Source organism: Rutilus rutilus, assembly GCF_951802725.1.
Source record: "Rutilus rutilus genome assembly, chromosome: 1".
In the NCBI taxonomy this organism is placed as follows: domain Eukaryota; kingdom Metazoa; phylum Chordata; class Actinopteri; order Cypriniformes; family Leuciscidae; genus Rutilus; species Rutilus rutilus.
The window spans coordinates 26,119,646-26,188,082 of NC_140209.1; the positions used below are offsets into that span (position 1 = coordinate 26,119,646).

Consider the following 68,437-nt stretch of genomic DNA (forward strand, 5'->3'; position numbering starts at 1 on the left):
AACATCAGGTGTCTTCAATAATGATCAATCATCACTAAACCAATCACTTAATTAGCTCATTAACTTTAACACTCTTGAGTGTTAATTTAACACTCATATTTTAACACTTTACACTCTTGAGTGTGGACTCATATACACTCCCAGGAGTGTTAATTTAACACTGGAGTTTTTGCTGTGTAGTCTCTCTGGTTCTGATCAAAAGCCACTGCAGTTCTGACTCCTGAATGTTCTTCCAGAGTCCAGATCTCACAGCCGGATCCACAGATGGCTTCTGGAGCTTTGATTCATGTGCCAAGATACTTGGGCAATCTGCCTTTCGGAGTCTGGAAGAAGATGAAGGACATCGTCCAAAACAGTGAGTCTGAAGAAGATCTGTGCTCTAACACAGCGGTCCCCAACCTTTTTTGCGCCACGGACCGGTTTAATATCAGACAATATTTTCACGGACCGGCCTTTAAGGTGTGGCTACGGAAGAGGATTAGGGCCAAGCAATAATAAAAAAAAATAAAACCATCTCGAGATTAAAGTCATTATAATTCGAGATTAAACTCGTTAAATTTCGAGAAAAAAAGTCGAAATACAATCTTGAGAATAAAGTCATTAAATATCGAGATTAAAGTCATTATAATTCGAGATTAAACTCGTTAAATTTCGAGAAAAAAAGTCGAAATACAATCTTGAGAATAAACTCATTAAATATCGAGAATAAAGTCGTTGTATTTCGAGAAAAAAAATCGTTACATTTCGAGAAAAAAACTCGAAATATAATCTTGAGATTAAACTCATTAAATTTCGAGAATAAAGTCGTTGTGTTTCGAGAAAAAAAGTCTAAATTAAATGTAGAGAATAACGCATTCGATCAGTGTTCATTGCATAGCCTAGCCTCATCGAGGTTTCGTGGTTTCCCAGGATACCATAAGACGCATTATTATGTTGGTTGTGTACGCATCCATCCACAGAATGTAACGACTGTAACCATCTATCTATACAGCCATTAATGGCAATGCCGTACGGTTTTAATTTATCATAGCTGTCTATATGCCAGAGTGCATTTGGGCCAGCGCAAGTGTAGCCTACTCTCCTTCGTCGAAATTCCACACATTGAGGATCAACAAGTTTAATAATGCGTCTTATGGTATCCTGGGAAACCACGAAACCTCGTTGAATTTCATGTTGGACAAAAGCGAGTACATCGTGCAAATTGGACTGATTTTTTCTTCTAAAAAGACCTAGCCGACCTAAGAATGTTCTATTCTTTGTTACTGAAAGAAAGTCTAAAATATAGCTTGACTAAGTGATCCAACTCCGCCATGTCAGAGGCTATAATGAACACTGATCCAATGCGTTATTCTCTACATTTCATTTTGACTTTTTTTCTCGAAACACAACGACTTTATTCTCGAAATTTAATGAGTTTATTCTCAAGATTGTATTTCAAGTTTTTTCTCGAAATTTAACGAGTTTATTCTCAAGATTGTATTTCGAGTTTTTTCTCGAAATTTAACGAGTTTATTTTCTCGAAACACAACGACTTTATTCTCGAAATGTAATGAGTTTATTCTGAATATTGTATTTCGACTTTTTTCTCGAAATTTAACGAGTTTTTTCTCGAAACACAACGACTTTATTCTCAATATTTAATGAGTTTATTCTCAAGATTGTATTTCGACTTTTTTTTCTCGAAAGTTAACGAGTTTAATCTCGCATTATAATGACTTTAATCTCGAGATGGTTTTATTTTTATTTTATTATTGCCTGGCCCTAATCCTCTTCCGCATGCGGCGGATAAATACAACAAAATATAAAAAATAATAAAAAAATAATTAAATATAGGCTAATAATAAACGTGAATCCAATGTGTAGGCTTACTTGCAATTTTATTAGCAGGGTACTCGTAATATCGCGCCTAAAGACAACTGAGAAAGCCTGAACACAAACAAAAAGCCCCCCAAAAGAAAAAAATCTCCATGTTTATGGTGCTGATGCGATGTAAGGGTGGCGCTGCCAATAAAGCACCTAAAAGCTGTCACAAAGAACCGATTTTAAGAACCAAAATTAATGATTATGAATATGTAAAATATAGCAGGAGACATTTTAATTGTTTAATAATAAACAAGTGTTTTCTGTGCAAAGATGAAGTTGACAATGCTGACTCGATCTTCGCAGTATGCCTAGTGAACGCGCCAGAGAGAAATGCACATTTCATACGAATTACATAAGCAGAGAACAGTCAGTTTTCTTTTGTTTTGAATTGTTCTGTTTAAAATTAGACATTTCAAGCTTTCTATGTCTCAGGTCTGTGAGGCAAGTAGGCTACCTATACGCTGAATTTCGGTTAATTTATGAGATCAGCTCCAGTTCACGCGCCCGCGCCTCCATGTCCTGATTAAATATTTTCTATTATATTTACTTCTTATTAAATCCAGGCAATTGGGTGATGAAACATTGATTAAAATTAAGATACAATTAATACAAAACGAAATACAATTTAAAGACAGGCTTTTTGCTTTCTGTCTGAGGTCTCTGTGAAAGTTTTAAAGCAGTCTTTTTGTGCCGCTTTCAGAGCGCTCACGTCCATAAGGGTGAACTGTCCCATCCGAACAATTATTATTATTATTTTTATTTTATTTTTTTATTTTGTGAAATAGGCTACATTTCTACATTAATGCGACTTATAGTCCAGTGCGACTTAGGCTATATTATGTTTTTTCTTCTTCATGACGCATTTTTTTACTGATGCGACATATACTCCGGAGCGATTTATAGTCCGGAAAATACGTTAAGTTATATAGGCTATTCTTTCTGTGAGGCCCGGTACCAAATGTCCCACGGACCGGTACCGGTCCGCGGCCCGGGGGTTGGGGACCTCTGCTCTAACATATACAGTGGAAATGATGGATGGGGGAAAATATACATTTTTTCATTGAAATTGTGTGGAATAAGATACATTCAATATGGTCATTATAAAAAGTGTTCTTTATAAAGGAAAAAAATCTCTGGAATCAATGTTTAATTGTTTAGATACTCTATAATGAAGTACAAAAAGTTAAATTGTAAAGTCGTTGGTTTAATCAAAATGATCAACATTTCATAAAATCTAAATTGTGTAATTATTTTCTCAGGAACATACTGACATAAAAAATAGAAAAAATAGAAAAAAACTATTGGATACCATATAAAGACTTTAGATTACACAACAATTGCCTGTAATCAACACTCTTCATTCATTTTCACATTTCACTTCGGTTCAGTTCACTCGTAATCAATTTAGTTTAATTGTGCAGGTGCATTTTTTGCCTCGCTATTTAGGTTTACTGCAGGTTACTGTCTCTAATGCACTAGAGACAATGCAGTAGTTGCTTGAAATTAAAATATGTCCCAAGCATACCAACTAAATTCATTCACAGGTCAATGTCACACACAACTCTTTTGCCTTCTTAAATGTTTTGAGCTGATTCATTTTCTTAGTAGAATAGAGACATCAAGAATCAACATATGAATCTCAACAATGGTGACATCCAACAAAGCCTTTTTGTGACTTTATAGTACAGTTGATCAGAATTTTTTTTTTTTCATTGTCACCATTGTTGTGATTCATACACTGATTCTTGATGTCTGAGTGAGTCTTTGATCCTGTCAAAACTTTTTCTGTATAATAACTTCATAAAATCTGAATATAACAGCACTGCAGTATTTTCTATAGCAGTTTTGTCATGGAAAATTAGCATATCATATTTAAGGATTTCATCAGGTATTACATTTTAGATGGTATCAATGAAGCAGGACACTACATGATGACCAACATCATCTGATCTGAGTTTCTCATGGATTGCTACCATGACAAAAATGTAGCAGAGACACACAGTTAAAGCAGCCAGAGAAAAATCTCACGTAATTAGTTAAAAGGTCAAGAGTCCAACTAAAGCAAACACTGATCTCCATCATGGTGACATCAAACTTTATAATTTTCAATAAAACTTCAACTTCCAAACAACTGTTAATTCTCAATAAGAATGTTAGAATGAAAGAAATAAAGTCTGGACTGTAATAAGTGAAGATGCTGAGATCCTGAGTGATCTGGTAGTGTTTAATGTTCTGTTGGGGTTTAAAGTGTTTCTGTATGGTGTGTTTTGTGTGTCACCATTGTGTTGAAGAGTAGAGCCTGAGCTTCAGTCCAGGATGAGCAAAGAAACACTGATGTTGCTTTATTTAACTGACAGTAACTGTGTAGTTGCTGATGCAGTGATGTATAGTCACAGCAAATCATGCATGACATGTAGTTCACTGGATGTTTTTTAGTAAAAAACAAATCTGGAAATAACTGTGTTTCTGTTAAAAAGATTAATGAAGATTTCTGTAAAAGTCTTTCGCACTTAATTATATTAGGATATTTTACATAAATTTTATGGGTTTTGTATGGCAGCCATTGCTGACAGTCATTTGACTTTTTTTAATGGGATTTTTTTTTACAGTGAAGGTGTTTGATCATAATAATTCAGGAAATAGCTGTAAAATAAGTGTTTTCCTGTAAAACATTTAAGGAAAATTTCTGTAAAAGTTTTTTGCACTTCATTTAAATTAGGACATTTTACTTTATTTTTAATTTGACAGCCGTAGTTGACAGTCATTGACCGTTTTTATTTTTATTACAGATTTTATTTTTTACAGTGTAGGTTTTAAGGATTAAATGTTAACATGGCGTGCCATAACTCATACTCAGGAAAGGGAGGAAAATGAGAGCAGGGTATAATGATGTGTGTCCAGTAATTTTCATCACCCAAATTCTTAACCCCAAGAAAGCCGCCTTAACAGACAACCCGCTGTGCATGTAAACCTCACTCCCCTAATCTCAAGAGGCTCGCTAGCGATTGACGTTAGCGGCTGCGGCCTTGTTACTGCACCCACCTCCCATGCCGGAGACCCCAGCTTGAATCCTGCTCGAAACAGGTCGAGTAGGACCAGTTACACAAACACCGTGCAAGTGTCTCTACGAGAAGCAGAAAGTGTCCGACTTGACATCTCCATTTTCAGTCCTACCCGACTGCAAGCGGCAAATTTCGCCAATCGGATGTCGGTTACATCCAGCCAAACTCGAACACACCTATTGCCTCCATCACAATATGATTGGTCTATTATGCTGTTTATGTGATAAATCACACCTCTCATGCTCTTGCACATTCTGTATCCACAAATTGGTCTAATGAATCAAACTGGTGTAAATGGACAGACAAATTCAAAAGTGAGTAAACTCACCCTGTTATATATCACCACTTTCTGTCACATCTAGGGATGTTCTTAACTGTTTAACCGTTAACCAACTGTAAGAATTTTGATTGATTATAGCTTCTGCACGTTGTCATCAGATAATTAATTTTGATTAAAGATTACTGTTATAAAAACACACACAAAAAAAATACTAAACATGGTTGGATGTATTTTTTACATTAAATGGGGTCATATAATGCCATTTTTGTACAAGCTAATATGATTCGTTAGGGTCTAAATTAAAAGTTTGTAATATACTTTAATTAAAAATTCTCATTAGTATTGTAAGAAAACACTCATTTTACCTTGTCAAAAACAGCTCTGTTTTCAGCACGCCATTTAAGTGCATGTGTCTTTAAATGATAATGAGCTTTACTCACCCCGCCCCTCTGTTCTGTGCCCACACCGTTTGTAATAACCACAATAACCATAACGCGTTGTTCATTATAAACGTGGGATTATGAATTATATTGAGAACGTCGTACATAGAAAACATGCCGTAATGTACCCTGAGTGTAAATAGTCACATTCATCGTGAAGCGTGCTAGCGATTTGCAAAGATTAATATAAAGGTTAATAAAACATTACACTCACTTATTCTTCTGGAGGTTCAGCAGGAACATGAATAGTTTGTACCGATCCTTTTTTCAGGAGCATCTTCTAAGCAAAACCAGCTTTATACTGACCCTCGAGCATTCTGGTGTGTGAAATGATTTGCGCAAACATGAAAGCATTGACGTTGATCGTGGGGAATATTCCCTTCGAAAACAAACTCAGCCACTGCGTCTTCGGATTTAGGAACATCAAAATGACTGCTGTGTTCCTTATTACAACCAAGAACAGAACACCACAATCGCTTAGACGCCATTCTGCTCATAGACAGTGCTCCAGCGTATCAACAATACAGGCTATGATGACAGACAGCTCACCACGAGCGAGGGCGGGTCTGTGTTGAAACGCTGCTGTCAGTCAACAATCGTGGGAGGGGCGTCCGACCGTATGACGTCACTAGGTCGAACGGCTTGATTTGAGAGGGGGGGAAACATATAAGGAGATTTAAAAAAAACACTGGATGGATTTTTATCATTCTATGATGGTTGTGTACAGGCACTGCCAACACACATTTCAGTACAATCAACTTGTAAAAGTGCATGTACCATTATATGACCCCTTTAAGATCTGTAAAATGCATTAAAGGAGAACTCCGGTCAATTTTAACATTGAGCTCATTTTTTTGTACATTTGGAGTGCTGTCAATACAGCGAACAACGACAAAAATCGGTGTTGCCTACACCGTGTTATCCTCTTTTTAAAATTTGCACCCTGTTGACTTCAATGGGGCAATGTTTAAACCTGCTTTTAGCCTCTTAATATCCCTGTTGTGTCATTACAAGTGCACAGCCAATGTGAGTGATTCCTTCAGAGTGAACACGAGTGAATCTGACTGCAGTAGATGTGAAAGATAAGAATAAAAATGATGTTATTTAAGCCAGCGCAAATACCTGTATTTACATCCTGTTTTCGGTCGAAGTCCACAGTAGTCGATTGTCGAGTTCACGCCCATAGGTTTAATTACCTATGATCACGCGCGTGAACTCGACAATCGACTACTTTGGACTTCGACCGAAAACAGGATGTAAATACAGGTATTTGCGCTGGCTTAAATAACATCATTTTTATTCATATCTTTCACATCTACTGCAGTCAGATTCACTCGTGTTCACTCTGAAGGAATCACTCACATTGGCTGTGCACTTGTAATGACACATCAAGGATATTAAGAGGCTAAAAGCAGGTTTAAACATTGCCCCATTGAAGTCAACAGGGTGCAAATTTTAAAAAGAGGATAACACGGTGTAGGCAACACCGATTTTTGTCGTTGTTCTCTGTATTGACAGCACTCCAAATGTACAAAAAAAATGAGCTCAATGTTAAAATTGACCGGAGTTCTTCTTTAAGAAAGTTAATAGTCAGTTTTGATCACGTTGATCGGTGGCGTGTCGATTGGTACATCCATACTTACAATATTTGCTAAAAAATTTGCCATAAACAAGAGAAGAACAACTTGTTCACATGTACTATTACAGTTACAGTTATACAGTGATATCACATATTTTGTCAATATCAGTTGCTGTTGACAATGGAGGCAAACCTGAAATTTCTCAAGCACATTTACTACAACAACACTGACAGTGATCAGAGGAAAATGTCCGTTGTGTTTTATCAATAAGACAAGTTTTCATAATTAATAATAAAATTCATCACTCTTGATCATTATATGAACATCAGAATAAAAGCAGCTGTTGATTGTTTCTCATCAGCTCCTGTGATTCTGGATCCAAACACTGCAAATCCACATATCGTTCTGTCTGATGATCTGACCAGTATGAAATGGAGTGGAGAGAGACAACAACTTCCCGATAATCGAGAGAGATTTGATGAGTATTCGTGTGTTCTGGGTTCAGAGGGTTTTATCTCAGGAACACACTGCTGGGATGTGGAAGTTAAAGCGTGTCCATGGTGGAGCATTGGAGTAACTACAGCATCAAACCAAAAAAGGAAGAGACGTGCTTTCTTTAACACTGGTGTCTGGAGTGTGCAGTATGATCTGTTTGAAGGGGCTGGTTTTCCTGTTGAAACGAAGCTCGAGAGGGTAAGAGTTCAGCTGGATTATGACAGAGGAAGGGTGTCATTCTCTGATCCTGTAACTCACACACATCTACACACAATCACAACCACCTTCACTGACACAGTCTATCCGTTCTTTTATTGTTTACCCCCTCTGAGGATCTTACCATCAGATAGTAAGTAAATGTTACACCTGTAGTTCTGGATCGACTTGATTTTGTCTTTAATGCCGGGGACACACTTAACAACTATAGCTGAAACATTCTAGGATTCAACTGAACACATTTAAGGTGATGATACACAGAGCAACTTTTTGAGCAATGTTGCTGGGCAATCTTGCAGAGCAATTGTTGCTTGGGCTAGGGAGGGGGAAATGAAGCCTCATGAATCACTGAGGCTTTCCCCTGACTGTTCCGGGAAAAGATTCAAAGCTTCGACAGTGTCGAGAACAGCGCCATCTGGTGCTTATTTAAAATAAAGCAGCCAGAAGCCTGTGTTAGATGCTCTGGCAGATGAAGCAACCACAACACACTCCATAGTTTCAATGTTATGTGCACAAATAAAAGCCTTACATGTTTGTGTTTGATTTGTTCATTAAATAAATTCATTTTCCCATTAAAGTGTGACAATAAAATATAATAGCTTATAAGCTTATATGATTCAATAAAATTTAATGTAGGCCTTCTCTCTCTCTCTCTCTCTCTCTCTCTCTCTCTCTTTCTCTCTCTCTTTTTCCACACACACACACACACACACACAATGAATAAGGACATTGTCTGATAGGATCATCTGTTATTAAATGTCAATATCAATAATTGTAAATATCAACCAGACTGAGGCAACAATGACTCGTTAAATACGATCTGAAGTTCGAGCCTTCTGACACCCCAAGCAAAACACGCACGTGACTGGACAGAAAGTGAGGCTTCGTTTGTCATCGATCACGTGACTCTAGTAAACCAATACACGCCTCGATACGGGGCTTTACTAGAAATTGTGTCGCTTATGTGATACGCGCATCGAAGCTTCAGTGTCATTTGTAACATCACTAGCTTGGGCACTTTCCCATTGAAAATGGGCAATACATTTCTATTTGGATAATTGAGATCGGTCGTGGGCCCTGTGTCTCATCCGGTTGCCCGTTGACGGCAACATTGGCCAGCAACATTGCTCAAAAAGTTGCCCTGTGTATCATCACCTTTACAGACTGTTTCCAATGACTAAAGCAGATTTTAAACACCAACTCAACATAACGCATTTGGCACATTTGGGCATGATCAGCCGTAAGTATCAAATTACATTCATAATCGGCCTTACAGTTGTTAAGTGTGTCCCCAACTTTACAGTCATCCTTTTTCCAGTATTTAATCCATATTACATGAGTAAGAGTGCTGTTGATTTGAATATCAGTACGACTGTGATTGGGCCGCAGGGGATCACATGACTGATATCCGGCACTACAGCACCACTCACTCTCACATTGCTGTTATACAACAGTTCAATAAAAAATAAGTTAATATCAAGTAACTTAATGATTGCTTAATGAAATTTTATTTACATTCCTCCAACATAAAGAGTTCCAAAAGAAACCAAATCTATGAAGTGAACACACATACATGTGGAGTGAAACAAACGCTTTAAATGTTCCAATGCTGTTTAGAGGTGGGATGATATGGTTATCTCACGATTCAGTTCAATATTCAATATAAATTTTTTTTTTTTTTTTTTTTTTTTTGGTTCTCATAGACTGTGCCTTTCACTTTAAGAAAAGATGAAAAACAATTAAAGCTTCATTTACATTTAGGCTGATCAGGAACAACACTTGGGAGCCAAACAACTTATTTAGTTTATAAATGACAGAATCACTTGATAAAGATTGTTCAGATCCCCTTCAGTTCATTAAATGCATAAACTCAAGTTTATCACAGTTCCTGGTTCATTTCGAATCAGACACTACCAATAAATGACTCGCAGTTCAGTGAGGGAGTCGGTTGTAAATCCAGTAATGGCTCTGAACAATTCACTGACTGAGTGAGTCAAGTCGCCAACTCTGCTGTAATAAAGGCATGGATAACTTTCTCAAGGTCGTTGTGAGATAGGAGATCATTCTGAGCTGGTAAAAACTGTGTTTGACCACAGAGCTAATCTGTTTGTAAAGGCAGAGTTCGGAGTTGAGGATGACACCCAGGTTTCTGGCATAGGGTTTGACAGATGGGGTGAGGTCGGTGACCTAAATTTTGCACTACAGTGCATCTTGCCTTGGGAGAACCAAAAATGATGACTTCTGTCTTGTCACTGTTTAACTGGAGAAAGTTGTTAACCATCCAAATGTTGATGTCTTCGAGACAGACCAGGAGAGATTGAATGGAGTCCCTAGATTTTAGAGGTAAGTACAGCTGTGTGTCATCCGCATAGAAGTGAAAAGAGATGTTATGCTTTCTTATGATGTCACCAAGTGGAAGCATATACACAGCAAAAACTCCAGTGTTAAATTAACACTCCTGGGAGTGTATATGAGTCCACACTCAAAAGTGTAAAGTGTTAAAATATGAGTGTTAAATTAACACTCAAGAGTGTTAAAGTTAATGAGATAGGTAAGTGATTAATTTAGTGATGATTGAACATTATTGAAGACACCTGATGTTAACAAGCAGAATCACTAAAGGAGGAAATCACTAATTGTAAGTTACCATTAAGGTGATGGGTGTTTGCTTTAGTTGGGCTCTTGACCCTTATATGTTTACTTTAAGTTTTACTTGTCTGCTGTTATTGATTTATAACAGTCAGATGAACAAAGAAACAATGTGATCTGATGGTGTTGGTTATGTTTTGACATAATCATGTTGTGATCCGTAAAACAAAACTTATTGAGATGGCTTAACTTGTTAGTTACAGCAGCTCTGTGATTCTACAGCACATGATTTTCAGTATTTTTCATATAGTCCAAAAATATTTCATAATCATTGTTCTGATCAAAAGACTTTTAAATGAATTTATTTAGAAACACAGACATCAATAATCAGCCTGTGAATCTCAACAATGGTGACAATAATAAAGCATGTTGCAGTGTCTGCCACCAATCACAACTCATTAATGGCTCCCATCATGCATTGCGGTATGAATAAATTATGATCTGAATTGTCTATGTAATTTACTTTTCCTAATTGAATATTCTGCTCGTCACCATTGTTGAGATGCATAGACTGAATCTTGACATCTGTGTGTGCCTAAAAGAAAGGTTTTTTTTTTCAAAACAACTTTTAAGAAATCCTTTGTATTATATCTAAAATTCTGGATATTTATGCAGATTCACAGTTATGCTGTAATCAACAACATAAATCTAAGTCAGAAATAAGGATCTTAATGAGTTCAGTGATCATTTTCAAATGATGATTGTCATAATATAACCAACATCATCAGATCACTTTTTTTCTTTGTTCATCTGGCAGTTATAAGATACAACAGCCAAACAAAATTTAAAATAAATGTATAAGGGTCAAGAGCCCGACTAAAGCAAACACTGATCACCATAATGGTAACTTACAATTTGTGATTTTCTCCTTCAGTGATTCTGCTAGTTAACATCACGTGTCTTCAATAATGATCAATCATCACTAAACTAATCACTTAATTAGCTCATTAACTTTAACACTCTTGAGTGTTAATTTAACACTCATATTTTAACACTTTACACTCTTGAGTGTGGACTCATATACACTCCCAGGAGTGTTAATTTAACACTGGAGTTTTTGCTGTGTACAGGCTGAAGAGCATAGGACCCAAGATGATGAGAACTGGCCAATAAACACTGAGAAAGTCCTATGTTTGAGATAGGAGCGTAACCAAATTAGTTCAGTCTCCCTAATGCCCACCTGCTGATCACGGCAGGTGAGGAGGATGTTGTGATCAGCGGTGTTGAAGGCGGCACTAAGATCCAATAATATTAGGATGGCATTATCACCTGAATATAGTGTGAGAAGAAGATCATTGGTTACTTTGAGCAGGGCTGTTACAGTGGTTAGGATTGGGATTGGGATTAGGAGTAGGTCAGATTAGCGCAAAACAGTGCCCTAATAGGGTCACATAATTCCGCACAACACCTGAAATGTAAAACAGAGTCAGACGAGACTTTCATGTTCAGAATAGGTGATAAGGTGGATAGTTTTATATAACATACAGATCATTTCTGCATTTCGTACTTCACATGAAAAGTCCCTGGTGATTCCAGTGTAGATCCGGCCCTTTCAATCTCTATTTCTGCAGCAAATTTCAAATGATGAAAACAGGTTTGGTAAAGTAGGGCTACTGTTGCAGACAATGGAGCTTTTGATGAATAACAGTTTGTTTCATTTAGGATCACATGGACCGAAAACATGTTGCACACTTCGATATATTATATTTTGCAGCGATAGGTTCGTCTTATTTTGGTTCACAAAGTGAAATACCAACACACATGGAAAACTGCTTTACTAATCAAATCTGTGGCCCAACTGTTGTTTGAATTAGGAAGAATGAAGAACAGTTTACTCACTGCTATACATTTGGAATTGATTAATTTTTATTTATCCACAGTCATTCATCTTGTCTTTTCTATACTGCCCTGCAAAAAAAAGAAAAAAAAAAAAGAAAAAGAGCATTTGTCTTTTCACACATATTTTGTGTTGACCAATCACTATTTTTGATCAGCTTTTCACAAAACTGTAATGTTCTGATTGCTTTGTTCTCTTTCATTGTTTTCACATTGAACACATGGTAGATCTACTACTACCACTGTCTTGAGACTATAGCTTCACCAGCTGTTTATGAATGCACAAACGTGTCCTGGGAGACTGTAATAAGTAAACCTGATTCTGCTTATGGACTATTCATTTCTTCAGTGGTAAAACCGTTTAATGTGGTCTTTAAATCTTCTGTAAGGTGATAACAGGTAATGAGAACAGAGATATTTTATATGACATGAAAAGAAAAGAAACTCTCATGCACAGATTCACTATAACATCTGATGGTAATCAGATAAAAATGTTTTATAGTTTCATCTATAGGTGTTCATTCATAATAATGTGTATAATTCACTCTTGATAATTATATACACTTGTTTTCTCATCAGTTCATTTCTATTATATTTCTGATATGCTATAAATGTTTTATCATTGTATTCTTTATTGTATACTGCCTTTAATTTGTGCTGATATAAATAAAGTTTTTGCTTAATTCAGTTATTTGAGGGAATTTTCTTTTTTTTAGTGGACTCAAATGAAATAAGTTCACAGTTCTAAAATACTCACATTACCAGGAAAGTCCACTAGTTCACTTGCTTTGGTCCAGACCAAATACAATGTTTTTTTTGTTTGTTTGTTTTTTTGGTGTGGTTTGCTTTCACTCTGCCCTTTTTGCAAGTGAACCAAAATTTGTAAACTAAATCACACATGTGCTAAGGTCATCCATTCATTGGACAGAAATGAACAAGGTTCTCACCTTAAACAAACCGTGCTCCTTCAACTGTGCTCCTAAATTTTTGCTTTTTAAAAGAATATATAATGAATACAAAAAAAAAAAAAAAAAAAAAAAACTATCTTACCCTACCATATGTTTTGTAGCTAAATAGCCTTCTTTACTTTTTTTATTTTTGTTTGTGGTTTAATGATACAGGTAACATCAACTGCAGGACATTCCAGTTCAGTACAACATAAATTCTGTTTCGCCCTCTAGTGATGCAAATAACATAGAAATATGACTATATCATTTTTACCAAAATAAAAATAAAATACAAAATTGCTGACTCTGAGGAAGATCGGGAGGTGGGAAACCCTTACGAAAATTAACCATGGATTTATTATAGTATAAGTGTACCCATGGTTTTGGATGACCATTTGTATAGCTACAGTTTTACTACAAATACCGGTTAAAGTTTGTCAGTGTAGCAAAACCATGGTTAATTTGTATTTCCATGGTTTAACTACAATAACCATGTTTGTTTTGTTTTGTTTTTTATTTGTAGTAAAACTATGGTTAAAAGGGAAGGCCATACCAGAATACTTTAAAACTTTAATACTGTTCATCCTGTAAATCAAAAATGAAAAAGAAAAGTGTTAAAAAAAAGTGAAAGTAAAGAGTGAAAGGGAAGGGGGAAAAAAACAACCCCAAACAAATAACAACATAGGACGTAACACTCCTCCCCATAAGAATAAACATATCATGTTTATTTCAGTCAGATCTATAAAACTACACTTTAGAAAAAGCATCAGCCAACACATTCTCTGACCCTTTGCTTGATTTCAAGGTTGTATCCCTGAACCACCAACGGCCAACGCATAAGGCGTTGATTCTTGTTATACATTCTTGCAAGGAACACCAAAGGGTTATGGTCTGTATAAACGACTATAGGGACACTCGAAGAACCCAAGTACACTACAAAGAATTGTAGGGCCAGCAACAAAGCCAAAGTTTCTTTTTCAATGACGGAATAATTTCGTTGATGTTTGTTAAACATTTTGGAAAAATAACAAATGGGGTGATCTACTCCCACATCATCAAAAAGCAAAAGCACTGCTCCAGCTCCCACAACGCTTGCATCCACTTCCAGAACTTTCGAAATCTGGGGCAGCCAGAACAGGAGTGTTGTACAACAAAGCTTTCACCGCTTCAAATGCATTTTGACAATCGTCAGACCAGATGAAAGAATTAGCAGGGCTAAGAAAATTTGTTAACCCAGATAGCAACATTGTTTCGGCCCGGATCTGGCCCACATCTGGCACTTGTGGAATGCGGATCTGGCCCACATGCGGCGTGGAATGACGGCACTTGGGCGGACCGCTCCTGTTTGCCAGATCTGGGCCACAAGCAGGCCATAGCAATGCCACATATCAGCCAAGAGTAAAGAAATAAACCAGAACTGGACCTTATCTGAGCCACAAAATCTGTTTATATTAAATATGAAGTCATCTCAGCCTTAATAAGCCTGTTAACAAGCAGAATCACTGAAGGAAAGAAGAGAACAGAAAAAGAGATGAGCAGAAACACAAGAACTACAACTGACTTCAGCCACAGCCTTAGATGAAATCAACTGAAGAGAAAAGAAGACATTAAATCTGTGAAGATCTCAGCAGAGGAGGATTAAACAACTCCACAAACAGCATTACCAGCTTCACTTATTACTAACCAGACTGACTTTATTTCTGTTAGAACTCCTTATTGAGATGTGTTTAATTTGAAGTCACCATAACAGTGATTAGTGTTTCCATTATTAGGGCACTTAACTCTTATGATTTCTATTGTTTTTCTTTGGCAGCTTGTGACAGTGTGTTTGTTAAACACATTTGCAGCAACAAAGAAAGCTAAAGTGAAATGAGGTGATGATGGTTATCTGTTGATGATTGTATAATCATCATGAAATGACTTGTTTCACTGATGTCTTTGGAATCTAGCAATTGTGTTGTCACATTAATATTTTCACACCACAAACCCTGTGTTACTGCAGCATGAGATCCAGAAATATTATAACAATCAGTTAGAAAACTTTATCAAACATGAGCACAAAAAAGTCAGTTTAATATGACACATACAGATATCAACAATCAGCGTATGAATCTCACCAATGGTGACAATCAAAAGTACCTTGCTGCAATGCATGCTGGGTACCAGCATAGTACAAAACTCCCAGCATGCATTGCAACATGACTAAATTATGCAGCTGAATTGTCCTATTATTTTGTTTAATTCTAAATATTTGCTTTTATTTGTTGCTGTTGTTTTTGTTGTGAATTTGTGTTGTGATGTTCTGAATTGATCGGTTTATCTAAATTTTTGTGATTGTCACCATTGTTGAGATTCATATACGCTGATTGTTGATATATGTGTGTGTCAGCTTTAATTAATTTTTTGATCTCATGTTTGTTAAAAGCTTTAAACTGATTGTTATAATATTGCTAGATCTCATGCTGCAGTAACACATGGTTTGTGATGTGGAAATATTAATGGATCAACACAATTGTTAGATTCCAAAGACAGCAGTCAAACAGGTTACTTCATGAAGATTATAAAACCATCAACAAATAACCATCATCACCTGATCTCATTTCACTTTAGCTTTCTTTGCTACTGCAAATGTGTTTGACAAACACACTGTCACAGCAGCAGCCAAAAAAAGACAAAAGTTATAATAAGAGTTAAGAGCCCAACTAATGGAAACACAAATTATTTCTTTGCTCTTGGCTGACATGTGGCATTGCTATGGCCTGCTTGTGGCCCAGATCTGGCAAACAGGAGTGGGTCACCCAAGGGCCGTCATTCCACGCCACTTCTGGGGCCAGATCCGCATTCCACAAGTGTCAGATGTGGGCCGGATCCGGGCCGAAACAATGTTGCTATCTGGGACGTGGCTATTGACTAAACACGTAACACGTAACACGTGCATGACATCACCGCTTTCACAAATGTGCGTATTTGTAGTTTACATGAAATGGTATCGTTTTAAAAAACTTGCACTTTGAAACCCATTTTCAAAAGTTTGTGTGACCGAAAGATTGAATAAAAAGTTTTCCGTTTTGAGTCTGACCAGGGGTGTGAACCCACGACATCAGTCGCCAGTGTTTTAATGATTGAAAGAATGATTCAGGAACATCATACTAACTTTAAATAACATTCTATTAACATTCAGGAAACTGGACATTTTATGTTCCTAGAATGTTGAAATTGTTAAAAAAAAATTAAGTTGAAAGAACGTTTGAGGAATATCATACCTTTTAAAACACGTTCATCTAACATCAAGACAACGCCTCTTTGACAACGGCTTTGTGAAAGTCACATGACTTTAGGGAAACTGTAGAGTGATATAAGACAAAAACAGGGATGTGCAAAGAGCCACTGAGTCACAAATGTTGCCCTCTTTAGCTGAGGTGAAGAGAATGTAATCTTGTGGTTTATTATACACTTTAATCCACAGCTAGCAATTTTTATGTTCCCTGTTCTTGTCTTATATCACTTTACAGTTTTCCCAAAGTCATGTGACTTTCACAAAGCCACAGGAGCTCACAGCAAACTCACCAGTGTTAACGCTTTCCCAGCTAACAGATTTTTGTTATAAGAACGTTCTCCAAATATTCAGTGTTGGTTCTGGGAACGTAAAAAGTGTCCAGTTTTCTTGATGTTAGATGAACGTGTTTTAAAAGGTATGATATTCCTCAAATGTTCTTTCAACTTAATTTTGATTAACAATTCAACATTCTAGGAACATAAAAATGTCCAGTTTCCTGAATGTTAGAATGTTATTTAGGTTAGTATGATGTTCCTGAATCATTTTTTCAATCATGAAAACACCTGCTGTGAACAAGCACTGAAAGAAAGAGAAATATGAACACAAACTGCAACTTTCTTCAGACACATAAAAGAAGACATTAAATCTGTGAAGATCTCAGCAGAGGAGGATTAAACAACTCCACAAACAGCATTACCAGCTTCACTTATTACTGACATTATTTCTGTCAGACGTCTACAAAAGTTCTAAGGAATGATCTGTGTTTATAATATTGACTCGCTGTGCGTATGATCTGAAAGCATTGTTTGATTTTGAGCAGAGATCAAATGGTTTTGAGGCAATTGTTTGATTTTGCCAGAAGAGTCAGAGGTTATCTGAATGTTGTTTGACAATTTGGTTTTGTGTTTAAGGTTTTGAGGAAGTGAGTGATGGTTTCAAGAAATGGGTTTTAGCAATTTATAAAAACTGTAAAAGTAATAATAACAACAACAACATAAAAATTGCTTTGTAGCTGTGTATTAAAGTGTATGCATAATGAACCATGCAAATAAAATTACATTCTCTTCACCTCAGCTGAAGAGGGCAAAATGTGTGACTCAGTGGCTTAACCCCCTTTGCACATCCCTGTTCTTGTCTTATATCACTTTACAATTTCCCCAAAGTCATGTGACTTTCACAAAGCCACAGGAGTTCACAGCAAAGTCACCAGTGTTAACACTTGTTTATTTTTGTTATAAGAATATTCTCCAAATATTCAGTGTTGGTTCTGGGAATGTAAGAAATGTCCAGTTTTCTTGATGTTAGATGAATGTGTTTTAAAAGGTATGATATTCCTCAAATGTTCTTTCAACTTAATTTTGATTAACAATTCAACATTCTAGGAACATAAAAATGTCCAGTTTCCTGAATGTTAATAGAATGTTATTTAAAGGTTAGTATGATGTTCCTGAACCATTGTTTCAATCATGAAAACACCTGCTGTGAACAAGCACTGAAAGAAAGAGAAGAACACAAACTGAAACTTTCTTCAGCCACAGCCTTATATGAAATCTGACTTTATTTCTGTCAGTTATTGACAATTAATAGAGGTTTAGATGAATGATTGTTTCATTTGAAGTTACCATCATAGTTATCAGTGTTTACTTTAGTTGGGCACTTGACCCTTGATTTTTGTTTTATTACTTTTATTTCAGCCATTGCAGTTGTTTTCAGAAAACATTTCTGCATTAATAAAGCAGATCAATATGACTGCTTTAATTATTTGTTTTATGTGAATGAGTGGGCAGGGTGATTTTCACATTGTTTTGAAGAAAAAAAATCTAGGCTACAAGATTCAGTTCTCAAAAGTCTTGTGAACAAATGATTAATATGTGTTATATGGCCTTACTGCAGTGAATTAAAAATGTTGTTTTCTTAATAACCATGCATAAATGTAATTTTCTCAAAAATACAAACATGTACATACATGTTGCTCACATATTACTGTAACCCTGTTTGTGCGGAATACAGTGTAATCAGACTTTAGCCATTAATGTTTATAAGCACCTGAAAAAAAAAGCACAAATGTCAGGGCATCAACACTTGATTATGAAATATTGACTATTAGAACACAACAAACACATCAAAACATTTTTTATCTTTTTGTTCATCTAGCTGTTATAACTCAGTTAGAACAACCAAACTAGATCTAAAGTTACTAAAGTTAGTAATTTAAAGGTCATGAGCCCAGCTAAAGTAAACACTGATCACCACAATGGTGAGATACAATTTGTGATTTTCTCCTTTAGTGATTCTGCTTTTTAACATCAGGTGTCTTCAATAATGGTCAATCATCACTCAATTAATCGTTAATTATCTCATTAACTTTAACACAGCTTCAGTGTTACTTATAACACTCTGAGGCTACGTTTACACGTGGCCGTTTATTTTCATAAACGGACATTTCACCCTCTCCGTTTTCAGAAAAGTGTTCGTTTAAACCAGTGGTTCTCAACCTCTCCTGCAGGGACCCCCTGACAGGCCATGTTTCTGTTTTAACCCTGAAATGGCACACCTGATTCAAATAATTAAAGGCTTAATGAGTAGTTGACTAATTGATTAATTGACTAATTCCTACTCTTCCTATACTCATTAATTGAATCAGGTGTGCCATTTCAGGGTTAAAACAGAAACATGGCCTGTCAGGGGGTCCCTGCAGGAGAGGTTGAGAACCACTGGTTTAAACAAACCCGTGTATATTGTACATGCGTCAAGAGCATGCCAAACCTGTAGGTGGCAGTGTAACGAGAAGCTCAAGCCCATGTTAGCCAATCAGAATCCCGAAAATATAGGTTGCACCTTTGACGCAGTGCAAGTTCTGCCTAAAACTTTCTCAGTATTCTCAGTTTGTCTCAGTTAACCTGCAAACGTGCAAACAGAGTTTTACAAAATCTCCACTCTGGCCGGAGGTTTTAGAAAGAATCGTTTTCAGAGGCGAATTCTCGGTTTGCGTGTAGGGAAATGGGAAATGTCTCCGTTTTTCAAAATAACCATGTACGTGTAAACGGGGTACAACATATGCCCAGGAGATGTAGTGACAATCTGGTATATTCTCATTGTTAATGGGACTTGAGGTTGCTGTCTGGCCTGTCCTTCATTGCCCTGTCAATGGAACCTTCGTTTACGTAGAACAGAGTAAGAGTTGTGCCTGTGTGCACCAATGCCTCAAACAGATCCATTTCATTGTGGATATCGCGGCTATGGCACACCAACCAATTCGCACTCCTCTTCATATCACCTCCAACCCCATCTGGCGCCCCTTTACCGTGGCTGGCTTTGAACAAATTCCAGGTCCCAGCTTGGAATCCCTTTTTGTTGAGGAGGAAGGTGAAGACGTAGAAGTTCCCATTCTGGCGGTACTGCGTGCTAGGTCCATTGCTTAGGAAATGGACCACTGTGACAACAGGGAAGAAGTTCTTGACATAGGACAGAATGGGGCTTAGATGTTCCCATGGGGGCCCCTTCAGTCATGATGGTGAGATGGTGCTGAAGCAAACTGGTTCTGCGTCTGGTCCAACATATAAAACTCCAGTGTGCAGCGTTACTTGCTCATGGGATTCTCCAAAGTGCATAAACTGTTCTCTTCTTTCCTTCAGTTTCTTTGTAATTCTGCTTGTTAACAGGCTTATGATGACTCCATATTAAATATACACAGATTTTGTGGCTCAGATAAGGTCCAGTCCTGGTTTATTTATTTGCTCTTGGTTGACTTGGCATTGCTATGGCCTGCTTGTGGCCCAGATCTGGCAAACAGGAGTGAGCCACCCAAGGGCCATCATTCCAAGCCACATGTGGGCCAGATCATCTTTCCACATGTACCAGATATGAGCCGACACAATGTTGGCTATCTAGGAATGGAACCACCACGTGCTTACATAAATAATATTTTTTTTCTGAATTGCTAAAACATTAAACCCCATTCTCTAAACCAAATTGTCAAATAAATCACTCTTTCTGTGAAACATTAAACAAGTTCAGGTAGTTAAAACACTGTTTGCAAATCTCCTGGACTCTTTTTGCAAAACTTTAAACATATTCTAACTCACTAAAACACATTTCGCATTGTGATGCACTTATGTTTCAAAACGCTAAACACAGGCAGGCAAAAGTTAAACACAACTACAACACAGTTGTCATCGTTTACTCATGACTCAACATTTTTCACACTTATTTCTAATGATGTGACCAAACCAACTGTACAAAATACAAGTCAGTTCAGAGTGCCAAAATTGACTCGAAATATTGCGCTGAATGTTGATACCAACAATGGATGAAAAATATAAGAGGAATAGGAGGCTATGTAAGATGTGGTGAACAAGGAGAAAGAGGATGAGAACGAGAAAGAGCAAGGTGTGGAGAATGTTGTCAAGGCTGGATCTGGCTTTAGGATCTGGATCTGGCCTGCCGACAAAACATTGTCTATGATGTGATTGTGGACAAAGTCCTCCAAATTTCAACAAGATTAGCTTGTTGCTATTAGCTTAAACATTGTTTTTAAATATAGTGCATACAAGATTTTACAGTCTAGGGTGTCAAACAGACATCAAGAATCAGCACATGAATCTCAACAATGGTGACAAACGAAAAGCTTCATGCCGCAATGCATGCTGGGTGCCACCATAGTACAAAACTCATCCATGACTCCCAACATGCATTGCGACATTAAGCTTTTCGTTTGTCACCATTGTTGAGATTCATGTGCTGTTTCTTAAAGGGGACCTATTATGCCCCTTTTCACAAGATGTAAAATAAGTATCTGATGTCCCCAGAGTGTGTATGTGAAGTGTTAGCTTAAAATATCCAACAGATCATTTTTTACAGCGTGTTTAATTTATCACATTTTGGTGCTCAGAGAAACGCACCTTTTCAGTGTGTGCCCTTTTAATACAAATCAGATGCTGCTGCATGGCACTGGGGGCAGAGCCATAGATATCATATAATAAAGGCTAGATGTCTCGTGCGCGCTGCTGGCCAATGGAGGTCGACGTCCGCACGTGGCGGCCATCTTGCCACAGACAGCTCGCTCACTCGTTAAATGGTGCATGTACTTTTAAATAACCATAACTTGCTCAATTTTCTACCGATTTTCAAATGATTTGGTTTGTTATAAATGTTGTCCCTTAAAAATATACTATGGAAGTCAATGGGACCCAGAAACTGTCTGGTTACTGACATTATTCTAAATATCTTTATTTGTGTTCAGCAGAAGAAAGAAATTCATACAGGTTTGAAACAATATGAGGGTGAGTATATCATGACAGAATTTTCATTTTAAAGTGAACTATTCCTTTAACTCTTATTATATCTATTGTCTTTTTTGGCTGTTGTGACAGTGTGTTTGTCAAACACATTGGCAGCAGCAAAGAAAGCTAAAGTGAAACGAGATCAGGTGATGATGGTTTTCTGTTGATGGTTTTATAATCATCATGAAACAGCCTGATTCACTGAGGTTTTTTATAATCTAACAATTAAGTTGTTCCACTAATATATTCACATCACAAACCCTGTGTTACTGCAGCATGAGATCCAGCAATATAACATCAGTTTAAATCTTTAAACAAACATGAAAAAAAAATTAAAAAAAATAATTGGATATCACACACAGATATCAACAATCAGCATATCGCAACATGAAGTTTCTTTAATGTCATGTGATTTACTGGAAGGCAGTAGCCTACAGATCACCTCTGATTGGCTGACATGTATATTCGCATAAATTAATTACAAGCATTTAAGAGACAGACTTACACAGTTTACCATAGACTGTAGCAGAGTAACACATGCAGTTACAATGGCTTTCTGCAATTACTGTTGTATGATATGCTGCAGAAAACCTTCGTCTGCTGTTTTGAATCCAGATTCACTTCAGGTAAGTCAAATTTGACTTCATCTCAGTTAGAGTGTTAGCCAGTTACAAATGTGATAAAGGAGTGAAATCACAAACATGATCCCCACCCCAAGGTGACAATAGAGATCTCTTTGTAAAATCTGAAAGATTTAAGATTTAATAAAAAAAAAAAAAAAAATCACATCACAATTTTCACATTTAGTTGACAAATTGACTTTTGGCCATTTTAAGGATTTAACTGTAAATAGGTCACTTGAATGCTAGGGTTTCATTTTTAATGTAATATAACTATATGTGTATCAAGTAAGCATTTGTGAAAGTGACAAACACATCTTTTTTAAGTTCTGTTTTATATTGTATATGTTCAATATTTGTATTATTCAATATCAGTGTAATGGTAATGTGGGTTATTTAAATGATCAATAGGCTGTGGAACTGGTATATAAATGCTTCCAGTAATGTGTAATCTGATCATTACAGGCATCTGACAAGTATGAAGGATGAAACCTGCAAAATTACAAGTAAATGTGAATGATAAATAAACATGTAGACTCCCAGATTTCCAGTGACCCTGAGGATAAAAAAATAACATAAAAATCTTAATATTAAAATAAAAATTTGAATGTTTCTAATGTAGTGAACACATTAGTAAATTAATTTTATGACTGTATTTACCAAAGTGTTTAATACATTAGTAATAATTTATTACATTTATTTATTCTTACATTTTGTGTGTAAATAGTGTTCATGTTAATTTAGATTTTTCATTGTTAAGTTGATGCCATACACATTGTTCTCAGAAACTCTGAAAGTTTTGTGCAATAGGTCTTAACAAATGACACATGGCACAAGAAAGTTATTTTACAGATACATGTAGTACATCCATTTTCACTGTTTGGGCTCCAGAAATCTAAACTTTACTTTCACTTTCTGGGTGATTGTTTCAGAAATAAATAAACATGAAAATCAAGATTGTCTGTCTGTTCAGAATCTATGTATCATTCGTTCAGTCATTTTTTTTTGGATTTAATATTGAAAGTAGAAAAATGAGAAAACAGTTCCTTTTTACTGTTGAAATGAAAAACAAGAATTCAGCTTGACTTTTCGTTTTTCGTTCTGAGGTAGAAAAATGAATAAACTGATGAGAAAAAGATGAAATGTAGTTGCAATAAATGAGATAAGAATCTGCACATAAGCTGCAGCAGCGGGGGACTCTTATTCTGCTGTACGGAACTGAGGAAGAACTGATGACGGAACAGTTTGATCTTCGGCTGACAAATCAGAAGAAAGGGGCGTTTCATTCCCGCCCACATGTAGAAATCGAATATTCAAGCTGTTTATTCATTTTTCTACCTTCAGAACGAAAAATCAAGCTGAATTCTTGTCTTTTGTTTTTTTGGAACTGTTTTCAAATTTTTCTACTTTAAATATTAAAGGTGCTGTATGTAGCCTTTTTACCAAAATGAATCCTTTTTTTATTGCCTGTGTGTGAAGGGGTTGTAATCTCACATTAAAATTTTCCAGTTTTCGGGTTTTGCTATTACCTCTGAAAGCAAGTATTCTTATTTTTATGTGAAGGTCCCGGGTCGGATTTACCGCCAGTGACGTCACCTGCATGCGCGCTCCCGAGCCTCTCGACTCGTCTAGCCTACTGACTTTGCACTCAACAGCGACGACACTGCAACTTATGACATGGACTTATGACTTATGCAACTTATGACATGTCTGATAACACTAAGAAACGGCCTGCGCCCAGCAAAACACCGACTCCAACACAAACTCCACATATTGATAAAAAAAAGAGTTTTTTTCTGCTGAAGCTCGTAAGGCCAGACGTGAATCGGATGAACTTCGGGTAAAAAACACGGATCAACATCGGCAGGGCATTTGAATCATGGAGAAACCTTATCTACAAACCTAGAATGTACATTTCCTGAAGAAAATGTGAAGTATGTTAGTGCTTGCAGTGGCAAAATTCGGCACGGTTTATAGGGTTCCATACTTATCATGGTACGAGCATGGAGCATTAGTTCAACGTCAAGCTGATAAAAGTAGCCTATTATTGTAACGTTGCAGTGGGAGTTTACCATAGACTGTAAAAATAGGAGTTTACCTGAGTTTCCAGCATGTTGTGGGATGCTTTGTGTGTTGCGTCTCAGTCTGGCCACAGTGCTTGCTCATAAATTCGAGCACGCGTAAGAGCATGCGCTTGTAAACTTATTGGTTGCAATCTGAAACATCACCACTAGAGGCCGCTGAAAACTACATACAGCTCCTTTAAATAAAAAAAACGTCTGAACGAATGATACACGGATTGTTCAGAACCAAAATTCTCAAAAATCCAACTTGAAGTGTTTCTCGTTCTCCAATGATTGATGATTATTTTTTAGTTTTGTTAAGAGGAGAGTCTACGGAAGCCCTGAAACGCAAGGTGAGAAAAAAAAAAAGAAAACTTATGTAGTTATTTCGAGATATTAAGTCGTTATTTCAACATAATATCTCGTTATTTCGACATAATATCTTGTTCCCTTTCGAGAGGTCTCACTCTCTCCTATTGCATAAGTAGCTTATGCTATGGGAAAACTCCTTTTCTCGAGAATATTGAAGCCAAAATTTTAAAACGCAGTGCAGCTGCACAGCATACACAGATGAATGGTGAAAGCGGTCATTGCGGTCATGGAGGGGAGGTAGGCCTTTACAGTAAGAACCTAGTTGACATTTCAGGACTGCGCTGTCGTCGCGTCCAGGCACAGGTCATTCATCAAATCTGGATACAGCCTGGATCCGGCGGACTGCGGTAAACCTCGGGATAAACAGAGAGACTAATATTAGCGTAGACTAGGGTGACCACCCGTCCCGCGTAGCGCGTGCGCGCACAGCGTTTGAAGCCCAATTCATGCGTCCCGCAAATTGAGACCGTGTCACGCATAATCTATGCTGCTTGCTCAAAAAAAAGTTGGTCGCTCTATATCCTCGAGCCCCAAGCAGACAAACGAACATTACTTGACATTTCAGCACGCTATTGTTGCCACACAAACCCCTCAGTTGAACTGCTGACTAGGTTGTTGTCAACTTTTTCGTTGTTGTCATGACAGCGCACGCACGCACATACCAGACACACTGGGAGGGAACTTTTAGATGCGCGCTTTCCAATTCGAAAAATTCGAGAAAGAGACTGAAGGTGATGATACACAGGGCAACTTTTTGAGAAATGTTGCTGGGCAATCTTGCCGGTCGATTGTTTCTTGGGCACTTTCCCATTGAAAATGAGCAATACATTTCTATCTGGATAAGTTAGATCGATCGTGGGCCCTATAAGAATAGAACGCTATTCTTCTTATGATGTAACAAGTACATCAGATTTTATGGGAAGTGTTCCCGGTTCCGGCTGACCTAATCTATGCAGCCTAACATTGAATTATGAAAATTAAGGAAATCTATAATGTGTAATGTGTATGCTAGGTCAAAGAGATGTGTTTTTAGTCTAGCTTTAAACTGACAGAATGTGTCTGCTTCCCAGACAATGTTAGGAAGAGTGTTCCAAAGTTTTGGTGCTAAATAGGAAAAGGATCTACTGCCAGCAGTTGATTTTGATATTATAGATATTATCAACAGGAATTTTGAGATTGCAATAGTCTTGAAGGACTATAATGCGTTAAGAGCTCACTCAAGTACTGCGGAGCTAAACCATTTAGTGCTTTGTAAGTAATCAACAATATTAAAAAATGTATTCGATGTTTAATAGGCAGCCAATGCAGTGTTGACAGAACTGGGCTAATATGGTCATACTTCCTGGTTCTGGTAAGAACTCGAGCTGCTACGTTTTGGACCAGGTGTAATTTGTTTATTAAGTGTGCAGGGCAACCACCCATAATAGCATTGCAATAATCTAGCCTTGATGTCATGAACGCATGGACTAATTGTTCTGCATTTGTCAATGAGAGCATATGAAGTAATTTAGATATATTTTTAAGATGGAAAAATGCGGTTTTACAGATACTAGACACGTGACTTTCAAATGAAAGATTGGTATCAAAGAGCACACCCAGGTTCCTAACCGACGACGAAGACTTAACAGAGCAGCCATCAAGTGTTAGACAGTATTCTAGATTATTATGTGAAGAAGTTTTTTGTCCAATAATTAGAATCTTTGTTTTTTCAGAATTAAGTAGTAGGAAATTACTACTCATCCAATTTTTTATATCACCTATACATTCCGTTAATTTAGTGAATCGGTAAGTTTCATCAGGGCGTGAAGAAATATAGAGCTGAGTATCATCGGCATAACAGTGAAAACTAATGCCATGCTTCCTAATGATATCTCCCAAGGGTAGCATGCACAGAGTGAAAAGCAGTGGTCCTAGTACTGAGCCTTGTGGTACGCCATACTGAACTTGTGATCGATGAGACCCCCTGGTTCACACGGGAACTGCAGCAAATGAAAACTGAGGGACGTATCCTGGAACGCTGCTGTAAACAGTCTGGTCTAACTGTTCACAAGCTTGCTTTCCGCGACCATCAAAAGGCTTATCTTAAGTCCTTGAAGGGTGCACGCTCTAAATTTTACTCAAACCTCATAAATAAAAATACTATAAATTTTAAGCAGCTTTTCTCTACAGTAAACAATTTCTTGAAGCCAAAATCATCTTCATCCACTGAAACCACAGTGGAGCGATGTAACAGCTTCATTGACTTTTTTAGATCTAAAATCAACAACATCCGCTCTTCAATATCTGTCTCTTCCTCCCTGTCTCCACCGTCCTTGAACCCTCTGCCCAGGAGATTGCCCTTCCTTTCGCACTTCACTGAGGTTCAGCAGAGCTACGTTGAGGAAACCATAAAAAAAAAAAAAGCCGTCCACCTGCACCTTGGATCCCATACTGTTTTGCTTAAGTCATTCATTTCTAGTGTCAGCCCAATTATCACTGAGTTTATTCATCTCTCTCTCAAAACTGGTTTTGTCCCTCTTGCTCTTAAAGCTGCTGTCATCTGTCCAATACTCAAGAAACCAACCCTAGATTTGGAAGTTATGGGAAATTATAGGCCGATCTCCAATCTCTCCTTTCTGTCAAAGGTTCTAGAGAAGGAAGCCGCCTCTCAGCTTCACAACCATTTAAAACACAACAATCTATTTGAGATATTTCAATCAGGCTTTTGTTCGGCCCACAGTACCGAAACAGCTCTGCTCAGGGTGACAAATTACCTTCTTATGGCAGTTGACTCAGGATCATCATCATTGCTAATTCTCCTCAACCTAACAGCGGCATTCGATACAGTGGACCATACCATTCTCCTGGACCACCTCCACAACACAGTTGGACTGTCAGGAACAGTACTGCAGTGGATTCCTTTCTGGTAGGACTGAATGTGTTATACTGGGAGAATGTGAGTCCAGGCTGCTCCCTGTGGTGTTCCGCAGGGGTCGGTTCTCGGCCCAATCTTATTCATTCTTTACATGCTTCCCCTCGGTTCTATCATCAGCAGACATGGACTATCCTTCCATTGTTATGCTGATGACTTGCAACTTTATAGCAAAACTGCCCCAAGTCTCTCCATAGCCCTGTCACAACTCACCACATGTCTTGAGGAGATAAAGGCATGGATGAAAAGCAACTTCCTCCAGCTGAACTCTAATAAAACTGAGGTACTACTTGTTGGCACTCCTCATCAGATCCACTCCTCTCCCATATCTCAGTTTATCTTTGACGACCAGGTCATCACTCCCTCCTCCTCAGTCGTAAACCTGGGGGTTCGGTTTGACCCGCAGCTGACCTTCAATGACCACATAAAACACATTTGCAAAACCTCCTTCTGTCATCTTCGAAATATCTCCAAACTCCGTCCCCTTCTATCTCTTCCAGATGCAGAGAAACTTGTTCATGCCTTTATTTCCACCTGGCTAGACTACTGCAACATACTCTTCATTGGGATTTCTGGCAGAAATATTCAGAAGCTACAATACATCCAGAATAGTGCTGCCAGTGTCCTAATGAGAGTCTGAAAATATGATCACATAACTCCCATTCTACACTCACTGCACTGGTTCCCTGTTTCATTCTGGATTTCATCCCTGTTTCGATCCTCCTCCAAGGGTTACTTCAGGCAGTAGTGCGGGTGGACTTGAGGATCACGATGAACACGCTTCCTTCGGGGAACCAACCCCCTAGGAACCCTCATCCCTCCCACGCTCCGCAGCCAGTAGAGCCGCCAATGGAATCCGCAGCCAATAGATCCCCCTTTGGGTGTGGCAGCGGTGCCCGAGACGGACCCAGAGATGATGGCCATGCTTTCCCGGGCCCCATGTCCCGAGCCCTAAGCTGGATGATTGGTTTATTGGGGTGGCGCGTGCTGGTTTCTTAGCAACTGGTGCCTTTCTTCCCGGAGGTGCATTAGGAGCTCACTGGGGCGTGGACGGCACCTTTCACGGCCAGAAACCGTCCCGGTGGCTCCTCCTTCCTCACCACCCTTCATGGCGGGGCGGCTAAGGGGTACACACGCATCCCTCCAGTGGAGTGGGCCATTGCAATGCAGCTGTGCCCCAACTCCACTTGGCGCGGAGAGCCGTTTCTTCCTTCTCGGGCCTGTAAGTACTCGCCAGAGTTAACCGGCAAGGCTGTGCTGCCTCCACCCCATCGCCTGCGGTCCCTCAGTCTGCTCATCGCCGAGGGCCTCCTCCTGCGTCTGCCCTCGCCGCAGCAGCAGCTTCCTTCCAAGCGGCGCCAAGGAGCCAGTCGCAGGCGGGCTGCCTCGACCGTCAAGGCCCCCGCCAAAAGAGGCGGCAAAGGCAAGGGTAAGCAGTTCTAAGATGGGCGACCCGGAGATGGATGGTACTGCTCTTCGGGAGATGGTGGCCACACCACTCCCTCCCCCGGTAGAGGGTCGGGTGGTAAATCCTTTGTTTCCTTTTGTTGTTAACTAGCAGGATTTAGTTAAATTGATGTTTCTAACTCATTTAAGTCTTTTTCCTAGTGGACTCAAATGAAATATTTAATGGCAATTGACCAATCGATTTCCTCAAATAAAATGAGTTATCAGGTTTTAATTCAGTGCATTATTAATAACAGTAACATACTGTAAATTTTACAGTATAATTGTAGTTTAATCTTACAGTTAAATCCGACCTCTAGTTCATAAACGCCAGAGGAGAACTGGCCCCCCGACTGAGCCTGGGTTCTCCCAAGGTTTTTTTTTCTCCATTAGGTCACCTGATGGAGTTTTTCGGTTCCTTGCCACTGTTGCCTTTGGCTTGCTCAGTTGGGGATATTTAATTTAATTAATCTATCAACAATACTATTGATCAGCATTACCAAACGTAGATGTTTTCCACTAGAAACAAACATTGATGTATTGTTTTAATTTAATACTGTGAAGCTGCTTGGATACAATCTATGTTGTGAAAAGCGCTATATAAATAAACTTGACTTGACTTGACGAGTTTATGATGTACAGTACTCTTGTAAATTTACAGGCTTACTGGCAACCAAAATTGCAAACCAATGTTAGCCTGGATGCCAGCCGAACTAAGGGCCCCGCCTAGGGCTGCACGATTAATCGCAATAAAACCGCACACAATTTGGCAAAGGCTGTGATTATTTTGTGTGCAGCTTGTCAAGTGAGTGCGGCTGATTGGTAGTAAATACTAGGGCTGGGCGATATATCGCACGATATTGTTATGCGCATCTCATCAGTAAAGCTGGTTCCTTGATTAGTAGTAAATCACCATCACCTGCTTTCAGATGGAGCGGCATTTACTACAAAGAGCCGTAGTTAACTGACAAGCTGAGCCATATCGCATTAATATCGCGGACGTATCGCCAGCGATAATTCATGCGATATGGCTCAGCTTGTCAGTTAACTACGGCTCTTTGTACACAGCAAAAACTCCTGTGTTAAATTAACACTCCTGGGAGTGTATATGAACACTCAAGAGTGTTGAAGGTAATGAGATAATTAAGTGATTAACTGAGTGATGATTGAACATTATTGAAGACACCTGATGTTAACAAGCAGAATCACTGAAGGAGAAAATCACAAATTGTAAACCACCGCTATGGCGATCATTGTTTGCTTTAGTTGGGCTCTTGACCCCTTATATTATTAACTTTAGATTTTGTTTGGCTGCTGTATCCGAGTTATAACTGCCAGATGAACAAAGAAAAAAGTGATCTGATGCTGTTGGTTATATTATGACATTCATCATTTGAACTTGATCACTGAACTCATTAAGATCCTTCTTTCTGACTTCGATATATGTTGTTGGTTACAGCATAACTGAATGTGCATAAATGCCCAGAATTTTTGGTATAATATAAAGGATTTCTTAAAAGTTGTTTAAAAAAAAAAACTTTCTTTTAGGCACACACAGATGTCGAGATTCAGTCAATGCATCTCAACAATGGTGACGAGCAGAATATTCAATTAGGAAAAGTAAATTACATAGACAATTCAGATCATAATTTATTCATACCGCAATGCATGATGGGAGCCATTAATGAGTTGTGATTGGTGGCAGCCACTGCAACATGCTTTATTATTGTCACCATTGTTGAGATTCACAGGCTGTTTATTGATGTCTGTGTTTTAAATGAATTTATTTGAAAGACTTTTGATCAGAACAATGTTTATTAATTATTTTGAATTATAAGTAAAGTACTGATAATCATAGGCTGAAGAATCACAAAGCTGCTGTTAACAAGTTAAACCAAACCATCTCAATAAGTTTCATTTTTCAGATCACAGCATGATTATGTCAAAACATAACCAACACTATCAGATCACATTTTACGTCGTTTATTTAATTGTTATAAATCAATAACAGCAGACAAACAATAGTAAAAATTTAAAGTAAACATATATGGGTCAAGACCCCAACTAAAGCAACCAATAATCGCCATAATGGTACCTTACAATTTGTGATTTTTCTCCTTCAGTGATTCTGCTTGTTAACATCAGGTGTCTTCAATAATGCTCAATAATCACTTAATTAATCAATTAATTATCTCATTAACTTTAACAGTCTTGAGTGTTAATTTAACACTCATATTTTAACACTTTACACTCTTGAGTGTGGACTCATATACACTCCCAGCACCAGGAGTGTTAATTTAACACCGCTCCATCTGAAAGCAGGTGATGGTTTACTACTAATCAAGGAACCGGCTTTACTGACGAGATGCGCATAACAAATATATATATATTTATTGTAGAATTAAAACACTTTATACCAAATGTCAAAACAGTTACTCGAATCAATGAACAGCACTAATAAGTTACCCTTTAAGTTTTCACTTAGTGTTATAATGCACAGCCAGCACAAAGACACATAGAATGACAGAACTAACCTAATTATAAGCAGCATCATTTAAAATTAGATGAAATTTGTGATAGCCCAAAGCTGACTCACAAAGCCAATATACTGCTGGCTCTTCATCATAGCTTTGTAGAGTAAAAGCACTGGCAGTACATACATTTTCATTGTAATTAATTTGTAAAAAGACTGATTCCTAATTTGTATTTGTTTTAATTTTTTAGCCACTTGTTCTTGTTAGGCTTTGTTGTTGAAAAAAAGCTTAACCCGTTAATCTAGAAGCCAGTCAACTTTTGGCATCAAAGAAGCTATTGACATTTAAAAAAAAAAGACAAAACCCGTCATCAGAAGGCGATTTTAGGCAGAATATCAGTCTTGTAGGCATGTAGTTTGTAACTCACACCCTCATTATCTTCTCTGCAGACAGAACAATCTCTGGAGACAGTTGAACTTTTAAAGACAAAGGAATCTCTGAAGGCAGAAGAATCTCTGAATACTTCAGAATCTCTGAAGACGGAACCTCCAAAGAAGGAAGAATCTCTGAATATGTCAGAATCTCTGAAGACAGATGAACCACCGAAGACAGATGAATCTCTGAAGACAGAAGATTCTCTGAAGACAGAAGATTCTCTGAAGACAGACAAACCTCCAAAGACAGAAGAATATTTGCAGAATTCCTTAATGCCAGGTAAAAACAATATTTTACATAATTTAAGTATACACCCTGATATCCAGAGGTGGAAAGTCCAGGGGTCAGAAAGTAAAAGTCCTGCCATATGTTTATTCCACCCATGAACTCACACAGCAAAAACTCCAGTGTTAAATTAACTCTCCTGGGAGTTTATTTGGCTCCAGACTCAAGAGTGTTAAAGTTAATGAGATAATTTAGTGATTGATTGAGTGATGATTGATATTTATTTATGTTATAACTGCCAGATGAACAACAAGTAAAGTTGATCAGGTAGTGGTGGTTATGTTTTGACAATCATCATTTGGTCTGAATCACAAAACTAATTTAGAGAATTAGGTTTAACTTGTTGATTACAGCAGCCTGTGATCCTACAGTGCACTATTGCCAGCATTTTCAATATAATATAATCAAAAGACTCTCAATACGTGACATTTTTCAGATCACAGCATGATTAAGTCAAAACATAACCAACACTATCAGATCACACTTTACTTTGTTCATTTAACTATTATAAACCAATAACAGCAGACAAACAACAGTAAAATTTAAAGTAAACATATAAGGGTCAAGAGCCCAACTAAAGCAAACACCCATAACCATAATGGTAACTTACAATTTGTGATTTTCTCCTTCAGTGATTCTGCTTGTTAACATCAGGTGTCTTCAATAATGCTCAATCATCACTAAATTAATCACTTAATTATCTCATTAACTTTAACACTCTTGAGTGTTAATTTAACACTCATATTTTAACACTTTACACTCTTGAGTGTGGACTCATATACACTCCCAGCCTCAGGAGTGTTAATTTAACACCGCTCCATCTGAAAGCAGGTGATGGTGATTTACTACTAATCAAGGAACCGGCTTTACTGACGAGATGCGCCTAACAATATCGTGCGATATATCGCCCAGCATCATACAAAACTCAGTGGCTCCCAGAATGCAAAGTACAGGAGTACAGTCTAGATTAGGTAGAATGTAAGTGTAAGGAAAGCATGGTCATGCAGGTTTACATTGCACAACATCAGGAACATCAGGAACATCAGGACCTTCCTAACTGAGCATGCGGCACAGCTTCTCGTTCAGGCCCTTGTCATTTGTAGACTGAAATATTGCAGTGCTCTTCTTGCTGGACTTTCAACTCATAGGTGCAAATTAACCTCTACAAGTGATCCAGAATGCAAGCAGCATGACTGGTCTTCAACAAGCCCAAAAGAGCCCATGTCACACCTCTGTTCATCTCTTGCACTGGTTACCGGTTGTTGCTCAGGTCACGTTCAAGACATTGGCTGCGTTTACATGCAAAGTTGAACCCTAAAATCGTCAGTGGTAATATACTGCTGTTTTCTCTCTTTTAGATTCACCTGAAAACACAGAGAATTGTGTAACAGGAAACAGCCTCTGTGAGCAGTTGACTGGCGGCTTTGAATCAAATGATTCAATAAAGGTGAACATTCACAGAAAATCTTTAGAGGAGTTTTAGTCTTGTTTTATATTAATGCCATTTTCTTCCATTATCTGTGTCACTGTATGTAGACATCACACATACTGAAGTTCTGTGAAGTCTTGTGCATGTGTATTTTCAGAAAGAAAGCCTTCAGGATTTTAAGTAAAACAAACAAACCTGATATTATGGTTAAATGTGAGGTATACATCTTCTGTGATGCCAGTGGCATCTAGTGGAATTACAAAAACAAAGCATATTGTCTCAACAGTTAAAAGTGAACAGTAAAAGTTCAGCCATTTAAAGACATATTTTTGGGGTGTTGCCATGTGTTAAAAGTAAGCAGTTGAGTCGGCTAAGTAATGTTTGATCATAAATAAAATGTACAGCTGAAACTTGATTATCAAACATTATTTGATCCATCACAAACTTGTTTATTTGATTATGTGACCCAACTGAAGGTCTACTTGAAATGAATTTAGACATGCACTTCTGTAACAGAGGAAGGGGGGAAGGGGAGCACAATAACTTGTTTGGGACTGATCTGAGAGGACAGCTCTTAATGTTTTATTGTGCCTGGGAGGCTCAAAGGGCGGTGATAAACCCATGAATGTCATATTAATTGTATAACTTGGTTTAATAGACTGTATTTTACTTTTTAATCTTGCACCTTTAAGTTTAAAATAACTTTTAAAAGTATCACATGGCCTTTCACATTATCAATTTTGAATATAATTGCATGTGAATGAAACTAAATTAAATAAATCTATTATTATTCTGTCTATTAAACAGAGAGAGAACATCAGTTCCTGCCGACCGCAGGAAAAGACTGAAAGTGAAGAAATACAGCACCTGTTTCACAGACTTCATCTTCACAAGAACAATAAACTGAGAGCTGCAGATGTTCTTCAGATAACTGAACATTCATTACAGTCCCATGAGTCCTGTGCTGAAAAGGAACTGATTCAGACTTTCCTACAAAAACTACTGATGATGGACTACAAAGCAAGATACATTAATGTTTATAAGGCCAATGAACATGATAAAACACAACAAAGAGACACTGACATATCCGAAGACATTGGTGATATATTCCAAGCAGTGTCATTGTATAACAAAGGAACAAGTCAAACTGATCGCATTCACCCGATGGATGTTCAGATGGCCGTGTTTCATTGTGCTGATGGTTTCCTGAAGCAGCTGATGGTCACTAAACTGTCCCAGTGTCAGTACGCTCTGCCTCTTCTTGTTCCTGATCCATTCACACAACAGATTGAGTTTCCTCTCTGGACATTCAGACAAATCAACAAGAGCTGGAAGACGAGAAACACCAATAATGAAACCTCAAGTCAAACCCAGACGGTCTACAAGGCAGAAACTCCAATGGTGTCTTTCTTCAGGTTTGGCTCTGTGTCTTCATCCAAGTCTCATCTGATGAACAGTCTGATCAATGAGAAACACAACACGTTCTTCCACAGGAACTGCCCAGGCAGCAGCAGAACCAGAGTCCTGATGGATGGAGTGGTGGAGATTGCCTGGTTCTGCCCCTCTGGATCATATGATGATAAATTCACTGACTGTGTTGCGTTCTGTAATCTACACGGTGATGCAGGAGACCATGAGAAACAGCTGGAGATCCTCACTGAAATGGCCTCAGTCAATGTTGTTCTTCTACCAGGACTTCAGAAAAAAGACAGAAGTGCTGAAAAGATCCAGAACCTGTTCAGAATCACAACGCCGCTTATTTGTCTTTTTACAGAGGATGAATCTACTTTAATGAAGATGAAGAAAGGGAAATTTAAGATTGGTCTGAAAGACAGAAATCAGTCAGATGTATCTGAAGAACTCAGAAGAGCTATAAATGATTGTCTTTCAGAATCATCTTCCACTTTCAGACTTATAGATCTGTCCAAACACTCAGACATCAGAGTAGATGAGGAAGATGATGAAGACTGCAGGAGAGGAAGAGAAGCAGCACAGGAGATGATGAGTTTACTGGAGGGTAAAGATCTGACAAAAATCAAAAAATCATTTCTGCCCTGTCAGGGAGAACTGTGGCATCAGTGGAGTCAGAAGAACAAAGAACTACATCGACCTAAAGGAGATAAGATAGAAATGGAAACAGGTGGAAAAAAAACAGAAATGAAGAAAATCCGTGAACAACAGCATGAATGTGACACCGGTGAGTTTATGACACAATTTAATAAAAAAAATTACTCAAAAACTGAACTTGAAAAGATGTTTTTTCTCAAATGGCTCAGAATCCTCTTGGATGAACACTCATCTGATGACCTTTCTGTTCTTCATCACAAGTATGATGAAAAGTGGTCAGCAGTTTTAAAACTGAAAGACAAAAAACCTGAACAATTCAAAGCTGAACAAACTGAACTTGAGAGAATATCTGAGGATCTTCAAGCTGCAGCGTTTGGTATGGAGCACATCATGAGGGAGATCAGTCAGATCTATGAATCATGTTCATCTGTGAAGAAGAACAAGAAAGATCTGCAGTTTGACTTCTCTTCTCTCCCGAGTCTTGCAGCAGAGATGATGATCTCTGGATTCCCACTGGAGCTGATGGATGGAGATGCTGCTCATGTTCCTCTGGTCTGGATCTCTGCTGTTATAGATGCACTCATCCAGAAACTGGGAGACCAGAGAGTCTTTGTGCTGTCAGTTTTAGGGATTCAGAGCTCTGGGAAATCCACCATGCTGAATGCCATGTTTGGACTCCAGTTTGCCGTCAGTGCTGGCAGGTGCACCAGAGGAGCTTTCATGCAGCTGGTCAAAGTCTCAGACGAGCTGAAAACACAAATGAAATTTGACTATATTCTGGTTGTTGATACTGAAGGTCTTCGTGCTCTAGAACTGGCTGGAAGATCAACAAGACATCATGACAATGAACTGGCCACATTTGTTGTTGGTCTTGGAAATCTGACCTTGATCAACATCTTTGGAGAAAACCCATCTGAGATGCAGGACGTTCTTCAGATTGTTGTTCAGGCTTTCCTGAGGATGAAGAAGGTAAATCTGTCTCCCAGGTGTGTGTTTGTGCATCAGAACGTCTCAGACGTCACAGCTGGAGAGAAAAACATGGAGGGAAGGAGACGACTGCAGGAAAAACTGGATGAGATGACAAAACTCGCTGCTAAAGATGAAGTCTGTGATGCAGAATGTTTTAGCGATGTTATTAAATTTGATGTTCAGAATGATGTGAAGTATTTTGCTCAGCTCTGGGAGGGAAGCCCACCCATGGCACCACCAAACCCAAACTACTGCAAAAACATTCAAGAGCTAAAGGAATCTATTAAAACTTATGCATCAAAGTCACATGGATTAATGCTGATAGACTTAAAAGATCGTATTAAAGATCTCTGGGAGGCTTTACTGAATGAACAATTTGTCTTCAGCTTCAGAAATTCTCTGGAGATTTCAGCCTACAGAAAACTGGAGACCGAATACAGCAAATGGACCTGGAGTCTTCGCAGTGCTATGATGGAAACTGAGAACAAACTACACAACCAAATAGAAAATAAAGCAATTCATGAAGTTGAGGAAACTGATCTTCAAAGAGAACTGAAGAAGACAAGAGAAGAAGTGGAAAAATCAATGTCTGAATTCTTTGAGAAAGACAAAGATATAGAGATACTGATTCAGTGGAAAACATCATTTGAAATCAAAATCAAGGAGCTTCAGGAAAACATTGTGAGAGAAACAAAGAGGAAATTAAATGAAGTTCTTCAGCAGCGAGGCCTGAAGAAAAAGATTGATGATCAGAGGACACATCATGAAAACACTCTATTTGAAAAGAGCAAAGAACTTGCCTTAAAACTGAAAGATAAACCAAATGATGAAGAAACACTGAACATAGCGTTTAATTCATTTTGGAAAGAGAGTGTAAAGAAGATCATATCAGACACTCCTCCAATCAAAGACATTGACATAATGAGAGATGTGAGAGTGATCCTCAGTGATGCCTATGGAAGTGTTTCTGTAGATCAAAGGATGGAGAACAGTGATGTTTTCTCTGTGCCCAGTTTTTCAGATTATGTAAAAGTTAAAAAATCAAGTGGATTTTTTACATATGCCCTCAGATCCGCTGAGAAGTTAATTTGCGGTTCTCTATCTAAAGAGGATGAAGTTCAAATAAAATCATTTGTCACAGATGTTGCTCAGCATACAGACAAAGAGATTCAATCATTTAACATAACAAAGATGGGCTACAACAAGAGCTGCATTCAACAACTCACTGGTTACATCAAGGCAAGCATAGTACAACATGAGGAAGGACCAGTGAGATATGATTTCAAGAATGAATTCTTCAGGGATTTGGTTATTTCCATCTGTAAGAGAGCAAACAAGATGATCACTGACCAACACAGACTGTTCAGGGAAGCCAATGATCCTGTAATATATGTTGAGAAGAAGAGAGAAGAGTACTATAGTATTTTCCAGAAATACTGTCATGGAGCAACATCAGCGGCCATTTTTGGTGAGATCATCTGTCAGAAACTTAAAGAGCCCATTGAGCAGAGTGTCTTCAAGAAGACTGCCAGAGATCTGGCTGGTGAAATGAGATCAAACTGTGAATCACTGAATGGAAACAGATCAAAACTGGAGAAACACATCCTGAAGACACTGGCAGAAGAGGAGGATTTTGACAAATACATGAACTACATTCATAAACCCAGAGATCACTTCAAGAGTTTCATCAGAGATGAAGTCAGTCGGTACAACACTGATAAGTTCAGTGTCAGTGTTTTACCCAAGATGAAGAAGAACATTGAACTCCTGCAGCAGAAGATCATGAAAGCAGCTCATGAATCTACTGAACATGTTCAAGTGAACACAGGAGATGTTGGTTTGTGGTTGAAGAGTTTCACACAGCAGCTCTCAGGTGTGCTGATCTTCTCTGAAAAAGACCTCAGTGGAGTGAATCATGATGATGTTGATGTGAAACTCCTAGAAGATGTGATAAGACAAGAACTTCCTGCTATAATATTGGACATCAGCAGTAGATTCAACATAGACACATTTAATGAAAAACTGGACCACAAGGAGAGACCAGATGAGCTTCTGATTGATCACCTCTGTCAGTGCTGTTGGGTTCAGTGTCCATTCTGTGCAGCAATCTGCACCAACACCATAGAAAACCATGATGGAGATCACAGTGTTCCTTTCCACAGAGTGGATGGAATTAATGGAATGCATTACCATCAAACAGAGAATCTCAGTGCTGTTTTTTGCACCACTGAAGTAACAAGTGATAAAAGATTTAGTGTATCTGATGTGTGGTTTCCATATAAAGAATACAGAAGAGCAGGAGGAGTTTATGCGAAGTGGAGCATCACCCCTGATCACTCTGAACTGTCCTACTGGAAATGGTTTGTGTGCAGATTCCAGAAAAATCTGGAAAATTATTATAATAAAACATTCCAGGGTCATGGTGAGATTCCAGATGAATGGAAAAAGCACAAAAAACAAGATGCTATTCAGAGTTTGGATAAATAATTTGGAGCTTATAAAAAATAAACTAACAGAAACAAAAAAGAAGACATAACCCCCCTTTTAAATAATGTATGTACACTGTAAAAAAAAAAAAAAAAAAAAAAAAAAAAAAAAATGATTGTCATCTATGGCTGCCAAACAAAACACGTAAAATTAAAATAAAATATCCTGATTTAAATGAAGTGCAAAAAACTTTAATAGAAATTTTACTTAAATGTTTTACAGAAAAACTGTTATTTTACAGTTATTTCCTGAATTATTACAATCAAACACCTTCACAAAAAAAGTAATAAAAAAGTAAAATGACTGTCAGCAATGGCTGCCATACAAAAACCGTAAAATGAATGTAGAATATCCTAATTTAAATAAAGTGCAAAAGACTAAATACTTTTTTAACAGAAAAACAGTTGTTTTACAGATATTTCCTGAACTGTTACTAAAAAACACATAAACTGTAAAATGCTAATCCCTTGCAGTTAACGACATAAATGAATTAATGTGACTATGTCACTGCATCAGCAACTACACAGTTACAACAGTCAGTTAAATAAAGCAACATGCAGCATAACATCAGTATTTCTCTGCTCATCCTGAACTGAAGCACAGGCTCTACTCTTCAGCACAATGGTGACACACAAAACAGACACAACAGAACATCCCAACAGAACATTAACTCTCAATATCTCAGTATCTTCACCTCTTTGAGAATTTTTTTATTTTATTATTGAGAAATAACAGAGGTTTAGATGTTGATGTTTTATTGAAAATAATAAAGTTTGATGTCACCATTATGGTGATCAGTGCATGATTCAATTGGGCTCTTGATCTCGTCTTTTTAACATTTGTATTTCTCTGGCGGCTTTAACTGTGTGTTTCTGATGCACATTTGTTATTAAAAAATGCAAGAGAAACTCAGCTCAGATGATGCTGGTTGCTTTTAATAATCGTATAGTCATCATGTAGTGGCCTGATACTGATACTAGCTGGAGTCTAATATCTGATTAAATCAATTAATATTAGATTTTAATTTTGCATGCCAATACTGCTGTTGAACATCCTGCAAGTGCTGTGATACTCTGATAGATTTTAATATATATTACAGAAACTGTTTTTACAGGATCATGTAGACTCACACAGACATCAAGAATCAGTGTATGAATCTCAACAATGGTTACAATAAAAAAATTCAGATCAACTCTGAACGTCAAAACAATCTACAAAAGTCACAAAAAACTTTGTTGATTGTCACCATTGTTGAGATTCATATGTTGATTCTTGATGTCTGTGTGCATTAATTAAAAGAAAGTCACAGCTCAAGACATTTTCTGTTAAATGGATTTTTTTTTTTTTTTTCAGAATACCAATTGTCATAATACTGATGCCACAATATCACAAGGGTCATGTGAAAAATCATGTGAAATTATAGTCTCTATATAAGTTATATCTAAAATTCTATTCTCTATATATGTTATATAAACTAAGATAATATACTCAGAGGATTGACTCAAAGTCATATCAGTGAATCACATAACAAACGTGTATCAGAAACACAGATAAAGCAGAGAACAAATTATGCTAGAAAGTCTAACATAAAAAAAAAAAATCTGACTTTATTTATCATAAAGCCATCAACATCTAAACTTCTGTTCATAAAAAAAAAAAAAAAAAAACACATTTGTATGAAAGAAATAAAGTCAAACTCCCTTTTAAAAAGTGAAGATTCTGAGATATTGAGAGATCTGTTAGCGTTTAATGTTCTGTTGCTGCCAGTCATTTGAATTAATTCAGGAAATACCTGCAAAATAACAGTGTATTTCTGTAAAACATTTAAGGAACATTTCTGTTAAAGTTTTTTGCACTTTATTTAAATTAGGATATTTTACTTAACTCATCTCAATGTTTATTAATTAAAAAAACAAAGGGTTTACCAAAAGTGCTGTACAAACAATAACATAAAAAAACTAAAAACATTAAAACACAACAAGATCATAGAAACTTAAAAATAACAGCTCTCATTCTGAATAAAACGCCAAATTATAAAAAAAAGTTTTAAGACTGGATTTAAAGGCTGAAAGTGATTGGGCCTGCCTAACATAGGGGCAAGTTATTCCAGAGCTTCGGGGCCGGAACCGCAAAAGCACAGTCACCTCTACTTTTCAGCCGTGCCCGAGGGACCACCAAGAGTAGATACTCAGACGATCTGAGTGCTTTTGATGGAGCATACAGCTGTATTAAATCTGTTATTAAATTAAATTTATTTTTATTTTTTTGCTGCCAGTCATTTGAATATTTTATTATGTAATTGTTTTGTAACTGTTTTTTTTTTTACATGTGCATCTGCTTACATATGATATCACCTGTTTCTGCTTCTTCTTCTCCTGTGTTTTGATCAGGAGATTCAGTTCTCTTTCAGAAGATGCGTAATAGCACCCCCTACTAAGATTATTATTATTATTATTTTTTTTACATAGGCCTACATTTGTTTGTAATTTAAGAAAACAGAAAAACACTATATAAAATACAGTAATTTTTCAGTATAAAAATATGAATTGCGATAATTTGGCAATAATATCATAACACTTAAAATAACAGCCAAATTGTTAATTAGCTCATATTCTTTGTAATTTTACAGAGTTTTGAGTACAATTTAAAATAAAAGAAAATGAGCGTACAAAAATCAGTTATTTTCCATAAAATTTTGATTTTTCTTTTTACAGTGTACAGAACAATCTGAAATATAAACATACAGTACATGTAGTTAGTTTCTGGGAAAGAAGGATTGGAGCAGCGAGCCAGTTCACAATATGTTTATTGTCTTTTCAAAAATAATCAAACAAAAATAAAACTCAACACAAAATCCAGCTTTTCAGCAGTATTCTCTAATTTAAGTTCAAAATTAATTCCAGTTTCTGCTTTTGCCCCTATCTGCTCAATCACACTCTAGTTGCTGGCTTTATTCACTCTCTCCCCGCCTACTGAAAGATGAAACAGCTGTTACTATTTATCAGTTGACTCTCTCCTTACAGCTTGTCCCAGAGTTGCATTCTCCCCATTGCTGACTTTGCTCGACCATCCATGCCAATATATTTACACACTCAATTATTTAATCTCTAAATGTATCACTTGTTGAAACATTTATTATTTTCTTTATGGTGGAACATAAACATATGGACATAGTGCGATATAAAAAGGATAGTGAACAATTCAGTAAAAATGCTTTCTTGGGGTGAATTATTTTTAATTCAGGGTCACGTGAAGCACCATAGTGTGCATACCAGTGTTTGCATCTGAAAGTGCATACTTCCCAAATATTTATTATACGAAAAACAGTGTGATAAGTAACGTACTCAAGAGAGTATGCGATTACAGATGCAGCCAGTGTTTGCAGTCCTAAGATATATGTGCGAGTCAGCACAGATGAGTGCCAGTCAATTTGTTGGGCTGTGACAAAACAAAATGTAAACAAAAAATAATGCTGGCTATTTAAAAAAAGGGATGAGCTCTTTGATATGTCCTGTTCTGACTTCCTGTTTCAATCAGAATAAATATCAAATGAATTGAGTAAAAATGCTTATCAAGCCATTTCACAGGGATTTTAAGAAATTGTAAAAATCTGTAGTAGACTTAACTTGTGCAAGTTTAATCACACTATATGAAACAAAATATGTTTATAACAAAACAGCAAAGCATTTTACTGATTTAGCAAAACTATTAAACCAATGAGCAACTTTTATAAAACACCTTGTTGTCTATTATGTATAATAAACATAACATCAACATGCACTGTTATTACACGGCTCTCTGAAATATTTAATTCTGCTTGGTTAATTGTGCAATCTCCGGTCTGATATTTCTGAATAACAAACCGCAGTAAGTGCAGCTTTTGATTAATAATTTCTGCATGTATCACTGTTCTACAAGTAAGATAATAAAATAAATGTTAACTCAAATGTTTCATGTCCATTTATTTGCTTTGCAAGCAGTCTTGTATTTTTGTGTGATAATGCACTCTATAAACTTTTACTATGATTTACAAAAAATTTTTGGGGGAAACATTTTTACACTTAAAAATATTGAGTAAATTTTAAAGCAGTGAAATCAGTTGCATACACCGAATGCACTGAGCAAATAAAAAATTAAGTAGAACTGCATTTGCTACATTAACAAATAAAATTGAGTAGAAATAATTGGGGGAAAACATTTAAAAAACAATATTTATGAGTAATATTAACTGTTTTTATTTATGAGTAATATTAACTTTTATAGTATGATTAATATTAACTTTTAATTTCCAATAAACCTTTGTAAAATACTCCACACAACCATCGGTATAAATGACATTGGCTTTTAATGTCCATGAGTACAGCAATGCAGCATATTTTAAACTCTCTTAACATGCATACAATGCATGCCTATACATTTAAACTCATGTAACAAACATTTTAGAAGCAAATAAATAAATAAATAAATAAATAAACATTTAAAAGTAATTCAAGTGTAATCAGCCAGTCTATTATCCCACAGTCTAGTATCAGCGCTGGTTCTCGTGCTGGAGATGGGTGAACTTCAAACTTTAGACCGTCTTCTTGCGTTTAACTTTCACTCATAGCCGAAACATGCTGCGACGTGACTGACTCCACCTTTAGGAATAAAGTAGTGTGTTTTATGCAAGGCATCAGGCGTTTCAATCACGTGAAAAGACAGACACACAGCAAAAACTCCAGTGTTAAATTAACACTCCTGGGAGTGTATATGAGTCCACACTCAAAAGTGTAAAGTGTTAAAATATGAGTGTTAAATTAACACTCAAGAGTGTTAAAGTTAATGAGATAATTAAGTGATTAGTTTAGTGATGATTGAGCATTATTGAAGACACCTGATGTTAAAGGAGTCATAACCTAGTATTACATTGGATACCTACTGCTGTATTATAGTCTTTCAGGCCCTTCTAAAAAAGAAAAGTGGAAAAAAAATAAACACAGACCTACTTTTACCCTTATTTCTGAAGGCATTATTGTCTCGCGAGATCAATGCGATGTTTTGGCTGTCGTGGACGCTCTACATGGCTCTGCACGCCAGTTGAAAGGGTTGTTGGGACAGCGTTAAAAATGAATTTCATCCACTGGTCCCTGATAGTTTCGTCCGATTTTGGGAGATAAAACACATTTACATGTTTTTTATGGCAATCAACCACAGAGCAAGTCCGGTGTGCACTCGGTTTCTCCATCTTTCTCGACTGAACTGAATATGAGGGGGAGAGGGGAAGGGGGGCTTTCTGCTGCGGTGTCCATATATGGTATATCCTACTACCTCATGACGTCAAGAGGGAGCTGAAATCAAAATCTCGTATTTGAGTGCGCGTGCACGCTGATTTATTTACCCTGAGGTAAACAAACGCTTCACTTTTAAATATTGGCTTCCCGGCCAGTGTATAATCGTTAGTCGATCATAACATACATTGATTCTTGTGGAAAAGTGAAAATTGCAGGTTATGACTCCTTTAACAAGCAGAATCACTGAAGGAGGAAATCACTAATTGTAAGTTACCATTAAGGTGATGGGTGTTTGCTTTAGTTGGACTCTTGACTCTTATATGTTTACTTTAAATTTTGCTTGTCTGCTGTTATTGAGTTATAACAGTCAGATGAACAAAGAGACAATGTGATCTGATGGTGTTGGTTATGTTTTGACATAATCATGTTGTGATCCGTAAAACAAAACTTATTGAGATGGCTTACCTTGTTAATTACAGCAGCTCTGTGATTCTACAGCACATGATTTTCAGTATTTTTCATATAATCCAAAAATATTTCATAATCATTGTTCTGATCAAAAGACTTTCAAATGAATTTATTTAGAAACACAGACATCAATAATCAGCCTGTGAATCTCAACAATGGTGACAATAATAAAGCATGTTGCAGTGTCTGCCACCAATCACAACTCATTAATGGCTCCCATCATGCATTGCGGTATGAATAAATTATGATCTGAATTGTCTATGTAATTTACTTTCCTAATTGAATATTCTGCTCGTCACCATTGTTGAGATGCATAGACTGAATCTTGACATCTGTGTGTGCCTAAAAGAATGATTTTTTTTTTTTAAAAAAACAACTTTTAAGAATACCTTTGTATTATATCTAAAATTCTGGATATTTATGCAGATTCACAGTTATGCTGTAATCAACAACATAAATCTAAGTCAGAAATAAGGATCTTAATGAGTTCAGTGATCATTTTCAAATGATGATTGTCATAATATACCCAACACCATCAGATCACTTTTTTTCTTTGTTCAACTGGCAGTTTTAAGATACAACAGCCAAACAAAATTTAAAGTAAATGTATAAGGGTCAAGAGCCCGACTAAAGCAAACACTGATCACCATAATGGTAACGTACAATTTGTGATTTTCTCCTTCAGTGATTCTGCTTGTTAACATCAGGTGTCTTCAATAATGATCAATCATCACTAAACTAATCACTTAATTAGCTCATTAACTTTAACACTCTTGAGTGTTAATTTAACACTCATATTTTAACACTTTACACTCTTGAGTGTGGACTCATATACACTCCCAGGAGTGTTAATTTAACACTGGAGTTGTTGCTGTGCAGGACACTCATTTAGGTGACTCACCCTTAAAGTTGTTTAGCATTAAATAAAATAATTTAAAGCACAGTAATGATTTTATAGATTAAACAGGTGGGGTGCATTGTTTTAAAGTCCGCGTGAACCAGAAGTTGCAAACGACTTTTCTCCAGTTTTGTGACGTATTTCCAAGTGAAAGGGAATATTGAACAGAGGGCAGGGTTTTACTTTAGCGCTCCTCCTCTCCATCTCTCGCTCATTACAGACTAACGGTTTGAGGAGAGTGGTTAAGCGTTTTCAACCCAAGCCGTCAAACCTACATCATCAGAAAAGGAGCCATTCCAGTCCGGAAGTGACTTTTCAGATTTTGATTAAAGATTACGACGGCAAACTATTTTTTTCTATGTATTAATTTGCACGGATTAATTGTTCACAACAAGACTATAATATGCGCTAACAAAGTAAATGGGGTCAATTTTGATTTCAGGTGGACTTTAATTGGGTTAACTTACTCAATTTCATGTGTTAAATATTAATAATATTGATTTGAATTAAGTACATTTGTGGTTCCTGAAACAGATCAGTTTATTTCTCCATTCTCAAATATTTTGATAGAAATTTCACAAATATATTAAAGAATAACTCTCGCCAAAATGCAACCTAGGGTCTTTTTGTTAATCTACCCAAAGCAAACTTTCATATAAATGCATAATTACCACAGAAACTCCACTTTTAAGTTTGACTGTATTTTCGGTTTCGATCAAATTGCCTTTTGAATGTGAGTGCTTGGGGCACGACTATAACATCAAAATCGCTATTTTTAATAAGGTAAACACTAAACAGGGCTCGCAAAATCGCCTGCCCGACGTCCTGGGGCTATAGTGTTATCCAGTCGGGCTACCAAAATGCATAACCGGCCGGCCCGACGGGCTATCTGAAATAGTGAAATCAAATTCCTCCTTTTATTCACATTATTGACTAGTTATTGTCTTCCAAACTCGATAAATTAACTGCAAGCTGACAATATACACAGCAAAATCCCCAGTGTTAAATTAACACTCCTCAGTGTTTATATGTGTCCACACTACAGGGTGTTAAAAATTAACACTGAAGCAGTGTTGAAGTTAATGAGTTAATTAAGTTAACACTGAAGCAGTGTTGAAGTTAATGAGATAATTAAGTGATTAATTAAGTGATGATTGGCCATTAGTGGTGACACCTGATGTTAACAAGCAGACTCACTGAAGGAAAGAGAAACAAGAACAGAAAAGAGAAACACAAGAACTACTGACTTTGAACCATTATTGCACTTATTATTTTACCAGTTAGACTTTATTTCTGTCATACATCTACACACGGTCTTATTTAGATTTAACAGAAGTTTAGATGGTAATGTTTTATGGAATGTTTTGTTTCATGTCACCATTATGGTGGTCAGTGGTTGCTTTAGTTGGGCTCTTGACCCTTTACTTTTTAACATTAGTATTTCTCTGGCTGCTCCAACTCTGTGCTTATAGAGCATATGTGTTGTGGCAAGAGAAACTATGATTTGGGCTGTGTTTCCTGAAAACATCGCAAGCCTAATTTGATCGTATAAACCATTTGTTGCGGTTGGTCTGCAATCAAGTAAGGCTTAAGATGCTTTTGGAAATTCAGCCCAGGTTATGTTTCAGTGATGAAATTACTAGTGACCTGATTTAATGATGTCACCCAGCATTATAAGCTGGTTATCTAATTGTTTTATTAATTTTTCACTGCAGTAGTTACTTCCAGCAATATTTTAAAGATCTGAAGGATTTAAAATCACACACTGACATCAATAATCTACATATGAATCTCAACAATGGTGACAATCATACAACTGCTTAATGTTGCAATGCATGATGGGAGCCACCAATCAGAATGCATCAATGGCTGACATCATGCATTGCAGCATGAATAAATTATGCAGCTGAATTGTCCTGTAATTTTCATTGTTTTTTTCTGTTTGCTTTTATTTTGCTATTGTTTTGTTCTGACTTTAGTAGCTTGTTTTGTGATGTTCAGAGTTGATCTGTTTGTCACTAGTTTGTTTATTGTCACCATTGGTGAGATTCATATGCTGATTCTTGATGTCTGTGCGTTTAAACACAATAACTTCTTTGCTCAAAGTATTTTCAAAATTTTTGATATTGCTGTTGGATCTCAAACTGTAAAATCTCAGAGCTACAACCACCAATACTAAAACAAGACATCAAGCATATAGTCAAAAATTTAGAGTCTGAATGACATCAGTGAATCAGGACACTACATGATAATGTTTTTATCATCAAAACATATTGTGAGCAGGTCATGTTTTCTCTTGCAGTAACAAATGTGCTTTATAAACACCGAGTTGTAGCAACCTGAGAAAAACTAATATTAATAAATGAAAAGTGTCAAGAGCTCAACTAAAGCAAACACTGACCACCATAATGGTAACTTGAAAAGAAAAATCCCATAAAACATTACCGTCTAAACTTCTGTTGAATCTCAAGAACTTTTGTCGATGTATGACAGAAATAAAGTCAAACTGGTAATAATAAGTGCAACAATGTGTAATGACTCGAAGTCAGTAGTTCTTGTGTTTCTCTTTTTTCTGTATTTTTTTTTTCTCTTTCCGTCAATGATTCTGCTTATTAACATCAGGTGTCACCACTAATAGCCAATCATCACTTAATTAATCACTTAATTATTGCATTAACTTCAACACTGCTTCAGTGTTAACTTAATTATCTCATTAACTTCAACACTGCTTCAGTGTTAATTTTTAACACCCTGTAGTGTGGACACATATAAACACTGAGGAGTGTTAATTTAACACTGGGGATTTTGCTGTGTACGAGCAAACCATAAAATATGTCCACCCTGTCATGGACAAATTCATACACAGCAAAAACTCCAGTGTTAAATTAACACTCCTGGGAGTGTATATGAGTCCACACTCAAGAGTGTAAAGTGTTAAAATATGAGTGTTAAATTAACACTCAAGAGTGTTAAAGTTAATGAGCTAATTAAGTGATTAGTTTAGTGATGATTGATCATTATTGAAGACACCTGATGTTAACTAGCAGAATCACTGAAGGAGAAAATCACAAATTGTAAGTTACCATTATGGTGATCAGTGTTTGCTTTAGTCGGGCTCTTGACCCTTATACATTTATTTTAAATTTTGTTTGGCTGTTGTATCTTATAACTGCCAGATGAACAAAGAAAAAAAGTGATCTGATGATGTTGGTTATATTATGACAATCATCATTTGAAAATGATCACTGAACTCATTAAGATCCTTATATCTGACTTAGATTTATGTTGTTGATTGCAGCATAACTGTGAATCTGCATAAATATCCAGAATTTCAGATATAATACAAAGGATTTCTTTTGGATTTCTCAAAGTTGTTTTGAAAAAAAAAAAAAAACCTTTCTTTTAGGCACACACAGATGTCACGATTCAGTCTATGCATCTCAACAATGGTGACGAGCAGAATATTCAATTAGGAAAAGTAAATTACATAGACAATTCAGATCATAATTTATTCATACCGCAATGCATGATGGGAGCCATTAATGAGTTGTGATTGGTGGCAGACACTGCAACATGCTTTATTATTGTCACCATTGTTGAGATTCACAGGCTGATTATTGATGTCTGTGTTTCTAAATAAATTCATTTGAAAGTCTTTTTGATCAGAACAATGATTATGAAATATTTTTGGACTATATGAAAAATACTGAAACTCATGTGCTGTAGAATCACAGAGCTGCTGTAACTAACAAGTTAAGCCATCTCAATAAGCTTTGTTTTACGGATCACAACATGATTATGTCAAAACATAACCAACACCATCAGATCACATTGTTTCTTTGTTCATCTGACTGTTATAAATCAATAACAGCAGACAAGTAAAACTTAAAGTAAACATATAAGGGTCAAGAGCCCAACTAAAGCAAACACCCATCACCTTAATGGTAACTTACAATTAGTGATTTCCTCCTTTAGTGATTCTGCTTGTTAACATCAGGTGTCTTCAATAATGTTCAATCATCACTAAATTAATCACTTACCTATCTCATTAACTTTAACACTCTTGAGTGTTAATTTAACACTCATATTTTAACACTTTACACTTTTGAGTGTGGACTCATATACACTCCCAGGAGTGTTAATTTAACACTGGAGTTTTTGCTGTGTAGTAGAATATATACATTTTCATTGCATAGTGATTATAAAATGTAGATATGTGGAAAGATAATGTGTCCCTTTCCCAACAAAACATTTTAGTTAATGTTAAAAGTATTGTGATAATAATGAAGTTACTGCTTAAATATGTAGGCCTATTGCCCAATAAAATATGTGATAGTTGCACATTCTATTCTAAATAAAATCTAACAACAAAGATATTTAGTCAAACTTTAAAACAATACTAACCTGCCCTCATTTGTTTATTAAGAAATCACACACAAGGTTTTGTTAACTTGTTAAAATAATTAGTTTATTTTCATCATAAAAGTTGAAAATGACAGGGTGGACAACAAAGTGACAGGGTGGAACTTGGCATGACAGGGTGGACAAATGCTTTAATGGGTGAACTAGAACGGGGGAACATTAGAAAAACAACAGGAATTTCAAGAAACCCTTTACCAATATAGAAGAAGGAGGGGCCTGGCTCAGGCTGATTTTCAGGAGTTGCAAATGTCCAGAGTTGAGAATGTCCAGAATGTCCCTGTGTAGAGTTGAGACATGTGAAAGATCATTTTCTGTCGCGTTTCAGAATGAACTAAAGTGAGACGGCAGAACGCGGATCATGTTTATTTTCTTTATTTTACGAAAAACACAACATTTTGTTTTTATTATGAGTATACACAAATAAAAGAAGACATTTAACAGTTTTAAATGCTGTTTAACACTTGCAAAAATTGATGGAGTTAAAGCAAAATATGACCGCGTAAGATTTTGATCATGCTGATTTACTCGCAGCGCAATTTCTCAAGAATCTCCATGCCTGTTTTAAGAGAAACACATGATCAATAAAAATTAAAGCTCCACTTTCACACGAATGCTTTAGTTTGCGTGTCACTGTAAAGCTGCTTTGAAACAAAACAACCTGTATTGTAAAAAGCGCTGCGTGAATAAATATGACTGGACCATCATTCCGACCATTCTGCTATATAAACAGCATAAAATAATTAGAACACCATTTTCTTGCCTCAAAAAAGTCTGGTATTATTATTATTTATGTATTGCTACACTTCAATATGTGAATTATTCAGAAAATTAACACTTTTAGCGCTGTCAGGATTTAAAACAGAGCTTTGCGCTCTGGTTTATGGCTGCTTTACATTACATTTTACCTGCCACATTGACACTGTTTTCAAAACTCCCGATGCTTAGAATCTTGTACCAAAACAGTCAGAGAAACATATCAAAGCTTCAAAGAGTAATTATTTCTCCATCCCATCCGGTGTGGTGAAGTATCCGGTAACTCCAGAGCCCGTCTACGGAGAGCCTTGGCACTTCCTATTAGCCCCATTGTATCGATCTTGGTTGCAGTTCCATTAGAATTCCACTGGGGGTGATCGCGGGCGAGTGCAGACTGAATGGGAGTCTATGGGGCTAGACGGCTAAATGTGTCTCTTTCACCCGATTGCCGTTGAGAAATCTCAGATTTTATTGTAGGTTTTGCAAGTTCAACATGGGTTATAGGTCGAAAGTTGAATGAACGAGTACTTATTTCTTTTCGATTTCTTACAGGTTGAGTTGTTGTTGGCCATAACACGCTAGCATTCTGCTAATGACGTCAGCATTCTGACGTCATTGACATTTTAAAAGACTTTTTAAACCAAATAAGTATCCTGAGAAAAGTGGATTTTGAGGGTTTTTCGCCATAGACCTCCATTCATTCTGCACTCGCCTGCGAGCGCCCCCGCATGGACAGAGACGTGTTACTGCAGCCAGTCCAGAAACCGGAAGTAAGCAGAGAGTGCCAATTCTCTTCCTATTAGACATTCTCTGGTAACTCTGAAGTGATGGGTCCGGGCTGAGGACCCAAGCAATCCGATTGGTTCAAAGCACGTTTTATGGGTAATCGCTTTAGTGCCTGGTTACAAATCATACAAAATCACTTTATTATTGAAGACTTTTGTATAGGGCTGCACGATTAATCGCATGAGATTGTTATGCGCATCTCGTCAGTAAAGCCGGTTCCTTGATTAGTAGTAAATCGCCATCACCTGCTTTCAGATGGAGCGGCATTTACTACAAAGAGCCGTAGTTAACTGACAAGCTGAGCGATATCGCATTAATATCGCGGACGTATCGCCAGCGATATTTACTGCGATATGGCTCAGCTTGTCAGTTAACTACGGCTCTTTGTACACAGCAAAAACTCCAGTGTTAAATTAACACTCCTGGGAGTGTAGCCTATGAGTCAACACTCAAGAGTGTTTAAGTTAATGAGATAATTAAGTGATTAATTTAGTGATGATTGAACATTATTGAAGACACCTGATGTTAACAAGCAGAATCACTAAAGGAGAAAATCACAAATTGTAAGTTACCGTTATGACGATCAATGGTTGCTTTAGTTGGACTCTTGACCCTTATATTATTAACTTTCGATTTTGTTTGTCTGTTGTTTCTGAATTATAATCACCAGTTGAACAAAGAAAAAAGTGATCTGATGGTGTTGGTTATATTATGATAATCATCATTTGAACTTGATCACTGAACTCATTAAAATCCTTCTTTCTGACTTCGATTTATGTTGTTGGTTAGTGAATCTGCATAAATGCCCAGAATTTTTGATATAATATAAAGGATTTCTTAAAAGTTGTTTAAAAAAAAAAAAATCATTCTTTTAGGCACACACAGATGTCAAGATTCAGTCTATGCATCTCAACAATGGTGAGGAGCAGAATATTCAATTAGGAAAAGTAAATTACATAGACAATTCAGATAATAATTTATTCATACCGCAATGCATGATGGGAGCCATTAATGAGTTGTGATTGGTGGCAGCCACTGCAACATGCTTTATTATTGTCACCATTGTTGAGATTCACAGGCTGATGGATGTCTGTGTTTTAAATGAATTTATCTGAATGTCTTATGATCAGAACAATGTTTATTAAATATTTTGAATTGTAAGTAAAGTAGACTACTGATAATCATAGGCTGAAGAATGACGAAACTGCTGCTAACAAGTTAAACCAAACTATCTCAATAAGTTTCCTTTTTCAGATCACAGCATGATTATGTCAAAACATAACCAACACTATAAACTAACATTTTACGTTGTTCATTTCACTGTTATAAATCAATAACAGCAGATAAACAACAGTAAATATTAAAGTAAACATATAATGGTCTAGAGCCCAACTAAAGCAAACACCCATCACCTTAATGGTAACTTACAATTTGTGATTTTCTTCTTCAGTGATTCTGCTTGTTAACATCAGGTGTCTTCAATAATGCTCAATCATCACTAAATTAATCACTTAATTATCTCCTCAGCCCTAAATGCTGCTTCATCTGAAAGCAGGTGATGGTGATTTACTACTAATCAAGGAACCGGCTTTACTGACGAGATGCGCATAACAATCTCATGCGATTAATCGTGCAGCCCTACTTTTGTACTACGTTATAACGAGTCATTAATGTATTTAATGTATTTTAAATTAAACGTTTCATATACTAGTATTTAACCGAAGCTATAGATTGTGAAATTAAACATTTCTCGTTGTTAGTGTGTTTTTTAGTTAGCTTAGATAGTAGCATAGCATAGGGCTGGGCGATTTAAATCGCGATATTGTTATGCGCAGCTCGTCAGTAAAGCCGGTTCCTTGATTAGTAGTAAATCACCATCACCTGCTTTCAGATGGAGCGGCATTTAGGGCTGAGGAGATAATTAAGTGATTAATTTAGTGATGATTGAGCATTATTGAAGACACCTGATGTTAACAAGCAGAATCACTGAAGGAGAAAATCACAAATTGTAAGTTACCATTAAGGTGATGGGTGTTTGCTTTAGTTGGGCTCTAGACCATTATATGTTTACTATAATAATTACTGTTGTTTGTCTGCTGTTATTGATTTATAACAGTTAAATGAACAAAGTAAAATGTTATCTTATAGTGTTGGTTATGTTTTGACATAATCATACTGTGATCTGAAAAATGAAACATATTAAGATAGTTTGGTTTAACTTGTTAGCAGTAGTTTTGTGATTCTCCAGCCTATGATTATCAGGACTTTACTTATAATTCAAAATATTTAATAAACATTGATCTGATCAAAAAGATGTTCAGACATATTCATTTAAAACACAAACATCAATAATCAGCCTGTGAATCTCAACAATGGTGACAATAATAAAGCATGTTGCAGTGGCTGCCACCAATCACAACTCATTAATGGCTCCCATCATGCATTGCGGTATGAATAAATTATGATCTGAATTGTCTATGTAATTTACTTTTCCTAATTGACTATTCTGCTCCTCACCATTGTTGACATGCATAGACTGAATCTTGACATCTGTGTGTGCCTAAGAGAATGATTTTTCTTTTAAAAACTTTTAAGAAATCCTTTATATTATATCAAAAATTCTGGCCATTTATTTAGATTCACAGTTATGCTTTAACCAACAACATAAATCGAATTCAGAAAGAAGGATCTTAATAAGCTCAGTGATCAAGTTCAAATGATGATTGTCATAATATCCAACACAGATCACTTTTTATTCTTAGTTTAACTGGCAGTTTTAACTCAGATACAACCATCAAACAAAATCTAAAGTAGCCAACACATGAAAGGCTCAGAGCCCAACTAAAGCAACTACCCATCACAATAATGGTAACTTACAATTTGCGATTTTCTCCTTCAGTGATTCTGCTTGTTAACATCAGGTGTCTTCAATAATGCTCAATCATCACTAAATTAATCACTTAGTTATCTCATTAACTTAAACACTCTTGAGTGTGGACTCATACACTCCCAGGGGTGTTAATTTAACACTGGAGGTTTTGCTGTGTACAAAGAGCCGTAGTTAACTGACAAGCTGAGCCATATCGCATTAAAAATCGCTGGCGATACGTCCGCGTTATTAATGCGATATGGCTCAGCTTGTCAGTTAACTACGGCTCTTTGTAGTAAATGCCGCTCCATCTGAAAGCAGGTGATGGTGATTTACTACTAATCAAGGAACCGGCTTTACTGACGAGATGCGCATAACAATATCGCGATTTAAATCGCCCAGCCCTAGCATAGCATACAGCTAACGTTATCCGACGATCGTGCTATGAGCTTTACCTGAGCTTATACTGCACTGATACTGCCTTACCGTATTCACAGCAATTCGTAGTGTAGTGTTTATTTGTGTATATTACTATTTTTCGTATTAACAGTTTAGACATTTAAATAAATTACAGAATGCTAGCTATGTTTTGTGGGTATAAATATTAATTGGTTGTCAAAACTTGATGAAAGAACAGTATAATAAAATTATAGAATCACAAATCTTAATGTAATCAAACTACTTAATTAATATACTAATCTTTTATTTTAAAGAAATACCATTTTTAAGTATGTATAGGGCATTAATATGCTTTTTTTTATTACAAGCATGTCATTTGTGTACTAATGCATATGATTTATGGCATAATTAATTCTTAATACAGAACATCATACAACACAATAACATTTAATGTAATAAAATTAGTGAACCAAAACTTGTATAAAATATTTATTAAATTACACAATACAATACATAATGAATTCAACTGAATTATGAGATGTAATGTATTACATTTTTATTAACACAAAACTACAAGCAAAATGCACATCTTTTAGGACATTTATAGAGCTTTTAAAAATACACAACAATACAAAGCAGCTTTAAACAGACATACTTTTGTATGTCTTTACTTTCCTAAATACTTTTGTGATAGTTCTCTGGCTATACATTGTGAAGATTTAAAAACAATTAATGTTGAGTTAGCTGTGTTCAAATATTTAATGAACTGTAAGGTTAAAGTTTTTTGAGAACTAATGAGACACAAATAGATGCAGTGTCTTTTGCTGTATGAAAAGTCAAATCTTTAGTTAGAAGTAAATTCATGTTGTATATGCAGTCAATTCTTTGTGGAACCATCCTAAGGCCTAGATGATGCAGTCAGTCAATTTCCCCTTTAGATGGTGGGGTCGTGACCTGGTAGGCGAGTAGGCTGGACTAGGTGTCATGGACTGGCTTGAGGGAACTCTGCAAAAACACACAAACATGCTGCAACACGTCATGTGCAACTGTACACTTGCACAGTCTTTAGTGCTATGGAACATCACTCACCGTTTTTACTTTGATATACAAGCCCAAAGGTGCAACACAGCAGAACGTAGTTAGCTCGTTGAACCTGGGTGTCATGGATGGACTGGCTGGTCGTAAACTCGAATACGATTCAGCAAACCATCCAAGACCTTTACAACATAAACAGAAACCGCTTTAACCAAAGTAACAACTGTTGAGTAAAAATGTATTTTTTTAACCACACATATCCACAAAATGAAGTGGTTTCCCTTTTCGGGGCTCTGTCCACCAACAATTCTTGGAATAAGGACTGTGTCATTCTCATCAAGGTCCTTTAAAATATTTTTAAGTAAGTAAGTAAGTAAATGTGTCCCCTGCCCTTGAAATTTATTTAATAGATTTTCATTTACCTTCAGACAAGAAATGTGACTGTCATCCACATGTTTCTTGATAGTGAAGGATCGCCACCAGAGCACGAACGTGTGCACCTGTAAAGCAGTTCCACCATGTGCTTTACAGAGCTGTGCAATCCTTGTGTCAAGAATCTAAAAGAAATAGTAGATTTCAATGAAATGTTGTTGAATAATATAAGAAGTACAAATAGGAGGTTCGTGTACAAACGCCCATACAAATAAGCTGCCATTGGACGCATCTTGCCTGAGTCCCAAAATTTCTCCAATCATGCATTCATGTCTATGTCTCAGCACCCTCTAACAGAATCCACGGTTTCGAGAATATCCGAGAAACTTTATTTTTCAACCCAAAAAAACTATACAGTGTACGTACGTACCCCTTACAGATATTTTGGGTCGAAAAATAAAGTTTCTTGGATATTCTTGAAATCTTGGATTCTGTTAGAGGGTGCTGAGACATAGACATGAATGCATGATTGGAGGCTCTAGAGCCTTCCAGAGCTGAGATATGGAGATCCCACAAAGCATTTATTCCATTGGGGCAAATAGAGACTCGCATACAGTGAAATTTTGGGATGAAATTTGGCCCTTTTGGAGCTTTTTGTTTGGACGTTTTCTGGAAACCGGGACTAATTAGAGCTATTACAAATATGTCTCAAAAATGTTATCAAATTAAAATTCTAACGTCGTCTTTCAGCCATGGGAAACTTTATTTCTGTGGACACAGTGTCTCGAAATCTTCAACTGTGGCCTGGCATCTCGGAAACTGAATGAGTGGCCGCTTTCTGTCGGTTTCCTCACTCAAAATGCGCATATACATTTCTTAGAAAAAAAAAATGCTTTGTAATTGTCTTACATATATAATATTATATAATATATAACAGACTTCCATTTATTTGACATCTTACCTCTTCTAGCTCCAAGATGTGAAAGCGATCCACTGAAAACGGATTTTTTTTTTCAATTTCTGTAAACACATTTGGATCAGTCACAAATCTTTGTTAAAGTTGTACTTTTTTAAAAGCAAATCAAATAAAGCATACCTGTGCGTGATGCATCACCTCCTGCCATGTCTGTCTTCAGGCAGTAAGAATCATGGTCATCATGAATATTCACTGAAAAAGGTTGTATATGTAATATTTTAAATTTGCATTTAAATAAACATTTACTTCAAAAAGTGGCCCATCTACTGTAATGTACTGCCTTTCTCACCATTCAGGTTAATGTCACGCCGCAGGAATGGTTTGAGTTGGGACACATTGGTTTTCTGGCGGAGAATGTTGCCTGATTTGTCTGCAAGTGTAGCAACCCCTTTTCTGGTAATGTCTTCGACCACAAAAGGGCCTGTCCAGTTCCCCTCTAAACGTCCACCTTTGCGTCCCTCTTTTCTTTTGTTTGCTTTGAGTACCTCCTCTCCTTCGTGGATGTGAAATGATTTCACATTTTTTATTTTCCGGGACTCGTACTCCGCCTTTTGCTTCCCCTGTGCTATTTCAATGTGACCCCGCACCTTATGAAAATAATGTATAATAAACAGATTTAATAGAATACCTTAAATAATGTGAATTATTGCTTAATTATAGTTCATACTACAGACAATTAGCTTTGCCTGTACTGCTGTCACCTCTACTATCCGTGTGGGCATTACAATATTCGGATCCTCTCCTACAAAGCAATCTGTCTCAGATACTACCTTTGTGTTTAGAAGCTCTGGCGTGATTGGGTGCCGGTGAAACATCAAAAAGAATGGTGTATACTTTGTAGAGCCCTAAAAAAAGTGTTTCAACAAATTACATTTACATAATCAATTGCATATAATCATTTCTTTTTAACCCTCTGGGGTCTGAGGTGTTTTTGGGGTCCTTGAGATGTTCTGACATGCCCTGACATTTGTGCTTTTTTCAGTTGCTTATAAACATATTAATGGCAAAAAAAAATTACACACTATTTAGCACAAACAGGGCTACCATAATATGTGAGCAACAAGAATGTACATGTCTGCATTTTTGAGAGAATAATGTTTATGCGTGGTTATTGAAAAAACTAAAAACTAAAGTTTCTGAAATAAGGCCATAAAACACACACTAAATATGTGCCAATAAGACTTTTGTCTAATAGATGTCATTGCCTAGTGTTTTTTCTTCAAAATGATGTGAAAATCACCCTGCCTAATCATTCACATAACACAATACATTGATTTGAATTTTGCAAAGCACTTTCTGTTTGGAAAGGCCATATGCGGAGTGGGCGTCACAGATAATGCATATGCAGTGGTTCACACCTCAGGAGACAATGGGGCCCGCATACTTAATTAGCCATTCATTCAGGTGAGTCACTGAGCCACAAGAATGCAAGAGCAACAGTTGGAAGCATCTCAATTCTTTTTTATTTTTCCACATATTGTGCTTGCAATTTGGCCTATAATAGCCAAGGAAAACATGTCTAGTAATTGTGCAGTTAATTCTCATACTGTATTTTCAGTTTTGGAATATTTATCCTCTCCCCAAATTTGTCACTAATAAAACACAATAAAAATTATTTAAAGAAAAGGCTTATATTTACCTTTTAATAGTTTGTTTACATCTACCTTGTAAATATATTTTTTTATTAAAAAGGTTACAATTACAACAACAATTCAAGTGTAATCTTTCTTTGTAAAAACTAAAGTATACATTTTATCATACATATTTCAAAGTTAAAAAGGTTACAACAACAATAATTACAATTTCAACAATATTTCAAGTGTACTCTTTCTTTGTAAAAAAAAAAAGATTATAGGCCTACATTTTATCTATGTATTCATTACTTTGAATATAGCCAACATTGGAACAGCTAACATCTTAGTTGATGACTTTATTTTTGACAAAAATAGTAGGCTATTTTATATATAGAAATTGCTAAACAAAAGCTTATTTGATGTGGCAGTATATTCTACAGTAAAAACTGTACCCAAATCTAAACAAAATGTTGTCTTTCATATTTCGCCTGACTGTAACGTTGTTTTCATGAAATATTAGTGCATATTGTTAATTTTCCGTTTAATATGTTGCTTATACAAATAGCCTACATTTTATTTAAACATATTTCAGTTGATTTTTACTCATCTCAGTATAGCAATACAGTTTGCTAAAACAACATAATTCATTCACACACGCGATTTAAATTTAACCTCTGGCAAAGATGAAGTTGATGATTGACTCGCGATCTTCGCAGTAGGCTAGTGAACGCACCGGAGAAATGCACATTTATTAGGCTACATAGTTTTTTTTTTTTTGTGTGTGTTGTTGTGATTGCTAGCCTATATTTACTTTAAATCCAGTAAATTTGTTAATGAAAAAATTATTAAAATTAAGATACAATTGATACAAAACGAAATTCGTTTTAAAGAAAGGATTTGTACTTTCTGTTTTGAGGTCTCTGTGAATGTTTGAAAGTCTTTTAGTGCTTAGAGCGCTCGCGTCCATAATGGAGAACTGTCACGTAATATTGTTTTTTTCCTCATAAATGCGAACACGAAAAATAAAAGACAAAAGACTTTAAAGTAAAACTTACTCCGAAATTGTGTCCTCGGCGGAATTCGCTCTTCAATATGCTGCCGTTCGTCGTCTGTTACAATCTTCCTCTGAGGAAACAACCCGGCGCTGTCCAGAATCATCTGAAGGGCGTCTTTATTACCGGAGAAGCGTGCCATACTCAAAACGCGATGAACTATCAGTGAGTCTGATGAAGAAACGGTGTTTTTATGGCATTGATCGGGGGGCGTATGCGATGCATACTAGATCACCTAAACTATTTACATGTGAATCGCGCCGGGGGCGGGGCGGCCGCAGCTCATTTAGAGATAATGAAGGGAGAAGGAAAAACGGTACCTCTCCTTGCTTTCAAGCGGATTACATGAGTTGAAAACATTTGTGTTTTATATAAATTACTTCATTTAAAAGAAGAGATTTCAAGCTTCATAAAGACATAACTCACATGCCTGTGTGAGAAGTATTCGCTGAGTTATGATTCATTTTCGGACGCGTTTCAGAATGGACTACACGGACAGAGAGAAGGCAGAACCTAGCTTCGTGTTTATTTTTCTTTATTTGGCAAAAAGCACCACACTTTGTTTTTATTGTGAGTATACACAAAAATAATACACATTTAACAGAATCGATTGATGTATGAAACTCCTATGGAAAATCAAAGTCAACAGAGTATTTCTGAGTTTCTTTTACACTGATAAAAAAAAGCGAGCTGGTATCGCCGGCGATACCGCCGACCTCAGGGGGTTAAAGCAGTTCCAATCACCTGCTTTGAGGTGTTGATGGCATGCACCACATCCTCCAGTTTTTCGTCCCAGTCATTCTGCATGTCATTGCAGTACTTTGACAATGACCTCTTTATAGTCTGATTTGTCCTCTCATCCTGTCCATTTGACTGAGGGTGGTAAGCTGACGTGACACACTGCTTCACACCCAATTCCTTAAATATGTTCGCATTTAGCTGTTATCAAAAAGGTATCAAAGACATGGTAGATTATTATAACATATAGCCCAAAAATTGTATAATAAAATCTTCTTAACTAAATAATAATAACCTGGTTCACAAACTTCCTCCCCTGGTCTGTGATTATTCTTTCAACCAGTCCATATGCATTAAATGCTTGTAAGACCCCTGTAACCACCTCAACTGCGGTCTTACACTTCAGGGATTTGGCGAAAACCCATTTGGTGAAGAGGTCAGTCATTGTGAGGACATAAATGTTCCCCTGAGGACTGGTTGGAAATGGTCCCATCAAATCCATTCCTATTACATTCCAGGCTTTAGTGACCTTGATAGGGTGCAACACTGGAGCCACTGTTTTAATAGTATCATTACGCTGACACTGTGGACATTGGGCAATCTAAAAAAAAAATGTTAGGTGTTTGTACCATTACAAACAACAGAAACACATTACTTTGTACAACTACATCAGGGGTCTCAAACTCAACATAGGATTTTGAGGACACGACTTAACACCATTAAGTATTTAATAGAATATGATCTTGTGGCCTCAATATAATATGTCGTGGCCTCTACATAACGTACCAATGAGTTAATTATTTACACTTGAGGGGCTGTATGAAACCATCTCGTGGGTCAAGAATTTGAGTCTACAATTATCTTACCCACTTCGTGACGTCCGGAAAGATGCCTTGCCAGTAGTATGCGCTTGCAATCTTATTAAATGTCCTTGTTATCCCCTGATGCCCACCTGTAGCTGGGCTGTCATGGCAGTCCCGAAGGACTCGTTCCTTCTGTTGCTCATCCATGACAACTAGACGGTTTGATCCGTCTGCAGTCTTGTAATAAAGATGTCCACCTGTGTTAGAGACATAAAGAGGTAATGTGAGGGAACGCAACACACGCCATGTTCCTGACTCTTCCTGTTTTCGAATGCGCATGCGTCGCGTCTGAACGCGTTGTTGTCTTTGGAGCTCCATCGATTTGATTTATAAATCTTGATTTTATTCTTTAAACTTACAACAAACATTTTCTACTTTACCTCACTGAGAAGCACTACTGCTCAACCCTCATAGTTACAACGCGGACTGTTGAGCAGACGCGTCTCAAGCCTATTAGTGATCCAACGCTGGATACTCCTCAGGGTTCGAATTACGGGGGAGCTAAGGGGAGCTCGGCTCCCCTGAAAAGGACCTGGGCTCCCCTGAAAGCCTACTTTGAGACATTTATCGGGAGCTCTAAAACACTGTCCATTTTTTGTGTCGCATATAGATTTTGATTTTCTGTACAAGGGAAAACTCCTTTTCTCGAGAATATTGAAGCCTTTATTTTAAAACGCATTGCAGCAGCACAAGCGAGAGCATCAGAGCTCGCGCGAGCGCGCTGATAGGCTGTGCTGAGGCAACTGCACAAACCAATGGCGAGAAAGCAGAAGCGCGCGATCCAATAGGAGCGCTTGACACCCTGCCAGACTCTGCGCGCCAAATAGAAGAGTATAAATACAGAGAAAACTCGCCATATCAGATCTAATCGACTGAAGCGAAAACACCTGACGTGAGAGAAATAGCACGGAAAGGCAACGCAGTACTCGTTCCCTTATCTCTAGTCTAAGGTAACCGAGGTTACGTAAGTAACCAAGTACGTTCTGTACTGTTTACTGTAAACCTATTGTTTTAAATACCCGAACATGCACCAAAAGCGTTAAAGTCAGTCAGGGAGGATCGGAAAATAAGGCTCCCCCGAAAGCCACTTTGTAATTCGAACCCTGATACTCCTATAGGTTACTCCCGTGGATCACGGCTGAACGCGTCTTCTCAACACTCACTTACAAACATTTTTCGCCTATCGTGCGTCTACTCTACACCCGTACCACTAAAAAGATGGATTATATCTAAAACTTCAGTCATAAATTAGTATAAATATTGATAGCATCACTGGTAGCTTCGTTGCTAACTTACTGTCCATCTGTTAAAATGGCGAATATATCAGATGAAAGTAGTCTACCTTTTGGTGCAGGTGAGGACACATTTGAGCTGCACGCACTGCAGTCTGAGCTGGAAGCTGTTGAGAAACAGATCCACGACCTTTTATTGAGACAAGCCGAGCTGATAGACCGGCGGTTAGCTCTTGAAACATCACGCGCCGATGCACACAAATCAGAGATTAACGTTACTAACCCGCTGACTTCGACTTCGTCTACTCCGTGCGTTTCTCAACATAGGTCCGCAGCGGAAGACGCGAGTCAGGTCTAGACCAAGACTCTCTCCGACCCTCCCGGTTTTCGAGTTATCCACACAAAACCGCTTCTCCCCTCTTCGCGAAACAGAACGCGATGCTGTGATCATCGGCGATTCCATCATTCGGCACGTACGCGCAACGTTAGGTAAAAGTAAGGTGCACAGTCACTGCTTTCCTGGTGCTCGTGTTTCTGAAATCGCTACTCACGTTCCCGAGATTCTGAACGGTGACGAGCGCGTCGGAACTGTTGTCCTGCACGCGGGAGTGAACGACATCAGGATGCGCCAGACAGAGATTCTGAAGAAAGACTTCAGGAATCTGATCGATACGGTACGCAGCACATCGCCTGAAACAACGATCATAGTGTCAGGACCGCTTCCCACGTACCGACTAGGACATGAAAAGTTTAGCAGATTATTTGCGCTAAATGAATGGTTAATGTCATGGTGCAATGAGCAGAAACTGCTCTTTGTAAATAATTGGAATCTGTTTTGGGAGCGTCCTAGGCTTTTCCGTGCCGATGGCTTACACCCAAGCAGATTCGGAGCAGATCTTCTGTCGGATAACATCTCCAAAATGTTAAATACCTTTTGACTAGTAACCAAAAGTCCAAATCATAGTCTCTGCTGCACCAATTTAACTGATATAAATACTAGTGTAGAATATTGCATAGAAACCGTGTCTATTCCTCGTTTAGTGAGATCAAATAACAAATCTACTGCAGGATCTAGGAAAAATCTAATTGTTATTAAAACAGAAAATGTTGCTATTAGTAAACAAAAACAATTTCTAAAGCTAGGTCTTCTAAACATTAGATCGCTCACACCTAAGGCAGTTATTGTAAATGAAATAGTCACAGATAATAGCTTCGATGTACTTTGCCTAACTGAAACCTGGCTTAAACCAAATGATTATTTCGGTCTAAATGAGTCTGCTCCTCCTGGATACTCCTATAAGCATGAGCCCCGTCTGATTGGTCGTGGCGGTGGTGTTGCGACAATTTATAGAGATATTCTCAATGTTACTCAGAAAGCGGGTTATAAGTTTATTTCGTTTGAAGTACTTGTACTAAATGTTACGCTCTTAGATGTTAGAAAAACATCCCTACACAGCAAAAACTCCAGTGTTAAATTAACACTCCTGGGAGTGTATATGAGTCCACACTCAAAAGTGTAAAGTGTTAAAATATGAGTGTTAAATTAACACTCAAGAGTGTTAAAGTTAATGAGATAGGTAAGTGATTAATTTAGTGATGATTGAACATTATTGAAGACACCTGATGTTAACAAGCAGAATCATTAAAGGAGGAAATCACTAATTGTAAGTTACCATTAAGGTGATGGGTGTTTGCTTTAGTTGGGCTCTTGACCCTTATATGTTTACTTTAAGTTTTACTTGTCTGCTGTTATTGATTTATAACAGTCAGATGAACAAAGAAACAATGTGATCTGATGGTGTTGGTTATGTTTTGACATAATCATGTTGTGATCCGTAAAACAAAACTTATTGAGATGGCTTAACTTGTTAGTTACAGCAGCTCTGTGATTCTACAGCACATGATTTTCAGTATTTTTCATATAGTCCAAAAATATTTCATAATCATTGTTCTGATCAAAAGACTTTCAAATGAATTTATTTAGAAACACAGACATCAATAATCAGCCTGTGAATCTCAACAATGGTGACAATAATAAAGCATGTTGCAGTGTCTGCCACCAATCACAACTCATTAATGGCTCCCATCATGCATTGCGGTATGAATAAATTATCATCTGAATTGTCTATGTAATTTACTTTTCCTAATTGAATATTCTGCTCGTCACCATTGTTGAGATGCATAGACTGAATCTTGACATCTGTGTGTGCCTAAAAGAAAGTTTTTTTTTTTTTCAAAACAACTTTGAGAAATCCAAAAGAAATCCTTTGTATTGTATCTGAAATTCTGGATATTTATGCAGATTCACAGTTATGCTGTAATCAACAACATAAATCTAAGTCAGAAATAAGGATCTTAATGAGTTCAGTGATCATTTTCAAATGATGATTGTCATAATATAACCAACATCATCAGATCACTTTTTTTCTTTGTTCATCTGGCAGTTATAAGATACAACAGCCAAACAAAATTTAAAGTAAATGTATAAGGGTCAAGAGCCCGACTAAAGCAAACACTGATCACCATAATGGTAACTTACAATTTGTGATTTTCTCCTTCAGTGATTCTGCTAGTTAACATCAGGTGTCTTCAATAATGATCAATCATCACTAAACTAATCACTTAATTAGCTCATTAACTTTAACACTCTTGAGTGTTAATTTAACACTCATATTTTAACACTTTACACTCTTGAGTGTGGACTCATATACACTCCCAGGAGTGTTAATTTAACACTGGAGTTTTTGCTGTGTATTATCTCTAGCCTTGGCTACCGTATATAGACCGCCTGGGCCTTACGCTGATTTCCTAAAAGAGTTTGCAGATTTTCTCTCAGACCTATTAGTCAATGTCGATAAAGCATTAATTGTTGGAGATTTTAACATACACGTAGATAATCCAAATGATGCGTTAGGGGCTGCGTTTACAGATTTATTAAATTCATTTGGGGTCAAGCAAAACGTCACCGGACCAACTCATCGTCTTAATCATACACTCGATTTAATTATATCACATGGAACCGATCCAACCGATATAGATATTATACCGCAAAGTGATGAAGTCACTGACCATTACATGGTAACTTGCATATTACGTACTGCTGTAATATGTCATGCGGCGCCGCGTTATCAACCAGGCAGAACAATCCTTCCATCCACCATAGATAATTTCTCAAATTGCTTATCTGATCTGTCTCAGCTGCTGCCTGAACCCAAACAAACAGATGAACTAGAAGAACTAACTAGCACTATGAGCACTATTCTCTCTAGAACATTGGATGTTGTTGCACCTATTAAATTAAAAAAGGTCAGAGAGAAAATTAAAGCACCGTGGTACAACAATACTACGCATGTTCTAAAGAGAGAAACCCGTATTTTAGAGCGTAAATGGAAACAAACTAATTTAGAGGTCTTTAGAATCGCGTGGAAAGACAGTATGTCACGTTATAAAAAGGCCCTAAAAGCAGCCAGGGCTGAGCACCTCCGCAAACTAATAGAAAATAACCAAAATAATCCAAGGTTTTTATTTAACACCGTGGCTAGACTAACAAATAAACAGACATCACCCGAACAAAATATCCCGTTACAGTTTAGTAGTAATGATTTTATGAAGTTCTTCACTGAGAAAATAGAAAGCATCAGAACCACAATTGTAAACGTTCAATCTTCAGTTGCGCCTTATAATTCAGCCTTAATTATCACCCCGCAAGAACAATTACAGTGCTTTACAACTATAGAACAAATAGAGTTAAATAAACTTATCACTTCCTCTAAAACAACAACATGTTTATTAGATCCGATACCAACTAAACTACTGAAAGAAGTGTTACCTGTAGTGGAAGAGCCTCTCCTTAATATTATTAACTCGTCTTTATCTTTAGGTCATGTTCCAAGAACATTTAAACTGGCAGTTATAAAACCTCTCATTAAGAAACCACAATTAGATCATAATAACCTAGCAAATTATAGACCCATTTCAAATCTTCCATTTATGTCTAAAATATTAGAAAAAGTGGTGTCCGCTCAATTGTGTTCTTTCTTGCAAGAAAATGATATCTATGAGAAGTTTCAGTCTGGTTTCAGGCCGCACCATAGCACTGAAACTGCGCTCGTTAAAATCACAAATGATTTACTTTTAGCTTCTGACCAAGGCTGTATCTCAATACTAGTTTTACTTGATCTTAGTGCTGCGTTCGATACTATAGATCACACAATACTCTTAGATCGACTACAAAATTATACTGGTGTTCAAGGACAAGCATTAAGCTGGTTTAGATCATACTTATCTGACCGCTACCATTTTGTCTATTTAAATGGAGAAAAATCGATCATAACTCCAGTAAACTATGGAGTGCCGCAGGGATCTGTGTTAGGCCCTCTATTATTCTCAGTATATATGATGCCACTTGGAAATATTATAAGGAAACATGGAATTAGTTTCCATTGTTATGCTGATGACACTCAAATATATATTTCATCACGGCCAGATGAAAACGCTAAATTATCCAAATTGACAGAGTGTGTTAAAGATATAAAAGATTGGATGACGCGTAATTTTCTTTTATTAAATCCAGACAAAACAGAGGTACTACTTATCGGTTCAAAAAACCGCCCACAAAACCTCTCGCAATACAACTTTAATATAGTAGGATGTCCTGTTACTTTATCCTCTACAGTAAAAGACCTGGGTGTTATCCTCGATTGCAACCTGTCTTTCAAAAATCATATTTCATATGTTACAAAAACCGCCTTTTTCCACCTTAGAAACATTGCTAAGCTACGTAATATGCTATCAGTTTCTGATGCAGAAAAGTTAGTTCATGCATTCATGACCTCGAGACTAGATTACTGTAATGCTTTATTAGCCGGTTGTCCTGCATCCTCAATTAACAAGCTACAGTTAGTCCAAAATGCCGCCGCTAGAGTTCTTACTAGATCAAGAAAATATGATCATATAACACCGATTTTATCATCACTGCATTGGTTACCTATAAAGTTCCGTATTAATTACAAGGTATTGCTACTGACTTATAAAGCCCTAAACGGCTTAGCTCCAGTCTATTTAACGGATCTTCTATCGCCCTATAATCCATCGCGCTCTTTAAGATCACTAAATTCAAGGCTTTTGGTCATACCTAGGATATCCAGAACCACCAAAGGAGGGAGAGCATTTTCACATTTAGCCCCAAAACTCTGGAATAGTCTTCCTGATACTGTTCGTTGCTCAGACTCGCTCTCCCAGTTTA

At 36.9% G+C, this 68,437-nt stretch overlaps 1 protein-coding gene across 1 annotated transcript; it reads left to right on the top strand.

The window, feature by feature from the left end:
- Nucleotides 1-22,280: 22,280 nt before the first annotated feature.
- Nucleotides 22,281-43,377, top strand: LOC311277197 (interferon-induced very large GTPase 1-like). Its single transcript, XM_084387413.1, has 4 exons — nt 22,281-22,553; nt 32,263-32,527; nt 33,892-33,980; nt 34,770-43,377. The coding sequence occupies exons 1-4, from the start codon at nt 22,476-22,478 to the stop codon at nt 39,483-39,485; spliced, it is 5,148 nt and encodes a 1,715-aa protein (XP_084243539.1). The 5' UTR covers nt 22,281-22,475; the 3' UTR covers nt 39,486-43,377.
- Nucleotides 43,378-68,437: the final 25,060 nt, after the last annotated feature.

Excerpts from the sequence above, each read along its gene's own strand:
- LOC311277197 (XM_084387413.1), top strand. The coding sequence starts at position 22,476 with ATGGCTTTCTGCAATTACTGTTGTATGATATGCTGCAGAAAACCTTCG. Across the intron at positions 22,554-32,262 it reads TGAATCCAGATTCACTTCAG|ACAGAACAATCTCTGGAGAC; the intron begins GTAAGTCAAATT and ends TCTTCTCTGCAG. Across the intron at positions 32,528-33,891 it reads GCAGAATTCCTTAATGCCAG|ATTCACCTGAAAACACAGAG; the intron begins GTAAAAACAATA and ends TCTCTCTTTTAG.